This window comes from Simochromis diagramma, unplaced genomic scaffold (assembly GCF_900408965.1).
Source record: "Simochromis diagramma unplaced genomic scaffold, fSimDia1.1 OVJJ01000343.1, whole genome shotgun sequence".
Taxonomy (NCBI): domain Eukaryota; kingdom Metazoa; phylum Chordata; class Actinopteri; order Cichliformes; family Cichlidae; genus Simochromis; species Simochromis diagramma.
Genome location: NW_024386831.1, coordinates 3,543,096 through 3,598,870, shown reverse-complemented (window position 1 = coordinate 3,598,870; position 55,775 = coordinate 3,543,096). Strand labels below are relative to the sequence as shown.

Below are 55,775 nucleotides of genomic sequence, written 5' to 3'. Positions count from 1 at the left end.
TTGGAAAGGGTGTTACTTCATGCATTGCTGCATTGAACCGCTTTGCACTTAAAAGTTGTAAAAAGTAAATCAACTTTGAAGGCATCAGCAAATGAAATCACACTTATTTAAATGGTTCAGCACATCCAAAAGCTAGTCAAACACTTATGAAAATATCCTGACAGAGAAAAGTTGTTGCTTGCACAGTTAGGAATCAAATTAAAGAAGTTGATCATTGCCATGAATAATCAGCTTGGTGTGCATCAAGTTGGTAACAGGCAGCTAGCTAGACTAATGCTAACTGCTTGGTTTTTGCACGATTATGATCGGACGTGATTTTTGTCTAGGGGTGTTTCCACTGAGATGAGAATTTAAAAACAAACCACTTAAGAAGCTTATAAAGTATATTAATGTAATGTCTTTGCAAAGAGGAACTATCATGTGTTACTTATATATTATAAATTTGATGGATGGAACTAAACAAATTGGTGAATGATAGATGCAAAAAAGTACATAGTGCCTGAAAAATTGAGAGATGGATGAATAGTTAAAAGATATATAGCATTAGATTTGTGAATAGTACAAAGTGGGTGATGGATGGATGGATACATGGATAGTACACGATAGATAGATGATAGCTAGATGAATAGTACCAGATAGAAAGTATTGGATATATCTATGAATGGATGGATAGATGAATAGATAGATCGATACATATGGTATCTGATGTACAGATTGTTTGTGCCAGACAGACAGGCAGTACCAGATGGATTGATGGATAATACCAGATAAATAGATATATATCGATAGAACCAAATAGATGGGTAGTACTAGATAAATAAATGGATAGATGAATAGTACCAGATAAATAGATTGATTGTACCAAATAGTACCAATAAATAGACACGTTTCAAGCAGGCAGACGGGCAGATAAGTAGATAGATCTGTGCTACTATTAACACAGAAGCTCCAATCACCTGCTGTTTAAAACTTCTATTTATGACGAGTAGGAATTCAGAAGAAAGCTTGCATAAAAGGGTACCTTTGACTATAATGCTGTTTTCAGTCAAAGAGACTCCACTATGATCCAGTATAGGATAAATGTGCATTATTGTGAACTTTAAATCATGCAAAGCTACTCTACTAGAATCCAACTATAAGGTAGTTAGGTGGAAATGAACAGATTAAGTCCACTTAAATAAAAGTGAGCCAGTCTTTGCTGCACGGTCAAGAGACTAACAAGTGAAAAAGGAATGTAGTAGCAATAATGGCTGATATGCTTAAAGGAAGACAACCCTTTCTCTGACATTTTGGTTTATTTGGCCAATTTCTCACAGATTATGCATTATCTAAACAGCAGCCTTCAAACTGTAGAGTGACATCTGACCTCCTAACTTGATTTCTGTCCAAAAGCCACAGTATCTTACTCTCCCTAAGCCTCATTGTGGCACCATTGGAATGGGCATTGGCACTGCAGAGAGGTGTACTGTGCCAGCTACTACCCATAATTCTTTTTCCTCAATTAGTGCTGGCCGCTCAGCCTTTAGTATTGACAGATAGTTGTATATTATCCCTGGCTGCATTAAATGCTTCAGAGATTTGCACTGTAATTTCAACCACAAAGTTTAGCAAATCCTTCACACTGTGCTAACGTGTAGTGGTGCCACTTCCTAAAGACATTAGCATATTATGCCTTGCTTAACGTTTAGCATGGGGAAATTAAAGTGTGCCAGAAAGGAGAGGAATGATGGGAGTCAAAATCTAAAAGTATATTGTTTATAGTTATTCACGTGTTAATCATTTTCTCAACCTGACATAATGATAATTGGTCGTACTTCAGCAGGTCTGACCATGTACCACATATAGACTTTCACTCAAAGGTTTTGGCATATGGACACTGAAACCAACCACAGGGAAAAGTGCAATCTGATCAGTCAACTTATGATAATATTATAGTTAGGACTGTGAAAGGTCAAACCACAGCACACGTCTTGTTTTACGTGGCCTCCGCTGAGAGAACCCACAGATGGCTTCAGCATTGCTGCAGGGCCAGCACACTGCAAAGTGCCTCTGGGGAAGGGATAAATGCCAGCAAAAACTCGTGCCCCGCCTTTCACCCCTTCCACCCTCCACTCGTCGTCCCTCACTCCCACATGGATGCTTGTTTGAAACTCCCACTGCTGGACAGTCACTCCACAGTTGCTTGTGTCCAGAAATTCGCGCAGCAGCAGAATCTGCTGTGTACACGCTGTCTTCGGCATCTAGGGGGCATATCAGAGTAATTGGGGTGGATTAACTGATCATCATCTTTTGACCATGTGACCACAATGTTTAAAAGGTCAGCAGTGGTTCATTTTGCCAGCTGTCTTTTAAACCACCTGTTGCACTCTTTTTGACTTTTTTTGGAATCAAAATGAGGCATTTTCTGGTCATTGTGCTGACATGAAGAACGAGAACAAAAAGAGCAGTTTTGAATTGCTTGCAGTATGTCCCACTTATTAATTTCACATAAGGCGCCATGTAGATAGTTTTCTCCTCTCCTGTTACTGCCCTAATGTGCACAGCTACTGCTTTTTAGGTCCTATTCGGCAACGAGGGCAACTGTACCCCACTCTTGCAACCCAGAGGTAACCATAGACTTTAACAGAGTCATCAGATCCAAAATAAAATGACATGAACTATATTTAACCCCCTTTCCCACCCTATTTTTGGAACTTTTATGAGTAGTGGTCACACAGAAAGCTGTTCTCAGTTCTGGGTAATAGCACCACCTGTTTCTGTTTAGAAATATGAAGCTAACTTTATAAAAAAGACAACATTTTTCTTGAGCCACATGCATAAAGGACATAAAGATAATGTTGTCACATTCAAATGTAGTAATCAGTTAATTTAACAGTTTTAAATAAAACTACCACCATAGCTGACGACCCACCAAGAAGAAACAAGAAACTTAGTAGCCAGTAAAATTATGGCTTTAGGTGGGCATGATGTATACTATATACTTGTATATATATACCTGCAGTCCCACTTCTTTTAATCTTTTAAATGGTTATTAACGAATTTTCTTGTGTGCCGGTAAATGCGACTCTATGACTACCTGTGTATGTATTGTTATTACCTATGTATTGGTATTTTATATCTACCCTGCAAGAAGAACAGAGAAGAACAACTTCTTTCCGCGTAATGGCAGGATCTGTCTCCACCTGGGATGAACAAATCCATCCTTTGACAGAACATTAACATGCCGTCCTCCTCAAGGCACTTTAGCCACTGCTTCTTCAGTCTTCAGAGTGATCAACCTTGGGGACTGAGACAAAAGGCTTTTCAGATAAATTGTCATGGCTTCTAGCCACATGGAAATGACATCAAAGTTGCAATTCTTGCATCTTATATGAAATTTGTGCAACTGCCGATCATTTTCTGACATCTGCATTTAAGGTAAGTCCTAAGATCTACTGAAACATGAATATTTCCAGAGAAATAGGCAGAGAGCCTCAGATCCATAGATGCCACTGGGGCATGACAGTTCAATGGGCATTTCTCAGTTACAGAAAAGGGAGTTGAGCTAATGCTTCTTCATGCATGCTGCATTCACCCAAGAGGCTATTAAAGCTATTAAAATGATGTAAAAATGTGTATTTTTTCGTCATGCTCAGCCTCGGTCACATGCCAGATGTTATTTTACACATTCCTTGAAATGTACCAAGTTTGATTTTGATTTGACCGTCCCTCCTGTTGGTTTTAATTGCTTTTGATGGATAAATTCCTTCATAAAGCAAAAGTCTGCATGATTACGCTTGTGAAGCCTGGTATCGATCTATGACAAGACTGGGAAAAAATGTCTTTTCTGCCCAAAAACCAACAAGATGGAAAACCAAGATGACAGAGCTGACGTGTTAAGGTGCTTTTAACTCTGCTAGATCCCAGGCTTTCTTGTCTGTTGAAACTCAGGAAGGTGATTAAGAAGTTACATGGACAAATGTCCCTCCAAATTCAACTCATTGCTGGAGTTACAGTATTAATGGTGCAGGCAATTCAATGGGTTTTTGTTTTATCCCTGCTTCACTTTTTCACCAACTTTCATGAAAATAAGCTAAGGTAGTTTTTGTGTAAATCTGCCAATAAATAAACTGTACTGAAAACAACCTACTGAGATAGTACATGGTAATTATAATTTTAATTGTATATCATTAGTGTACTCTGAGTGCACAGAACTTTAAAGACATTAAATACTCTTACTCAGGCCCCCAAAGAAGTCTTTAATCTACCACCAGAATCAAAATCTTCTTATTATCAGCACCACTCAGAAAACATTTATCAAAGCTGTTAACATACCACCGGTCCATATGGGACTACTTTGCTGCATCTACTTTGTTTCTTGGCTGGTAATTGGTGCTGGTGCCTTGCTGTGACTCTGCACTTTTCTGCTAACCACTGAACGGCTACTCAGTTGTTTTTATGGGCTTCAGGCACACACACTAATGCAATGGCCATTAAAAATCCACAGGTTCCCAACCATTGGAGAATTTACAGTCACACGAAAATCAATTTCATGGGTCAAGGGCATCTTCGATGGGGCCATCAAGTCTGGTGTTTGTAATTTTTTATTACTTGTCATCAATTCCAGTAGCAAGAGGTTATATCCCAAGATGTGCTAATTGGAGGAATATGTTTTAGGTAATTAAAGAAAATGCTACTGCTGTCTAGCTCAAGAAATATCTATTTTTTCGAAGGAATAACTGCTTTAAGTAGGTCCCTTTTAGTCATATGATGTTTTTAGCTTTGAAAGAAACAAACCTATAAATAAACACTGCTTATGTTTCAAATAAATTTGCCATAAACTTTCGAAACCTAATGTTTTTTTCCATATCAATAAATGTCAAGCCCATGCTCAGACAGTCTCTTGGATCTATCCACCGAGGCCTATTCTGGAAATTCCTGCTTGCTGCATGAATGTCACTCAACCAATCCTCTTGTAAAATTAATTGTGTGCATTAATCTGTAAAAATGTACCATAAATGTTATTTCTGAGATGTCAAAACCAATCCAGCCCTCTTTGACACATACCTGATACTATTCTACATCCGTCTCTGTTAAGAGCACAGGCATATCATTGGGAGACAGGAGGTTTCCATAATCCTCCCTCCCGTTGTCTCCTTAGAGGAACATCTACCCTTCATCACTGTCAGCTCTCTGTCCCAGGAGAGGCAATGCTCAGCTGCCTTGGAACTTGGGGTCACATTTTTTGCTCGTCACCTAACCCCTCCTCACAAACAAACACTGACATTGAGGAATTTTGTAAACATATCTGGAGTGAACACCAAATTTGTCCTCGCTCCAAGCTTCCAGCAGCCTTACAAAGTCATTAATCAAGCGATAGCTTCCCAGAGGTGACTGTCAGTTTTGGGGTTGGAGTAGTGATTCCTCATTGCTAAGTGAAATAGCAAGCAGAGCGCAGACGGGAAGGATAAATCACTATAGAGGTGAAGACAGGTAGCATTCAGCAGCTGGCCATCTGGCCCTTATCATGTCCCAGACTGGCTGATTTTATTGCTTTTCATTGCTTTCTGGGGGCCCGAGAGACATTTTAATAAACAACCTGTCAATCTTGCCTGATATGATCATCTTCTCCTGGTTGTTTAAGTGATTACAACCTGGATTTTAAACATCATGCCCTCGTAAGATGAAGTGTCTTCCCAGGGGCACATTGTTTAAGTCAGAAGTCATTTGGATTTTGAGGGGTGTTTATCATAACCACTAATCAATGTATTTTCATGGAATAAGGTTTAAAATTTTCCTATAAAGGAGAGTTACTTAACAGACGCCAGTTTCACTTATAAATTGACCTCTTCTTTTAATTTTGTGACAAATGGGTAATTTGGAGGTTTCTTAAATTAGGCCAAAATGGACTGTCCTGCTCTGTTAGTTTGCAATATTGTATATATTGTAATATTGTAATTTATATCATGGTTGTTGCACTGTGACTGCACCATGATGACAAGAAAGCTTGAACTTGTATGTGATGAACCTATCAACACCAAATAGGGTAAATATCGTCCATTAGGCCCCAGTTAGAGAACCTTAGAGACTGGTTGGTAACCACTTAGCAACCATCTGTCACTAGGTGAAACTGGTCATTGTAGATGGTGAGTGTTTGCCTGCAGATATTTGGGAACTGCTCACTAACTGGTTGTGAAACTGTCAAGAGTAGGACACAAACCAGCTGCTTGTAGTTTGCCTTGCACTTTTTAAAGTTTCACTTGCCCAGGGGTTATTTAGCAAATGTTTGCAAGCCATTCTGCAACTTTTATGCAAACTGTGGCAATTGCAGCAATCTGGTAATAACCCTAACAATTACTAAGAGGTTTTTGGTGCCACATCCTCTTTGCAGCCAATTTCATCTAGCAGCAACCAGCAGCCTCCAGCACCCACTTGCCAACCAGTCAGGGAGGGAACATGTATTTCTCCCCTCGTCACCAATGGTTGTATCACATCCAATACGGCAGAAAACTCTCAAGCAATTTCTATTCACAAATTGTTAACCAGTAAATGTAAGATTTATCAAGTAGATCTAAGACTTACTTGTTACTTACTCATCTAGTTTGAAAAGATGCCAATGGTAAAAGCACTGATCTTGAGACTTTGAAATAGGATTTCACAAACCAAAACTTTGCAATCATAAGTCAGTGTACTGCTACTGCCATTCCCAGGCCCTGATAAATAGTGCTGTGTCAGAAAGGCAGATTTTATGCCAGATCAAATATGCAAGTTAGCTAGCAATTTGTCAATATTATCAAGGAAGCTTGCTAAATTAGCCACAATAAAGACATCTCAGGGTTATTTTAATTTAAAATAAAAGACAGTCAGCGTGTTCTTAATGAAGCTAGTGTGTTGCTGATGTTGGCTACAGTTTTGCACGGATGTCATACTCATTAGTCCAGACAGGCTTCACTCGAGAAAACTAGCTTTCTTTTGGGTAATGTTATTAGGAATCAGGCATTTTTCATTTAAAAATACATTGCTAATTAAAGAGCATCCCCAACCCCACTCTGCCCTGAAAGAAGTGTGCATAATTGTCACAACCTGCTGGATACTGGCGCAAGCTTCATTTTGCATTATTTTTCAAAGCTTTTTGGTTGCTGTGTTCCTTTTTGTCTTTGGATCATCAGGCTTTTTAGCATGTAGCACTAGCCATGTTTTAAAGCCCATTGACTGGTAGTTAACAAGTTCACTGTTAGTTTATTGCTGGTCTTCAAACATCTTATAGGTGCATTGTTAATCTTTTGGAGCGGGGGTTTAAGTGTTAAAGCCTATTCATACATTGATAACGGTACAATGGTACATAACTAAACTTTTAAAATGCGTACTTATCATACTCCCACACATATACCAGTGTTTTCAGACGGAGCCTTACAGGTCCACATATCAGCTTGAAATAGGTGTCAGTTTTCTTTTTTCTGCACTAGGAAAATACATTATTGCTATAAACATTGTTTAGAATGGTATTTAACGGTTTTATCCAACTTTGTGGCCTCTTGCCATCCTTGAACCTTGCTGCTTGTGCAGGAAGACCTTTACCACTGAGCTATCTAACTGCTGAAACACTTCTCCAGATGGTATGCTTTGCACATCTGTTAAAGGCTCCAGATGTTTTGGGATGCACCTGGCAAGCCCCAGGGCATCGTTTTAATTTGTCCAGATGTTTGGGGAATCTTGAGGGCTTGTTGAAGGAGGTGTAGGAGGAAAAGAAATGTTGCAGTCTGAAAACTGTGAATATTGTAAACCATCCATCAACTGTGTTAAACTGATTATCAACAATTAGTCGATACAAACAATATATAAACTCTAATTACTGTTGTTAAAACAAATTTTCTGTTCTTATCTTATTACCTTAAATGGATATGTGTCCCTTTGTAGCTTGCTTACAAAAATATGTTTATTGATAGGCAATGAAAAGGCATACAGTAAATTCCCAATGTTATAAAGTGTATAAATGCACAGTAAAAATAGCAATAGTAAATCATAAATGGTGTCTAGAGAATGTATCATTATTACTCTGTTGATCCCCTGACCATAAGGAGGACATTTATAACTCCAAATGAAATATCTGTCCTCCAACTGGATTGATTGTGATTGAATTTGGCACAAATTTCTATGTTTTATCTGCAGATAAATTCTAATAACGTTGGCAAGCTCTTCAGTTTTTGGAGTTTTTCCTTTTGAACCTTTTCAGCCTCTTTTTAAGTCATTTTTTGCTGCTAGTTGTTGGTCAGCCGAATGTCTCGCCCATCTGATTCAGAAATAAAATGTTTCTCCAACTATAAAATCTTTAGCAAATGTATATCAAATGTGCTACAGACTTACTATAGAGGATAAGATCCAGATTATTTTGATCTCTTGACTTTCACTCCACTTTTCCACGTTAACCAGCTCAATATCCCCTTTGTGGATTGGTTCAGAAGTCTCTAAAGACATTCATGTTCCCTAGATGGGATGTCTTGATGACTTTAGTAATCCCTTGTCTTTTCCCTACTGCAACCTTGAGGTCCAAAATTTGGTACAGACATTAATGATCTCCAGAGTGTGACTTGTAATAACTTCCAGTCATACTTAGTTCTTTCATTTCATCACCATATTGCTACTCATGTTCAAGTACAGTATTGTACTATACCCACTACAACATCAACATCAGCAAGAAGTCCCTTTTTTTTAAAGCACACTTGAAAAACAACAGGAATTGAGCCAAAGTGCTTTCAAGTCAAGACACAGATTATTATTTCAAGTACACAAAAATATAAATATTAAAGCAAAACCCAAATAGCATGGCTGCACACTCTTAGAGCCACATTTTTATCTCTCTTTTTTTTTAAATACAGGCATGGATATTGGTCTTGTGCTATTTTGTATTATAATTATTTTTGTCACTTTGGTCCAGACCTACCAACCCACCCTATCTACCCATCCTACCTAGCTATCTTCCTACACACACAACCCAACTAGATTTTCAACATGCTAAATATAAGCGTGTAACGTCATTCTGAAGATGCGGGCAGAAGTATTTCACTCCAAGTGCAATTAGGCTTTATTACAGTAACATAAAGGCACGATTGGAGCTGTAAATTCTTAGTCTACAGTTCCAGTTATAAATGTTAACACAAGATTTGTGTTTTGCTGATGTTTCATTTTAGTCCTTTAAATGTATATTTTTATGGTTTTAGTAGCCTACCAAAACTATTATATAAATATAATAGCAATATATAAATATTCCAAAACATAAAGCAAAGACTACTCTTCAGCCAGTTCCCTGTAGAGTTAAAGAGAGAGAGAAAAAGATCTGGATTTGTGGCCATGTTTATGGCATTTAAGTAAAATTTAAATCTGTGGAAAAATTAATTTTTACTCGTCTATAGAAATAAATAAAAGTAAGTAAAAAGCATATGGAATACACAGGAAATGTCTTTATCTTTAGTCTTTGTTAGTTTGTCAACAAACCAGCCTGAAGATGTTCTGCTGAATATGTTTATTGAGACTGTCTACATGGCGTGCCTAGGGTTTAGGTTTATTGTGTTATTGTAATGTTGTTAACTTCATATCAGAAAAACAAACACTAACATAGAAACTAATAAAAACTCAACTGAAACCATTTTAACCAACGAAAAGCTAAACTGAAAAGAGTAAAAAAAAAAAAGAAGAAGAAGAAGAATAAATTTAAAACAAAAAATTTAAATTCAATCACCTCTAGTTTTGGTAAATCTATTTGATTTCCATAATCATTACTTGATTCCCTTAAGTACGCATTTTCATATAATTACTAAAAAATCATCAAGCAACCTTATCATATGTTATTAATGGCTATTTGTGAATGCACACTTAACAAAGAGTATGTTTAATCCATTCAATTTCTATTAAATTTACGCAACAGGAATCCTATCCAATAACGGGGTCTCCAGCTGCCTTGGACTACTCTTTCACCCCTGAACATCCTTCTTCCCGTTCTCACTCTCACTTCCTCACCTGTCAGAGGTGGAATGTTGCTGGCGGATACGGTCCTCCAGGGTCGGACTCCTGACAGATGTAATGATGCTCAGTGGAAATGTTTCCCAGCTCCTGTTCACAAACAACACACTGCAGTGAACACTGTGGAAGAGCAGCTGCTGTCTGCCCGAAACAAGCAGCTTATGAATGAAAAAGATAGGCAGTCATTACTGAATCAGAGCAGCTCATGTGGCTGCAGGATGTCACTAAGTTTTATGTTCCCAAACCCACAATCTGAGCAGTTTTACAACTGTAAAATCATAAAAGACAATGAAACATTATTTATACCTATTTATAATATTTTTTTGAGTTTTTAATTTAATAACTTCTAAAATGGCTATCATTAAGATTTTATATTTCACCCAGGATTTTTTCTTAATTTTGAGTTAACTAGGGAATCTTTATTTATGAACTTCTTGTGATTTAATTGAATACTGAACAGATAACTAATATATAAAATAGATCATTTCTTTTATTTTATGGGTTTTTTTATTCAGTTACACTAATAATGGACAAAACATCTTGAAAAACTAATGTTAAAAGTAAACAGGGCAACAGGAACAGGGAACAATGTCTTCAAAGAAAACAAGATTGTATGTTAACTTCTAAAATGCCATTTAAGCGAGGTATTACAGCCTGCACTTAAAATACTAACTTATGCTTATAATGTAGTAAGGGGAGTTTGAGGAGCTCTATAATGCCCATACAATATCTATAGTGTGCCTATAATAGTAATGTGTAGTTTATAATGAAAAAACGGGAGATTCGGCTACTCATATTCTGCTTTTCAAATATTTCTGTGCCCAAGCCACACCAAAGCATATCCCATAAATGTCAAGACACACCTGTATTCACACCTTTAGAAGCAGCTCAGGTTTCTTTAAGAAGCAATGCTTGGTTTCTAGATCTTTTTTTGCATGACTCCATGTCAGCATTAGCTAACTTATCCAAAAAGCTGTATTCAGGCTCCAGACTAGCTACAACCGTGTCTGGTAGTTTTTGCAACAGTCTTTATGGACCATTCTTTTTTCTACTTTCTGTAGATCATTCAATTGACCCTGCTTCATAAATCTTTATTTCACCATCATTTTCAGACTTTATTGTGTCCCAGAATTTGGTAAACAATTGCCTAGAAAATACTGATACAGTGAATCTGATTTGTGCACTTCTATATTTCAGTAATAACATATCTGAGCTTGTCTCTGAAAATACCAAGGTTTATTTATAGTGTTTAACCTTTATTTAGCCTGGACCGTATGACTCTATAGATTCAAAAATCCCTGTAAAATGGTCGAGGAGGATGTTAGGATACTCAGAAATGCAAAACACACTCATAACAGTAATCTGTCTGTTCCGCTAAAGTATTCATGCCTAAAACAAACTCACTGTATTAATTGTATTTCCTTTCATTTAAAGAACTCCAAATGTAGTCATTAATCTAAAAATAATTACAGCATAATGTGTTGTGTTGCACGTATCTGTAAGAATTTTGGATACTTAAATTAGATCATAATTTAAGAAGAATTGCAAAATAAATTTTGGTATCTGTTTAATATTGTGAAGTTTAACTTTTGGAAAGTTATAAAATTCTTGTGTCCATGTCTTACATGTAAAGAGCACTAGTGTAGGAGGATAGTTAAACTGGTAAATGGTACACTTTTTTTAAACGGTTCTGCCCACAAACGTTTAAATTAGCAAATCTGTGGATCTGTGGATCCACTCTGCCCAGGCTCGGCTCTGCGCTGTGGCTGATCTTCATGGCAGTTTTCCAGCTCTCAGCAGGAAAGGAAGTGGCTCTCACGGGTGGCGCTCAATTCGCCCTCTACCGGGCGGAAGTCAGGCCTCAATGAGGCTGTCAGTAGAATAGGTCATGCTGTCAGAGCGCACCAGAGTTCACATCCTCTCATTAGACTACAACACTTTCAACATCCCTTCATGGGGAAAAAAAAGCAGAGTCAGGGAAATTGGGCTGAGCCGTGCATAAGAAAAACGGGCGGTGACGGGATTGTGCAGGTGTAGTCCGGTAGATGGAGGGAGGACGAGTGCTGGAATTTGTTTTTTGCACACACACATACACACAGTCACGCACTGGCTGTATCAGCTTGCACCATGTGCTGAAGACATAAAGATTCTCAGCTGCTGGAGTGTGACAGGAGGGGGACTGCGATATTGAGGTTCAGGTTGTTGTGTTTGGATACTGAAACGTGACCGCAAAGCTTTCTCTGAAGCAGCTCTAATAACAAATTCTATCGAGGTTTATGACTGAAAATGAGCTTCGTCGAGATGTCAGCTAATCAAAGAAACAGAACTCTTCAAACAAGCTAGAAATTTTATTTGTTAAAACAAGTATATAGAGTTGCTGCATTACAACATTTATCTTGCTAGGTTGCAGTTTTACATATTTACCAACAATGGTTCAGAAAGGCAACTCCTACTGGAAACAAATGCCATATGAATACAATACAAATTAGCAAACATATCAAAATCAGTTTTTACAACTTTTTTTTGTAGCAACCAATTCTTTCTATTGGTGTGCCATAGTGCAAACTGTGTTTGTAAGACAGAGTCTAAACATGATTTCGACATTCACATCGTTTTCTGTCTTAAACACACTTTCATTTGGAGGCTGCATTCATCGTGCCTTCAGTTCAAGTCCTTCTGTCCAGTCATGTGAATTTACAATCAGAATAATTCAAGTGTATCGGGCAGGTTGGGCTGTTTGGTTGGATACTGACAATTGCGACTGAGGGAGAATGATCTCTCAGTTGGATATATTGTTGCATGTATGTATGACAGAATAAGTGAGGACCTGACAAGACCTAAAGTGGTACTTCAGACTGGTGGAACATGTTTGTATCCATAGGCTCTGAAGAGAGATTAACCACCACATCATTATGGGGGAAACTTTGAGCAATACAAGAGAGATTAATCTCCAGATTAGTTAGTCTTTTGTGTAGTTTAACTTTTCATTGACTCTTGGGGACACTTAGGGGTACTAAAACATGTTCTACCAGTGTGAAATATCACCCTAAAGAGTCTCCAGCTGTGTTTTTTTCCGAGCCCTTTCAAAAAGTCCTTGAGGATTCCTGGTTTCACTCTGAAAACAAAACTAAAAAAATGATTATCACAAACACAGAGCATCAAGTGTGATAGCTTGTATATCAGCTACAAGTGGAGTGGTGTATAAACGGACGGCATGTTGGTATAAATGGACAGAGCACAGATCATTTAAAAAACAAAGAATAATAACACTGTTTTGGAAAACTGTGATCATTTCTGGCTACATTCACTTCAAGGTCCAGCATGTGTTATATTTGTGTGTGTGCGTGTGTGTGTGTGTGTGTGTGTGTGTGTGTGTGTGTGTGTGTGTGTGTGTGTGTGTGTGTGTGTGTGTGTGTTTGCATTCTTGCATCCACCTGGCTTCAAGCCTCTATGGCTAAGATTTCACTGGAGGAAAGAAAAGTGAGAACTATGAAAGCGTTGCCCTGCAGGAAGGTCGGGCTGTTTGTGGCTTCTACTCTGATTCTATTGCACCGTGTTCTGCAGGAAAGCACTGGAACTGGTGGATTGGTGGTATCAAACAGTCTTAAAGTAGGATGCTGGACGGCGCCTCGGCCCCTTCGCCCCCGCCCCCTTTCTCTCTCCATCCCAACTCAGGAGCATCCACAACGGTCCACCACCATGTCGGGGATCTTGCCATAGATGATTTGCTCTTTGCGGTTAAAGTAGAGCATGTTGATTGGCGACATCTTTGTTGGGGTACAGCAGGGACCTGCAGTCCCTCTGGGGTTGGCTTTGTTCACCAGGTGGGTGTGTGGGTACTTCTGTAAGTGCATGTACTCACACTCCCCAGAGCAATAGTTGGCCTTGTAGCGTTTTGGTGCAATAATCCAGTCCCAGCCAAAGTCCTCGAAGTCCACAGTGAGTGGGTAGCGACAGCACCGGGACTCTGGAGAGTTCTCATCGCAGTCCAGGCCCGAGTCTCTCCGGGCACGCCTGGGGCCCTCTGAAATCTTCACCTCCATGAACGGTTGCTGAAACAACAGAGTGTGTGTGAACAATCTGATAATAACAGGTTTGCAGGTGGAGGTGGGTGACAGCATTCAGCTTTTCATCTTTTAATCCGCTGCCCTGCGGCTGTCAGTTTTCAAACATGGCACGATAATATTATGAAACTTTGAGTTATGCAGAAATTAAATCATCTGATGGTTGGTTAGCCACAGCTGTCTAGTTATTCTAATTGCCCCAGTGCCAGGTGCCATTATTAGAGCTCTGTGATGGATGTTTGTCATTGATAGTAGCTCTGTGTGTGTATGTGCCAGCAATTACTCTGATTTGCACAGCCACACTGAATACTTAAAGGAATGTGGAGCAGGTGAACTTTTATGTAATCAAGCAATAAGATTTGAGGTTATTGTGGACCGGGCGCTTGTCCAAATGCAGGTGTGCGCCTACATGGAGTCTGTGTTGATTAACAGCTTTCAAAAGTCTTGATCCTGATTCCTTCTTCCAGCAGTGAAATGCAGGAATGTTTAAACGCCTGCTGAGCCTGCAAAGCCTCTCTGCACACTGGAAGTTAAAGTCTCACCCTCTGTACAGAGACGCATTAACAGTTTTCTGAACCTAGGCGCTTTAGAAATGGCTAGATATGCACCGATTGTGACAGTAGCGACAGATAGCCTATTGCTCTAGACATATGAGACCAAGCTCCATCTATTGTTTATCGTTTCAAAGTGAAAACCTAACCACAAGCTCCCTGTTAAATTTCAAGTAAAAGTTGAGCTCACCAGACCCTCCTCTCCCGGCTCTGCGGAGGTCACAGCTAAGTCATTTCCCCTCGAATCGAAAGCGTTGATCTCGATGCCCCAGTTGGTCTCCGGCTGCCGCAGCCACACAGTCAACACTTGCTTGACGTCTATACTTTGCCAAGAGCTGGCCCCGGCATTCACGTCGATCTTCAAGGAGCGGATTCGTATGTGTCTGTTCCCGTCTGTGACCGGCATAAGCCGGGAGATTTGCAGGAACACGGTGGTCACTTCTTCTGAGGGACGCAGATGCACCCAAAGCTGCGCTCGAACTACGCGACTGACTTGAAACTTCTGCGTAATTGAGAAAAAGCAGCACTTTGGTTGCCCGTCCACCTGGACGGCGGAATCAGCTGTGGAGACATGGGAAAAGAAAATTAATTCCATGATCGCTGAGAAATAAAGTGGCGCGTTTGCGCATGATTGCGTAAAACTCATGCGTAATCATTCGGCGCACTCTCTGCCCAAACACCATGTCTCATAAAGTGTTTTGAATTTTTTGCATCAACATTTTAACACAAAACCTTGGTGGGGAAAAAAATGACTGCTCTCTAAAAAATAAACTCTCCTGTGCGTTCTACCACGTGCGTAAAAAATTATTTTGGAAACGTTCGAGTGCGCTTACGCAGTGACACAAAAAATAAAGAAAATTCACACTTACGTTCAGTTGCCACCATCACAATTGTCTCTGTGGTTGCGTGCTCGTCGTCGTCCTCCAGGACTTCTTCCCTGTTGTCATCTCCCAGCACGTCGTACTGATCCAGGAGCTGCTGCAGCGGCGGCGCTTTGGGCAGGAGCTGCTTCACGATCTCTCTGCTAATGTTGGGAGCTTCCTTCATTCGCAGCTTGCTCAGAATCTGAGACTTTATCGCGTTTAATCGCATGGTTTTAATATGCTGCCGGACCTCGCAGGTAGCGCATTGATCCGTGTCTACTGGGGTGCTGACGGAAGGCTGCTGGTGCGCCTCTTGGTCACTCAGAACTACTGGACCCAAAGCAATCAGCAAGCTCAGATACAGCACGATCTGAGACAGATGCATTGTCTCTTAGGTGTGAAGTCTGGTTTAAAAATACGCTTTGTTTAAAAAAAAATCCTTTGCACTGTGTCGGAGCTGATGCGCGACTGAACTGGGGTTGGATTAATGTCCCACACTGATAGGCATCATAGTTTATTAGCGCGCACCTTTTTATACTCCAACTTTAGCCTCTTTTGTGTCGTCAAAATCTATGATTGGCTGGACAGGCAACAATGAATTTTAACCGACTGACAGAAAAATTTTCTTTCGTTGTCAACCCATAAAGGAACTGTGGCCGTGGGCATGTGCTGGACGGGATAATCTCACTCAGACAATGTTTTATATCACCCAAAAACAAATAATTTAATGCAAGTCTTGAATAAAGATAGAAGCTGCATTCTTCACTTTCTTAAACTTTACAATGCGTATCTTCTCTAAAGAATATCCAATAGTCAGTCATATCTTTGCTCGCATCTCTTTCTGCGTCCTTGAGAAAGGGCAGCGTTTTGGATTTTCGGCTGATTCTGGATTAAAATGTTAATTTCTAAATGAATTTACCACCTGAAGAAAAATGACAGTTGTAATGTTATCGAGTGGCACTTAAATCATTTGCTTTGTTGAGGTCAGGCTTTCTGTCAAAATCGAATAAATCCTCTTCCATGAAAATCTGGAACTATATTATTTCTCAAAAGAGCATTGGGCAATGGCATCAGGGCCAAAGAGAATAAACTAAAATGTAGAAAATACTTCGCCAAGGACTTTTCAAAATAGTCAAAGTTGGCTGAACGACCTGAGAGAAGAGCGCCATCGTGTGGCCAGTTACTAACACTAACATCAGAAACATAAATTGCTGGTGTCAAGGCTATTTGAAAATGTATGTCTTTAATTTTTATGCACTGCATGTACTTTAAATTCTGTAGCATCTAAAGTTGTTCTGTGTAGTTGTTCTGTGTGCCACTGCTTCGGATAAATATACTTAGCCATTAGAGAATGGCCCAGGGGGAAAAAATATCCAGTGAGCAACACTTCTCTGGGTCAAAATGCCTGCTGATGTCAGAGGTCAAAGGAGAATGGCTGGACAACCTAAAGCTGATAGAATAGTAACAGTAATGCATATACCTCTCATAGCAACCAAGGTATGCAGAACAAACCTGCACTGTGTGCTACTCCTGTCAGCTAACACAGGAATCTTTGACAACAACTCACACAGGCTCATCAGCAGAGGAGAAGACTGGAAAAATGTCTCAATTTCTACTTTTAGATTCACATGGCAGGGTCAGATTTTGGCTTTTATACCATGAAAGTTTGGATCTAGCCTGTCTTGCATCAGTGCTTCAGGCTGATGGTGTTGGGGTGTTTTCTTGTTACACTTTGGACCACTTAATGCAAACTGTACATCATTTACACACCACAGCCTACCCAAATAGGGGATTGCTGATGTCAATCCCTTTCTGACCACCGTGTGTCAAAGCTCAGATTATCTCAAATTGGTTTCGTAAACATGACAATGAGTTGACTATACTCAGATGGCCTCCACAGTCACCAGATCTCAATCCAACAGAACATTTTTGTTTGTGGTCGAAGAGGACATTCACATCATGGATGTGCAGCAGCTGTGTGATGCTATCATCTCAACGTGAACCAAAATCCCTGAGGAAAGTTACAGCACCTTATCGAATCTATGTCACAAAGAATTGATTCAACAAGAGGGTCCAATACAGTACTAGCAAGGGATACCTAATAAAGTGGTTAGTTTATTTTCTCAACAGCCTATAGGGGGTGTATCTACATGCCAATCAAGAAATCAGAGCTATGAATGAAGCCAACATCTTTTTTGTAAATCTAACAATAGTTTTATTGCAGTTTTATTCTATTTATGTGTACAATAAATGACTAAGGCAGCCTGTCTTTATGTGGGAGTACAGAGCTTTTTGGTCCTTTGTTCTCATGTTCCTTCGTGTCTAGACAGTGTTGAGCATTGTGACCAAAGTCAACACTATAAGACAAACTAAAACTAAAATCAGGTTTTAGACTGCCATCATGGGTCTCTTGCAGGTTAACATGTCAACATGATTTGGTGTCCACACTTCTCCCAAGGTGGAGAATTGTGTGTGCCCACAAAGTGTAGTATGATTAAAAACTCCCTCAAATAAAAAGAAATAGAGATTTCCAATAACCTGGTGCAACTGATGGAAGGTGAGTCTTAGATTTATTTATTTATTTATTTATTTATTTATTTATTTGCAAATATTATTGTCAGTTATTTTTGAGTCTTACGAGAAAAGCATTTCAGAAAGAGACAAGAGGACGGATACGTTAATTAATTATTTCCACAGTATAGTGGTCATCTGATACATGAAAAGGTATAGATTCACCCTGCCAGCAGATGGAGCCACGTGAGACATTTGGCACATGTTTTAGCTTGTGATCTTCTGAGGCTGAGTTTGTGTCTCCTCCTGTAATTGAATCAGAGATATTTTATGTGTAAGGTTAATCTATTCACCCCTACACCATGGAGCTTTAAGTAAGAAAACGTTCACATCTCATTATACACACAAGAGATTTCAATGCAGGAAAAATAATGCTGGATATCTGCATGGATATGGACTGGGTAATAGGTTACGTCGCATTGTTTGGTGGTGATGAAAATTATCAACCTACAGACAGCTGAATTCAAAGACACCCCAAAAATGAAAGTGAAAAAAATATGACAACACTGGGGCATGAGAAAGGGTGGATGGTGTCTGTGGATGTGATCTCCTCCCAGATCTGGACCAGGACATTACTGAGCTCCTGAACAATCTGAGGTGCAACCTGTGACCGTCTGAAGGTCCCAAAACATAATGTCCCAGAGGTGTCCTATTGGATTTAGGTCAGGTTAGTGTGGGCACCAGTCAATGCTATCATTGTCCAGGAACTGCCTGCATACTCTTGTTGTGACACACCACATGAGGTCGGACATTGTCATGCACAAGGAGGAACCCAGGACCCAGTGTACCAGTGTAGGGTCTGACAATGGGTCCAAGGATTTAATCCTGATACCCAACAGCAGTCAGGATGCTGGTGCTCAGCCTGTAGATGTCTATGCGTTCCTCTATGAATATGCCTCCCAAGACTATCACTGACCCATCACCAGAACACATCGGTCATGCTGAACGATGTCACCGACAACATAGTCTTCTCCACGGCTTCATGAAATCTGCTTCTGATTGTTTTGTCAGAGACATTCACACCAGTGGCCTGCTGGACGTCATTCTGTATCTCTGTTTTGCTCATCCTGATCTTCTATGCCTAAAGGAGCAGATACCAGTTCAGCTGATGGGTTAGGGGCCTGTTACGGCTCTATCCAGCTCTCCTTAGAGTCATCCATGCTCTTAAGATTATACGGACGTATTGATGTGCCATCCTGAAGGAGTTGGGCTACCTGCGCAACCTCTGCAGAGTCTAGGTATCAGCTCATGCTACCAGTAGTGACACTGATCCTAGCCAAATGGGAAACAGTCAAAAAAGACGAGGAGGGGAAAACGTCAGTTTCCTCCACCTGTGAAACCATTCCTGTTTAGGGGTTGTCTTTTTGATGCCCGTCTAGATCACCTGTTAACTGAAATCCATAATAATCAGTTTTAAGCAGGAATAAATAGTAAGTTAAAGTTTCAACTCATTGTAGGGTGTCTGCCGCTTTTTGTGCTCACGTTTATTAGAATTACTACCAACATAGGACAGCCTTACCAGGGAGGGCCTCTGGGAGGGCCAGCAAATTTTGGAAGGTGGCCAGTGCCCCCCCCTGGACCCACCCTGGTGGCGCCCCAAGGATCAGTATCCCAGAAGTTTAACTGACTTGGTGCTGTACTCTGAATAAAAAGTGTTCATTTGGGGTTTTGAGCAGTTTAAATTAAAATAGAAGTCAGTTTGTCCCTCATTTGTGTTTTTGTGATTTTTGTTAGGGCCCCACGTTTATTCTGCACAAATGAACCTCCATATCGTTTCGTCACTTGTTTGGCCGGCAGATGGCAGGCTCGCCCCGTGTGGGTGCGGATCGTCTGGGTTCTCTCTCCTCTGGAGCCCCGCTGCAGCTCGGTAACCTCCGTCAAGCGTCGCTGTGCTCAGCTCAGTCCAGACTTGTGATTTTCTCTCCCGGAGCTGCACTCTGCGTTGACTGACCGACGCGAAGGCATCAGGGGAAACAGTCTGCAGAGCCCGCACCCTCCAGGCTCGGAGATTATTTGGAAATCTGGCACGGAGCGCTTCATCACAAATAACCAAACCGGCGAGCAGCGCCACGAACTTGTGGAGATATTTTGATCTCTTTACATTACAGCCAATAAGGTTCAAGTTCAGATCCGTCGGATGCTGTTTGGAAAGCAGAAGGGGGCGAAGCGCAGAGACACAACATGATGTATGGATTACTGTTTATATGAACGACCTTGGGGTTATTGCTCCTTCTTCTGTCGCTGGATTATTTCGTTTTAAAGTGGAATGGAGAGAAATCTGAGACTCTCTTCTAGAAGTATGTACAGCTTCTTTGGGCCACTACACAGTCATGTTCATGTTTGTAGAGATAAAGCTGCAACACTGTGCTGTTCAAATCACGTTTAATCCAAATCCCATGTGTCTGTCAGACATCTAACGGGTGCTCTCAGTTTTTCATACTAAGGCAACTGTTTGTAGCCATTTAAGCTCATTAACATAACATCAGCTGTGGATGCGGATTTCCTGTGTTGATGTCTGCCCGCACCTCCAAATGTTGTTGTACTCACAGGGAGACTCCCCGGCTCTGCATGAATCATTCATGTGCTGCGTGTTGTGCAGACTACATGCAGCTTTCTGAATGAAGCACATGTTTGCTGTGCACTGAGGCCTCCAGTCCTAGAAAAAAAAATAGAGGAGCTGTCACTGCGAATCAGGCTGCAAGGCTCGCTTAGTGGAACAGATGGGAGACACGGGCTTACAACAAAACAGCATCAGGGCACTCAGGCCAGAGACAGACGTGCCTGTGTCATGCTATACAAAATAGGGCGAGGGGGATTGAGTCATAAAACACGAGTTAGTAGAGGAGGAAGAGGAGGAGGAGGGTGGATGAGTAACACAGTGGATGTGCAGAAGAGTGGAGCGTGGTTAAAAGTGACCCTGCAGAGGTGAGCCAACTTCAAGGCCCTGAATTCGAACCAGCCCCTGGAGCCCAGGGTCACAGCCACTGTGAAATTCGTCCACAATCCTCCCCTCGCTCCCCACCATCTGGTATTTTTAGACTGTTTTTACTCTAGTGGAAAATAAATCACTTTAAACAATCCTGTCTCTGTCTCTTCTCTATCTGCAGCCAAGGAAGGTGTGAGATCTGGTCAAGAAAGCTGCCGGACTGTCAGACCCACACAGGGATGGGCCTCCTAGCCGGTCAACCCACTAAAACCCCACCCGCAGCTGTGTAACACCACCCCGACCATCGCACCTGTTGTGCTCAGAGACATGGCTACGAGTGGGAGTGGATGACAGTGACTGCAGCAGGAACACAGCTCCCCTCCAGAGGTAAAAAAGAAATGTTGGTGTTGGAAATCTAACCAAAGACTCTGGCTCCTCACTGCCATCCTACACCCCCCACCCTAAACTGAATCAATGCTACATCCTCCAGAGTATGGGGTGCGTCAAATCCAAGAGGAGCGACTCGGTGGCCCAAAATGCAAACTCCACGGAGAAGGTGGAGGGAAAGAGCAAAGGGACAAGGGGTGAGAAAGCCTACTTAGTTCATTCAGAGATGGGTTCACCGGAGAGCTCCCCTCAGGTCAACCCGGTGCTGCTGGAGTACGCCCAGAAGCTATCAGAGGAGATCGTGGCCCGGGCCGTGCAGCAGTGGGTGGAGGTAGACCGCCGCTACAGCGACATCCCCTACATTGAATGTGACGTGCCATGACGGGGGGAGGTGTGTCGCAGTGGAAAGGTGAGGCTGGGACGAGCTGCTCTGACCATCATTCAGAGTCACTCCACCTACTTGTGAGGAGGAGTATGAATGAGGCATTAGTAATTGAGCTACTTTAGGATTTGATTTACATGGACTGAGACTAAAAAACCTCCTCCAAAGTGACCAGAGTGCTCTGATCTATGTTTCTGTGATTATTGGTTTCTTAGCTGGAGCCTCACTGACGCACACCGTCTTCAGCTAGATATCATCTTCCTCGGTCCTTATTTGTCCCCTCTCTGCCTCGCAGTAGGTGCTGGCTCTTCGTGGCTGCCCTCATAAGAAATCCTATCAGATATGCCCGGAATCACAATGTTCCTCCTTGCCAGTGAAAGTCTATCCCGTCCACTGATGTTGTCCTGGGGCCAAGATTCTCTCCTCTTACGGAGGATCTTATTTATAGATCCCTTCATTTGGTGAAGGCTCTCACTTGAAAACTGGTATCAGCAGGTCAGAAACACACCCAGCTGTGTGACTCCTTCCGGTCTGACAAAAGGCTCTGTGGGCTCCTAATGGCCTCCCTGGAGATCCACGAGGAGCATTATCCTCCAGCTCTGCAATTAGACAGGCTTGGCTGCAGCCCTCCTTCCAAACATGTCCTCAAAACGAGTCCAGGAAATCCAGGGTACAAATGATGCGCTTCCTGCCCTCCAGGATATTCTCTGCACACAAGTCGTGCAGTTTTGGAACTTTGACAGGACTTGGATCGTATAGGCGGCCAGCGCAAAGAAACCAGGGCACGAGGAGGATTGACACACTTTCAAGAAACATTTGGCTCATCAACAGAAAGAAGAGTGAATAAAAAAAACTAGCAGCTTTTTGGGGGAAATGTTTTAGGGCCTAGTTTCTTTTTTTGTTCGATTGTTTTTTGGGGGGGTTGTCCACATCGTGTCAGTGTATACCTGAGAAATATTGCTACCTGCCCTCAAGAAGAAAAAGCACAAAGCCATGACATTTAACCTTTTATCTCTAACAAGAGCGCCAGTGCATCTGGAATAAGGTTTAAACCGCCCAAGTCCTTAATGGCAATGAGCCAGCTTTAAAGGCTCACTCCTGAACTCCTCTGGCCATAGTGGTGTCTATCATTGTTTGTTTTTGTGTGAGATGCCAAATTTGGTCAATTCTGTCTGCTTTTTCTTACATATAGAGGAATATATAGAAATGCTTTTTTTTAAACCTCCCATCTAATGTCTGTTTCCAGAAATCATGACTCAAAATATTACTCAAAAATATTTAAAAAAAAAACTTTTGTGATTGATACATCATTAGCCAATGAGCTGTCTCCTGTTAGACTCTAATGGGTACTGTAATGTACAAACTGAATATCAAGCTGTGTTCAATAAGACCTGAAACTAGAGACTGAACCCAGAAAGACATCAACTGCCGGTTCCTTTTAAAAAGGGAGTTTTTCCTTCCCACTGTCACCAAGTGCTCGCTCAGTGTGGGTTGTTTAATTGTTGGCTTTTATTTGTAATGTTTTAGTCTTTATCTTACAATATAAAGCAGCTCGAAGCGACTGTTGTTGTGATTTGGTGGTGCAAAAATAAAATGAATTGACCTTTTTTTTTTTTCTTTGGACCTTTAAACAACCAGTTCTGTAATTCACTTCCACATAACCTTTATTTTTCACAGCTGTAAGCCTCGTCCATCTTTTATATACAGTCAATTGTCACAGGTTGTTTTTCTTAATATTTTTTTCTTTTGAGGACTGAATCATGATTTCAGGAAATAAATGTTGCTGCTGTTGACAGCTCACACTAAAACAGATGAATAGCATCACAGGCCAGAGGGGTCTCACCCATATGTACATTTATGGGTGAAATGTCCCTTTAATATCCGACAGGTCCCAAGATAATTTCAAACAAATACATTTTCAGAAATTAGAGGTTTTTACTTTTCAAATTAAGTTTCATACCCATTGTTATGAGCCATTCCATTTGGATAAACACATTACATACAAAGGAGTGGATGTGAACCAACCCCTAAACTGTAAATGGGTCACTGGCAGCTTGGTGGATGCTGACAGGTCAGTTTGTTGTGCGTCAAAGTGGCATCAGACAGGTGGAATTTACCCTCAACTGAAGTCATTACTGCGAGCTGTCGCTTAAACTGCCACACAGCTGTTTGCAGAGACAACAGCTTTGAGTATTGAAGTAATAAAATAACTGCAAGGATGAACCACAATAGCAGGAGCCAACTGCTAATAAAGCCATAAAAGTAAGTGGCAGGGTATGGTCACCGCTTGCCTTCTCTCCACGTCTCCAGTCTGTGCTGACATAAAACTGACCAATAAAAGCAGCAAATACATCCACACTGCACTGGGAGGGCTATCTGATGCTATTCGGTGCTTCAAACTGTGCCAGCTTTACAGAAGAGCAGCAGCCTCTTTAAAAACAAAGTTCTGAGCCACAGCTCACAGGTTGAATTGTTTCTGTGAGTTCAGTGATGATGAGCGGCACCATATTGGTGCGCTATGTAACCCAAACACTCCAAAAATCAAACACATTAATCATAATGTTCCTGCGTGGGCAGATTAATCTCCCTCCAAACATGTTATGAGCAAACTGGAGATTAGAGGTCGTGCTAATCGGATGTTTTGCTTCTGATAAACACGAGAAAAGGCTAATCTGACTGTTTTCCTAAAAAACTGCTTTCTGTGAATGAAAGGCTGGCTTAGAAAAACACACAAACACGAGCAGGGCCTGACAGCCAGAGTTTGAGCTGTTAATGCAAGTCAAGATGCACATTTTCTTTAAAGTTCTCATGCTGGAGGCTGAGTCGTAGTTTTCATTTCTGCCTCCAATTCTGTTTCTTAAAGATACTGCCAGAAATATTGATGTCAGCTTTGACTGCATTTCCCGTGTTTACACATTTATAAATGCAGGTCATACAAAAGAAAAGCGTCGAGTTGCACCTTTCACAGAATTGAGAAAAGAAAATCTCAGACCCAGTGTGAATATCAGTCTTCATCCAAACATCTGTGTTTTCCAGGTGATGCTTCCTTTTGGGGAAAAGTGATTCATGGTTTTAAAGGTCACTCATTTTACGCTATCTGACACCAGCAGGTGTTCCCACAGACAGGCTTTACTCACACTAAGGACAGATTCTCTGAGATGCAGAGTCTGAAGGGCTGTAGTGCCCTGTCGTTGAGTTCAAATCAATGCTGGAGCGAAGCGTTATCATTTTCTTGATGCAATTTTTTGTGTTTAAAGAAGCTCCTTCTGCTGTTCAGTGTTCAAATATTACAAATATTAATCTTTAATTAACAACTAGTTCAGTATGGAGCACTTTAATGGCCATAGATGGGACTTTTTTCCCATTTTGAGAGATGAATAAGCAAGACGATATGTTTTTTTCTTAAAAACATAAGGAACTTATGTAAATGTAATGAAGTAAATGTATTTTTCAATAGGGTAAGCAGTCTTAAAGTAAAAGAAGGAGACACCCAAGAAGAGGGAACTTATAGCTGAACACACCGGGTCCAGGGGTAGCTAATACTGCCAATTACCTTTAAATCAGCATCGACATAGCCAGAAACACCTGGATGCCCTCATTGTTATCATATTTATACTGAATTTAGCAGAAAAAAATACAAGACATGGGTTTCTCTGATAAACCTGTTACATAAGTGATGATCAATCAGTACCGGATTTGTAAACCAGAAGCTCTTGGTGCACAGAGAGGGATTCCTCCAATCAACAGAAAACAATTACAGGCTCTTCTCTGTGGATCTTATCTGTGAGTTCTGGTTTATACCACCATCAAACTCTGCAAGTTTCTGAAAATGAAAATATAATGTTGCGCCTCCTTTACTTAAAGGGCCAGACAGGGGTTAAAATCTTTTTTTTTTTCCGGCTTTCTCTCATTATTCCTGAATTTGTCCGCTGTCTCTCAAGTTTTGTTTAAAATTAGTATTTGAATGTGATTTAGAAATGTGCCACTGACTTGACACCAGCCAAGCTGATTAGTTAATGCTCAGCATCGGACATGTAAATCTGAGGTCAGTATGATCTCATTGGTGCAATCTCTCTAATGTACCAGCTTTCTACAGCAGTCTGAGGGACCCACAGAATAAAAAATGGGTAGAGAAGTCTAGCGAAACACGAGCAGCCCGGGGAACGATGACTAAAACCACATGCATCATGAATAATCTGTCATGAAATAACCTGAAATGAGTGACTTTGTGCATCTTCCTTTATGATAAAAGACTTTGATTTGCAAACTGTACATACAGTGTGTGTAAAACTGATGCCAATAAATCAGACTCATGCCTTCTGTCATTGAAGTGTTTCTGTGGCTGTTTAATAAGAGGAGACGCAATTTTGAGATATTTGTGGTTCACGATGACTTTAAAATTCCTGCCAAACAAAAACGCCCATCAGCAGGCCGAGGGACAAACGTTCAGAAATGAATTCCGGCCAGCTTTTGTCTGAAGAGCAAGATGTAAATAGACGTAAATCACAGAGTTCATCTGCCCGTCCAGAGCGAACACTCAGCACTGGAGGTCGTCCTGTCTGCTTGATGAGCTGCAGACTGCACTGATGAATGAGTCAAAGCCTTGATACTCATTTCTTAGGCAGGATTTATGGGCTCAGACTGTGCGAATGTGAGGCAGGTAGAGAAGATTAAAACAGACATGAGGTGTCCCATGCTGCAGTCTGGGATTTAAACAATAATCTGAAGCCCGATTTAAAAATTGTTTGAGTCCATGCAGCTCGATGGGGACAATTCAGTCGGAAAGCATTATCATTCCCAGGTGCCAGCCTGTGCTACCGAAGCAGGATTTCCTGGCAGTGCTGCAAACAGAACAGAGCACTTGACGTGAAATAAACGTGTTTACTTTGGAGAGTTTATATCTGAGCAGCAGCTTAGTGCTCTCATGCTGATAACTAAGGCACTTTGTAAAGTTACACAAGAACATTTTAGGTCATAAAAAATACCGTCCTCAACAATCAGTTCCTTTAAACACACCCAGTAAAAAACACACAGAATTTCATGTGACCAGCTCTTTTATTGCCCTCGGTTCCAGCACTGAATCCGACTCTGGTTGTTTCATAAATAATGCAGCTGCAGAGACCTAATGATGAGGGAAGTGATTTGATTTCCTCTGAACAAACATCGGGAAAATTATTAGAAAAAACAAAACATGCATTTCAGACGACTAAAACCAGATTTACTTTGCTAAATTATGCAGATACATTCAATATCAGCAGTAATTTATAGGTTTGTCTTCGAAGTATTGTTTGGATTTGTGTTAGAACACTTTATTAATTCCCTGTTATACCTAAAAACAACTACAGGTAGCATGTACACTGATCTGCCACAACATTAAAACCATTTTTCCAGTACCAGAGAATTTAGGGATATTCCAGAGCAGTGAAGATATTAGTAAATGTGTAATTAATAGTGGGGGGGAAAAGGTTTTTGCTTTAAGATGTTAATCAGACTTGACTGATGAGTCTTGGTAACCATTAACATTAAAAGAATTGAAATAACGCTTCAAAATAAATGCTCATATCTCACCTACAAGTGGCGAGACTTGATTCCAGAAGGACTGTACTCATATCAGCTCTGACTTATCAGAGGATTCAACTCCTGTGACCGGTGTTAGAATGGCCCATTGGGTCCAGTGGGTTGCCAGGTGGGGCCATAGACTGTATATAAAGATGGGCTTAGCTTCTGAAGTTAAAAACTTAAGCCGAAGCACCTTGACATTTTAACCTTTAATGCCCACAAGGGGGCGACTCCTATGGTGACAAACATGTCTTCTTCTTTTTTTAAAGATAGATGTTCATGAGGAAAAAAAAAACCAAAAATCAACTGCACGATTGATTTACAAAATCAAAAGATTTTCCTTAACAAGACATGGGTTAAATCACTAGTTTTAAGTCTTTATAAATGGCAGTAAACTTGATAGAAAAGCGCAGTATTAAGGTTTCAAAAAGAGGACTGTGCAAACCAGTGCATGATGTCATGGTGGGTATGCCCATCTTTAATATACAGTCTTTGTTTAGGGTCTCTGCGGACTGAGCTTTTTCCAACAAATTTGATCAATGCGAAAACGTTTAGGAAGCTGCACCTTGTCAGAGCAACATCAAAGGTTTCCCAGCACCGCACTGTAACAAGATGATCAATGTTATCCAGCGTTGAGGGGTTTTAAATGCTGCGGCCTGTATGAGATTAAACATTTGAGAGAAAAAAAAAAAAAAAAAAAAAAGGGAACAGGAAACAGGAAGCTGAGACGATATATGATCTGTATCAGAAGCTGTGACCGCGCTGCAGGACTACAGATGATACTGCTCCGTGTCACATCAACAAACATCCACAGGAAATGTAGTGAAGCACTCAGTGGTGAGATCATTATCCCCTCCCGTGTCCTTGTGCTAATGTAGCACTGCTGTTCTGATCCTTTAACATGCAGCACTGTAACATTACAACTGTACAAACTATGCAGAAAGACTCCACTGCAGAGCAACAGTGCACCAAACTGCCTGCTCCCTCTTCTGCCTGTGAGGATGACTCAGCTGTGGTGACATAGTCGTGATTTTTCTGTAAAGAATCACCAGAACAACTACTTATTCTACAGCAATAACACGGTTTATGAACAAGGGCTGACACGCTTCCATCCACAGCGGCACGCTCCTCCATAAAAGGATGGGGGGGGACAGGAAGTGGCCGGTTAGAGAAGGCTTAGCGGTGTGTTGTTTGAAGTTGGGAGGCAGCTGCTGACCAACTTCACAAAGTCAGGTCCTTCTCACCCAAGGAGGAAAAACACTGCTCCACCATCTGGTCGGACACCTCCTCCAGTGTTGATGGGTTCCACTTGGGATTCTGGTCTTTGTCAACTAGCACTAAAAACACAGAACATCGAGTTTAGTGATGCTAAGAGGAACAATAACTAACCCACAACCTTTAGAGGCGAGCATATACTTCTGCAGAGTGATCCGTGATTATAATAATCACTGCTCAGAATCCTTGCTAGTCCCAGTATATACTTTAAATCTGAACCAAAAAACCAAAGCTTATTTTAAAAAGGCTGATCTCCCCTTCAAGGTTGTCTTCGTGTGTACCTCAGGACCTCTTCCAGCAGGCCTGATTTTTCAGATCTCCCCCTGAAGCTCATAATTTGCCTTTGTGCATATGTGCATGAGCTAAGCGCCTTCAGCTGAGCTGGAGGAGATGCACCAGGAGACGACCTCAAAGAGGAGATCGGCACGGTTTAAATCAGGTAACGTTTTAATCTCTTTATCATTTTCATTTTACTTTAGTTTACTGATCCTACAGTGTTTATTATGTTTGGTAAATCTATGTAAAAATAAGTTACAAGACTAAGTTTCATACCCATCCTCTTCTGCTTTCGTGTCCCCTGTACTGCAGTGACTTACCGGCTCGAACGCCTTCATAGAAATCACAGCCCCTCTGCAACACAACACAAACAATGCCTTATCACTCCCTGAAACACATCATCAGAGCTGAAATGTGAAACCACCTTGGGTTTCAGACTTCACCGTGTTTGTTTTTACCATGCAGGCCTGGCTCAGTCGATACTCCATCACCAGCACGTCCTGCAGGCTCAGAGCTGCGCCCGCCTGCAGCTGCTTGAGGGTGATCTTCAGGGACGTGGGAGACATTTTGGACAGAGTCTAGAGGAAGAGCAGGAACCGTTTGTTTGTTTTACTCAGATTTGGCTTCATAGTATCAGAACAGTCACAATCTAGGACAAATCGTTCCTTCTGTGGATTGTAACAGCCCCAGCTGTTACTTATACACATATAAACCTCTCAATAATGCCAGGATTTAGTCAGTGACAGCCGAAAGAGAGAAGGAAACTTTTAAAAAGATCATCAGCTCATCATCGAAATGCCAAAAAAACCCAAGCTCTTTCCTCGTGCCCATGTCCAGACTCTACTTCCTTCTCACACGACAGCATTCAGAGAACATCCTTACATCCAGAAACAAAAATCACATCACAATTATTTCAACATGTAAATAAAGATTCATTAATAAAAACTGTTTTTTTTTGTTTGTTTGCTTTGGTCTTGCTGAAGGTGAGAAGATCAAGCTCATGACTTTCCTGGTGAACAGATTTAAGAAGCGGGGTGTGGTAGGTGAGGGAGGGAGGGTCATGTGACTCGTTTAATCTCGAGTGAAGTGGGACATCGCTTTTTAGGCTGTTTGAGGGAATTTTAGTGAATGAAGCCATGATAATTCACTCTGAAATCCCACTAAAGTGTCTTTAGCTCCAGCCAGCAGGGCAGGGTGATTAACCTCATTAAGTACTTATTCTCAGGTAACTACTAATTACCAAAATGCACAGCGGAGCCAAATAACACCCCGGCTTCATTCCAGCTCTGTCTGTGGGTTTATCGGAGGGTGGTGTTCACCATCAGCCTCTGTAAGAGTTCATGTTTTAAAGACAGCTGACTGTTGGAACAGAAGCAGCTGAACCGCACTCTACTTGAACTGAGCCGCAGAGGAGCAACGCACCTCAGTTTGTTTCTTAGCGAACTCGGAGCCGTCGGTCTTCAGGTTCTTCACAATGCCCTCCACACTGCTGGCGCTGAAGAGCCTGACAGGATTTAAAAGGACAAGAGACTGAAAATAAATAAAAGGCTGATAGTCTTTAAAAACAGAGCACAAAGAGATTAAAACCAGCACTGAAAGAGTGCATATAAGAGTACATATGGAGCCCTGAAAGCCGATTTCAGGAATACATTTCTGACTAAATACAGCGTTTCTGTAGATTTTCATTATCTGTCACCAACAAAAACAGACTCCAGCTCACCTCCTGAACCTAGTTTAAGTATATTTAGGAAGAAAGTCATGGCCCACCTGTCTATATCAGAGACGTGCTTTTTCAAGATGAAAGGCTTCTCAGCATCCAGACTGCTCTGTGGACAAAGAGCAGAAACAAAGAGTGAGATGCAGTAATGAAAATATACAGCTAGAGTCTAAGCCACATGTTTGTGTAAATGACTGGCTTCTTGGCTTCTAACCTGGCTCTGGTAGGAGTCTAGCACTCTGGAGACATCTTCAGCAGAGGGAGACTTCAAGTCCACGAGCTCCTTCTGCAGGTCTGGGATCTGTTTAATCCAAACGGAAAAAGTCAGTCTGCAGCTGATGTGTCGTTTATGATGTGTAGAAGTCTGACGTGTCAGCACATTCACCAAACATAGTTTTATCGTCTAATAAATAAACAGAATGTGAGGATTGTTATTCCCGACTAATGAAAAATTGAGGTTATGTTAACTCTGTTTCTAGTTTCTCCATCTCAGTCGTCCTTGATCGCTTCCTGTTTGACTTTGACATTTTTTTTGCGTGTATTGCTTTGTCTTTACTTTCTCCGTTTTTCCTTCTTTGCGATTGCCTGCCCTGCCCTCATCTTCACCGCCTCTTCCTGCAGTCTCTCAGCTTCTTCTTTCAGCTGCTCCCTTTGCTTCACAGCAGGTCATCTGCTTCCATCTCATTCTATCCCAAGCATCCTCCTCTGTCCCATCAACCTTCTGAATGTCCTCCTTCACTACACTGATGAACTTACACTGAGGCCTTCATCAGGCCGACCTCAAATAACTCAGATGATACTTAATCTGGAAGTCACCAATGCAATAAAGTCTAAACTATAAATAAAAACAGATGCTAAAACAGTACCTGAAAGTAAAATGGAAAAATCAATCTAACACTTCAATCGGTAAGCTACCCTCTTAATGAAATTTGACTATCAGACCCCACCGATAATCTTGTTTCTTTCCCCTTGTTCATGTCAGCTCATTGCTAACACTTTGTGCAGATTCCTCTTGTTTTATTTACTCAGATTCAGAATTTGTGTATTTTGGCTCTTCTTGCATCAGCTCATTACCTCCGAGTCCTCTCTCCTGTCTTATGTAACCCTTTGTCTTTTTGGTAAACTTCCACTGAGGTGAGATGTGTTTGTTTCTGCCAAAACCAAGGTTAGAGTCATAAACAACCTGCCGCCCACCGCTCTGACCTCATGCCAACAGCAAGAAAAACACAACTGGCCTCTGCGCCGGCCGGTGAATGCTGGCACCGTAAACAAGAGTGAGGCCTCCAGTGAATCAGCATCTGGCTTTCCAGTGCAGCTCTGACCTCACCCCCGCACTTCCAACACCTGAACTGAAAGCTCACACGGTACCTTCTTAGACTCCACAAAGTGAGTGGCAACCCCGGCTCTCTGCACATCCCGTCCTTTAAGTCGGAAGCCCGTCAAGGCAAGAAACAATCCCAACTTCCCCTGGAGCCTCGGCAGAAAATAGCCACCTCCCACATCAGGGAAAAGCCCTTTCAAAATAAAATGAAAAGCAGAGTTAATAACAGTTTGCACAGGTTTTTCATGAAAGCAGCATGCCTATTAATCAGTGACTTACACAAGCCAAGCAAGGGTTTTTATTATAATGACTTTTCCCTGAGAATAATCAATGGTTTTGTCCTAAAATATCATCCCCCCTCACTCTAAGACAATTTACACACGGTGGTATTCCAGCAAAAGGCCACTGGCACACTACAAAAGGCCAAATATGCAGCTTAGGAGAATTAATGATCATCATCACAATCTGCAGATTTAATCCGTTCGTTCTGTCCTTTCAATAATGTTTCCATTTGATTTCAATATTTCTGACAGGACGCAACAGTCCAGTGCTTACAGCGGGATCTGTAGTGTGGCGAGAGGGGGGGGGATTAGATAAGCTGACCTGATTCATAGCTGAAAATGTAATATTATAAATGTGGCAGATTATGGCTGTTGTTCAGAAGGCTGGTAGGGCCGAGTTAAATCTGTTAATCCTGCCTCGCGGGGGGTAACGGGGGTTACGGCGTGCTTGTGTGTGTAGATATAAAGATATGATGTAAGTACTGCTAGAGATGCTATTAATACAAAGACACAAGTTTTCCTGGGGGAATAATTAAGTAATCTCAGGCACTGACAGCTACAGCTAAATCACGCCCATGTGATGCTTCAATGTTTGTGAACCAGTGCATTTACAGGTTCATATGGAGCCTCGTGTTCACCCGCTTTTGATTACATGTCATGTTACGTGAAAATACGATAAGTACATTTTAAAAACAACAGAAACACATCTTCTCTGCTTTTTGCCAACGATCTGCTGGGACTGAGACAACACGCAGTTATTGCCTCGTTATTGCTTGTTTATCTTTGCTATGACTTGTTTATCATAATTTTGGGGGTAATAAAAAGAACTCACTTTTTCATAGTTCGGCTCTGTTCCTCATGTCTAACCATTTTTTCCCCTTCACACAGACGGAGGATGTCGTGATGACTTAAAGGTTAATGAGATTAATTCAATTAGACTGCAACAGAACATTTTATCCATCTAACAATCATATCCAGACTCCAAATTTTAATAAGTGGACACATCCTGTTGTTACAGCATAGCCTTTAATTCTACATCAGTAAATGTGCCCCTAATATGAGAACTACATCTCAAACATTTTAAGAGTTTACTGGCACTAAGTTTAAAGCTCCTGCAGCGTTTGAAACCCTGTCGTCTAACTCTGGAATACCACAGTGGAAAAAGCAAGATTCAGTCCACAGTGCGACTCTGGTTAAAGTAAAGCAGCACAGACGAGAAGCTCTTGAGAGGATTCCTCCCCAGGATCAGGTCTAAAATAAGCTTGTGGGGTCTATAAGGCAGCTGCATTCCAGTGAAAAAGGCAGAAAAAGCTCGTCCCTGATGGAAAATCACGCGGTGTGAAGTTCCTGATTACCCAGGGGACGTGCTGATAACGGCCATGCGGTGACCTGCAAGTCGAGAGCTTTTAGTAAAAACAATCGTGACAATGTTATGACCATGGCAGCTGGGAAGGGGATTAGGCGAGATTTTCTGCTTGTCCTCGCCAAAGTGATGGGAGAGATTCAAAGCTAGCAGGAGACTCAAGAAACTTAACGGTGAGGTTAAAATCAAATTATTCTGTGTGCCAATTCATGTGCAAGAGAGCACACCAAATGAAGAACTGACACTTTAAAACAGATCACATCCAGTGTAGAACATCTTTGCCCCATTATGGCCAATCCTGAGCATGGACGATTGAATTACTGGCCCATGTCCTCCCACTCCTTACTTTAGCCTAGCCTCTGACAAAACCCCAGACAAATATCAGAGCACATCGGCGGGAATCTCCTACTTTTTCTTGCTGCTACGCTCATTTCCTGTCCGCTAACAACATAATCTTCACCCTCCACCTCGCTCCAGACACCAGACCGACTCCACAGCGCTACACATCAGCAGAAGATTTATTATAAAGTCAGAGCCCAGAGTACTTCAGAATAATAAGCCTGACATGCTTATGTTTGTATGTGTGGGTGTCAAATGAAGAATGGCTTGAGCGTCCTTGGAAGTTTGCACGTATGAGGGAGCGAGTGCACGCAATCAATTTATCAGAACCTGAACAGACTCGGAAAAAATGAGCAGTGCCCACGCTGCAAAGCCCTTTCCTAATCCACTGACTCCAGGACCAACGTAATAAAACCTGCACAGAACGTCACAAAACACCCTGAGAACCTTTATGAAGACACTGACGACATTAACTGTTCGATCACTGCAACACAAACCCACTGTAACAAATACATTTACAGTCATATCACTGTGGAAACAGCTTATATGCATTCACAGCAACAGAGCTGTGGTAATCCCAGTGGATTTCATTGACAACATGCTAGTTCACGGTACAATGTCGACTGCATTTGTTGTCACAGATTTGTTACTAATCTCCTCAGCACCTCAGCAGATGACCATCTGTCCACTAGAGACAATTAGCGAGAGAGGAACCTACAAGTTTAGTGACTCAGTGGCCTTTTTCACTGGAGGACCTGCCTCACACTGCAACAGACAAAGATGTCCTACATGGTTCAGCTATGATGCTTTAAAAGATCTAACAGGTTAATGTAGCACTTTTTAGTTGGATCAGATCTTTTTCTGGCTCCATATCAGGACAGTGTAATCTATTATCTTTAAACATGCATGAAATAATTAAAGGATTTGACCTTCTACAACTCTTCAGCTGCTAACACACTGAGAGATGATTTTTGCCGAAGGATTAAAAGGATGTGATTTTTATGTTTGCTTCCAAAGACTGTAAAAAGATGGATGTAGGAATACGTTAAACCTGCACTCTTTCTAAAGGCCAGCAGAAGGCAAAAAGGCCTCTGGTTGTATACAAGTCGATGAGAAAACTGAAAGTTTCACTAGTTTCAGCTCATGCTGGATAAAATATGATAATTTTGTTTGACACCTACTGGAGTCAAAAAGGAGAATTATGCCAGCGAGGCTGGTGCAGGACATGTTACTAGGATGAACAGGATTAGAAATGAGCACATCAGAGGGACAGCTCAGGTTGAGCTGAGATGGTTTGGACATGTGCAGAGGAAGGATAGTGGATAATATGGAACTGCCAGGCAGGAAGAGAAGAGGAAGACCACAGAGAAAGTTCATGGATGTATAGGAGGAGGACACAAGTTTTCTCAGTTTTGCTAGAGTGGCTAAATTTAATGTAGCATTTCTTAAAACATATTTTTAGAAAGTTTAGTCAAGAAGTTTAGTAAACTCCTGACATCCACCTGCAGAGCATTGGCCTTTCCTGCTCTGTGACTGTTTGAAGTCCTGGATCTGTCTCTTCCCCTCTGGGTGATGCAGTGTGTTTGTTTCCCTATCTCCCTGGAGGCTCAGATAAAAAAAAAAAAAAAAGTTTGTGTGTCAGAAGGCAGCAACAGGAGTAGAACAACATACAGCCTGCTTTTCTATCACTGACATGTACGTCTTCCAGGAAAAGATGGAGAGCAGGAGGAGGAAAAGATGAATCATATATGGGAAAAGCAGCCGTTACTGACGACAGCTGCACCGCTGGATCACCTCTCAGTGGGCTCGACTCTTCTATATCAATCTTTTTTACACACAGAAAGTGATGTGCTGTCCAGCGAGTCCGCACACTTACCACTACTGTATTTAGCAAGTCCAACTAAGCAACCACAGCAACCCATTTAAGGGTTCCTGAACTACTTCCAATTTAAAATACACTATAACACTGCAGCTTCAGTCTCCTATGAATAATTTTCAAGTTTTTTAGTTGGCTTAGAAAAAGAAGCGCCACCAAACGCTGCAGTTCCTCTAATGCCCACTTGAGGCTCTCTACAAAAGTGACCCACTCCTCATAGACCCCCACGTTTAAAGGGAGCATAAAACAACATGTTACCGCCTGGTAGAACAACATGTACGAGGGTGATTCCTTTTAAATAATTATAATTCATGCTTCCTTTGCTTGACAGGTGGCACACCTGATTGCTGTCTGTTAGGCTTCTTATCATCTGTTCTAATCCCTGAACAGGACCTCTTGAACATTTCTGTGTTGGTGACTAATCTTCTGTCTCAGTGGTGTGAGCAATGTAACAACACCAGGGTCAACAAATGGCGCAAAAATCACAAAAAAAAAAAAAAAAGGTCACGTGATGGAGGGAATTTACCATGAACTCTTGGTGGCTGCAATTCGCTGAGATGCGACATCAACAGCATTACAGCAATAATAATAGAAAGGAACAAATCCAAGAATTTTGTATTTAAGGTAAATTATTTTATTAGTCTGTTAGCATTTATCATACCTCTGTGTTGCACCTATACAGTTCATGGATGGAGGCAGCTAATCAGCTAGCAATTCAAAATGTTCATTCTTTCTAATGGCCAGCAGGGGGCAGCACCCGGCTCTCTTACTCCATGTCCTTTCCTCCTGATTTATGGGTTCAGTCACTAGTTTCAGGTCAAACTGAACAAAGTTTGAAGTTAATTTTGCAAATTATGGTCAGAAGGGAAGATTACCCAGAGTATTTTCATTGGCTAACAACCTGTCAATCACAAGTCGCTGGCCAATGAGCATGCAGTGGCCTCAGTTTCTCAGTCAGACCCACACCGCTTGTTTATTCTGCTGTTAGCTCAGCACTTCACCCTCTTGTCCATGTTGAATTACTTTTGGCTCCAAAAAGACAAAATGGCAGCAGATAAACTGCAGCCCAAAAACAATTGGTGACATCCTCATCATCTTATCTACCGCCTTAAAAAGTTACAAAGACTAAATATTCCTATTTTTAGATTACTGAGCTTCTGTTTTCCAAACTGTCTGAAAAGGTCTTTTTGTGATTTGTACCATTGCTGAAGATTAAAGGCTTAAACGCTGGACTCACTTTTTCCACCCTGCCCATTTTAGCAGTTCATTTTCAACACTTATTTAGGAATGAGGTCATCAGCAAACTGCACTGAATGCAAATCACTCTTCTGCTCGTGTTTGGCTCCCCAGCTTCAAATGCAGACAGACCTTGTATGTGAACTGGGTCCAGCTTGAAATCATTGCTCCTACATAATTAATATTCTAGATATACACTCCCACTGATGTGGGCCAACCCTTGCCACTGAGCACTCCCTCAATCAGGCAGATCGCGGGCTTACCGATGGCAGTCTCTGGCATCGCAAACAGCGTCTTCTCAGTGGCCACTCGAAACCGTCCGTGAACTGAGAGACCCACGCCCTACAGGTATAAGAGAACACGTTTTAAAATAATTAGAGAAATAAAATAAAAGTCATATGATAGAATAGAGTAAAGTTAAAAAAAAAAAAAAAAGGAGGGATCAGTGTCATTAATGACCGTCACCTCTACAGAAAGCTGGAGACTCAGATGAAAATTGGCTGAAAAAAGTAAACCAGGTTAACCTGTCAAGAAAGAGTGTATGTGAGTGTGTGTGTGTGTGTGTGTGTGTGTGTGTGTGTGTGTGTGTGTGTGTGTGTGTGTGTGTGTGTGTGTTTAACTCATGCAGCTCCCAGCAGGGAGAGAGGTGAAGGCTAATGAGCAGTGTTGGCCAGAGGACATTTCCAGCACAGTAAGGATTGCATGTGTGTGATATTATAAGGTTGCCTTGGAAACAACATCCCCTTGCATACCTGAATGCATATGACCCTGCAGATAGGCAGGAAAATTACACTACCTGATTGTTCATTATAACTGAAGTACCTGTCAATTGGAAGCTTTTATTTTGAAGGTCAAATATATATATCTGCAATAACAGTGTTTGATGTTTAAAGAAAATATTGCTCAATCCCAAAAAAAAAAAAAAAAAAACTACACATAAAAATGTTTGCTGTGTAAAAGCTGCTGGTGTATCTCAGTTCATCCACATGCCGAGTGTCTGTTGGTGGCGGGTTATGGCGTTTGCTGTTGTAACGTTCAGGCTTCAACGCTCTCGCCTCTCACTCACTTTGTGAATTGTGTGTAATTAGACAAAGGAAGGAGTAAATGGCTCTTACAGGGGTGGATTTTACCCCAAACTACAATCTTTTCTCAACTCTAACTGGTTAGTTTTTATTACCTGAGCTTGATCATCAACTGATCAATTAAAAAAGCAACATCAAGTGCAAAACACCACAGAGTCCAGTCTGCTGTGTTCCGTTTAAAATCGGATATCAGAAATCCTGAGGTCTCAGTCCGAATTTACAACTGGATCACTTCTTAAAATCTGACACTCTACTCAAAAAGTTGGAGAAGCCAAACCAACGCTGACTTTGTTGATGAATTGTTGAATGGCTCTAGCTTGGCACGGAGAAAGCTTTACTGGAACATGTTCAAGTTGGGTGTGACATCACTCCCAGCTCTGACATCCAAAGTTAAAAAGATTACGGCATAATGCGACTGCCATCACTTCAACCTCTTAATGCGGACTTTGTCAGGATCGTCACCTCTTGGCGGCCAGTACTTCCACAGTAGCTCTGTCAAAGTGCCAACGCCAAAAATGACACGACGTGTGAGAACGCGTCGATCCACAACATACAAAACTGTAATTTATGTGAACAGCAACAATAAAAAAAAAGATATAAAAACAGGAAGCGATACACAAACCCTCAAAATCAGGATTATTTAACTTGAGGACCCACTCGCTCCATTATCATGATGGAAACCTTTAGCAGTGGACTCCCCAAATTAAAAGACCCCCATTGATAAATTCAGGGATCTGGCTTAATGAGTTTGGGTTTGAATGTGTAGCAGACTCTGTGTACACAGTTCTTCTGCTCTCATTACACCAGTGTATTAATACAACCCACAATCCTGACTTTATGAATGTGGGCTTTATGATTACACTCGTGGCTTTTCATCAATAAAAATAGTTTAAATCTGTGTGACATTTAACCGATGCCAACATCCTGTGATGTGTCGGGGAGTCGATGTAACGCAGACCAACATTCGTTGTTAACTAACCACCAGTAATTATTAATTAAACCACAGAACTGGTGTCACAATACAGTCTAATAAGGGCCAACCTTTTTTTCAGTGTCTGAAGATTCTATATATAAAGGATCATGTTTGAATAACAGATATAAATTTAATCTCACATAATTCACATGGCACTCCAACCTCTCGTCCAAATTGGTACAAAAACAATTTGGTGGTGTAGAGAAACCAGCGGGTAGCATCACTGTAGCAACACCAAAGTCTTCCTATAAGCAAATCTTCACACCTTTTTTACCTGACAATTATATGATGTAATTCTTTGAATGTCGGGATGGATCTGTTATTACTGCAGCCTGTACAAAATCCAGCAGCTCGTCTTTAGACAGGAATGAAATGCCATTGGTCACATCTTCACGTGTTCATGTTTTTAAAGAGTCTCGCTGGTTTGGCGCCACCCTACTTAAGAGACCTTTTACAGGTTTGTGGTTTTTATTGTGTATTTTCGGGTATATTCATAGTCTGCTTAATGACTCTTGTGTATAATGTATGCATGTATGTATTTTGTACAGCCTGTGCAGCATTTTGGTCAGCTGAGGTTCTTTTAAATGTGGTACAGAAATAAACTAAATTAAAGGCATGTACATACAGAAAAATAAGGTTTTTCAGCTTTTTCCCTGCACAAGTTACAGTCCTACTATTCCCTTGTGAATCAATGTAGCAACATGACTGGCTGATATTTCCTCTTTCAATTGATGGCACCATCCAGCATCTTAACATTTCAGAATTGTCCGTCTGATTTCTATTCGGGAGTTTATTTCTTTATTTTTTGGCACCTTGTTGTCTCCTCTTACTGTATATGCACTCTATGAGTCAGCACTACTAAAGATCAATCATGCTGTCATTTAGTGCAAAGTAAAGGTTGTTACCTGCTGAGGGATCAATCACAGCCAAAACAACAGCAGCTGATTGATTACAGCTGACAAACTGTCTTTATCTTGATCTCAGCGATCAGCAAAAGAGTGCAGAGCTGGACAGCAGCGCTGCTGGATCCGCCTCACAGCAGAGAGATAAACGACCACAGGGGAATAAAAATATCTGATCACTGGAGACTAAACAGGCCTCTGCCAAGAGAAGTTGCTCCTCTGGAAGACCCAGAACCCAAAAACCTTTAAAAAAACACCATTGGGGACACAGGCCTTTGCATTCATTTCATGATGACATTTCAAAAAAAAAAAAGTTAAGGATGGATTTACATGAGAATTTTTCCAGAAGTGAGGCTTTGCCCCACTCAGAAGTGGGTCATTCATTATAAATATACTGAATTTTAAAAAGTTCCCACCAGACCCCGTCAAGCTGAGTTTTTTTTCTATGCATGCAAAATTTTACTGTCATACTATGAATATTTTCAAACTTTCAGGTCTTCAAAGTACATACAGGTAAGCTGAAATTTTGCACCTTCTTCCAAGCATTTTATCAGAGACACCGACATGCAAACCCTGTGAGATCCAAACTTGCTCAGGACCTACAATGGTTTGATCGATGTGATACAGCTAAACTTCCAGTGCTTGTTTCTGTTCCTCCGCATCACAGACATTAAAAGTGGTGATGTTTATCCAAACTCTCTATGTTTATACACAATCCTTCATTTAATCGTGGGTAATTATTAATCTCTGGCTCTTTTATCCAGTATCCCCTGCCCTTCCCTGATCCTAGTTATACCGGATGTAAAACAAACAAGAGTGGTTGCGGTTTGCAGTTGTAGCATCTATTCTCATGGCGATGTGTTCGTAAGAACTCTGTGCAGTTTAACTTTTACTTCCATCTACAGCTGTGGAAGCTATATGAACCTTCAAGTGTAAACTATGCTCTTTAACTGGCACCTTTTATTACATGTTATGGGAATGACTACTTTGTGGAAACAGTCTGGTTTGTAAAAGCCATAAATGTGTTTTTGGATGGCAACAACAGTTGCTCACTTTTATCTCGAGTTGTCCATCGCATGTATCTATGGGTCCTAAAGACAACACGTTTAAACTTTGGGCTCAAAAGGTGGAGAGGGCTTACGTACTGAAAGACCCCACCTCCTATTCTTTTCATACCTCTCCATTCATCTCCTCCAGGCCTCCTTTCTTTGGGGTTTGTGTTTGTTTGCTTAATCTGTGTGAAGCTCTTTGGTTTCACTGTTTCCATGTTGATGTTTGTTACAAATGTAATTACAAAAATAAATAGAATTTACATTTCAACAAACGAGCGAGTGCTCCTCTCATCTGCATCTATTTTTAGTAACCAGATGAGTCATGTAAAGTGACGTGACCTTGAACTGTACGATTGATGTACCCAGTGTTGAGATTTAAATATATATTGCAATGCTTATTTGCTGATTATATTGTTTTATGTATAAAAGAGGGCCAGCTTTGAGACTAGGTCACAGGCTGACAGGAAACTGCATGTTTTTTGTAGAGTATGAGCAACAGACAGAGTGAAACTAAGTTCAGACAGGTTGCCCTGGCAAAAGACCTCAGAAAGGGGAAGTTATTCCAAGCTGCACAGGAAGTTTTAGTGCACAGGCATATTAATAAATCGGACACAGAAAAGAGGAACTGAGTAGAAGGAGTTTGTTTGTAATGAAACTGTGTGTGTCACGTGTGACGTGTGTGACGTCTGAGGTAACAAAATAACACCATATAAGACACATGTTGAGCTTGTAATGTTAGAGATCCTGCAACTGGCGTTTGGGCTGTGCAGGGGTCTCTCTCTTCCGTAAGATGATTGAATTAAAAGAAATATAAATGTTTTGACTACTATGAGTCGGGTTTTTCTCCATTCTATCATGGGGATAAAAAAAAAAAAAAAAAACGGGTTTTAATACGAGTAAATCACGGTATCAAATTCAGCCAAAGGGCAGAAATAACATAACCTGAAAATAACTGTGGGAAAGCTTGCTTCTTTTAAGAAGAAAGAGAAAGACAAATGAGAAAAAGAAGGATGGCTGAAAGCAGCCTGTGGAACAAGAGGCCGTTTAATCACATTACTCGAGTTTCACCATAAAAGTAGTGGAATACTGCGAAGCGCTGGTGTAGAGCCTTATAAGAACATGTCTCCAGATCCTCCTGTAAACAACGCCAATTTGTCAGCAGACGAGCGTGTTTACAACTTAAAAATTTACAACTTGGCTGGTGAAGCTTAGAGTGCTGATGATTGTGGAGGCATTCCTGAAGCCCTCTTTAGGATATCTGGGTTATTATGACGTAGTTGTCACACAAATTTGGCTTTGCATAATCAGAAATCAGTAGGTGAGACTGTGAGTGAGAGTGGAAAGTCTGTCACTTACACACCAAGTGACAGATGTCTGTTTGGACACAACGGTTGAGTTACTCTCCACATCGCTCTCACTCACAGAATTCCCCTTTAAAACAACTACACAGGCTCTGGATGGAAAACGAAAACCTTAAAACAGATTAAAAACCTTGTAGGCACTCCTTTCATGAGGCTATCAGGAAAAATGTAAACAGGAACTCTTTACTCCAAGGAGACAGAGATCAGAGTCATGCAGCTCTGGGCAAATATCTATCAAACGGGCAGCATTTCCCTTTACGAGCCATCTTAAATACAGAGTGTACTCACTATGTAAATGTTTGAAATCTAAAGTGCAAGCACAGAAGGACAGGGACGCAGTGTCTGCTCAAACAAAGCACGGTGGATTAATAAGGAGCATTCACAGAGCTTAATTCAGTGGACTTTAAACAAGGTGAGCGTTGACTGATGTGCGTGAGATGTGATGGGATAATCAAACAGTTTGTCTCTGACTGCTATCTGACCTGCCTTTTACTCCCTGGTGGTTTGTTATCGCTAATGTAATAAGAAAATATGTTCTTTGTGGGGGTTCTGCCCTGAGCTTGGAGCAGATCTGGGATCAGGGGCCTCTTGGACTTGTCCTTATATAGAGCTGCCCCTTTCCATCCAGTTATGCGCATTAAACAGCAACCACCCTCAGGATGGTTTGCTCCGACATTAGTGTCGCCTCAGTGCTGACGTGACACATTGAAGAGGTCGACTTCAAATCGCTTTAGTTCCAGAGACATAACTCATCACACAGAAGTGATTTCTCTGTGTGGAAATCACACGATTCAACAAACATCACAGTTTTTGATGGGCTGATGACCAGAGCTGACTTCCAAAAACCACACAATGCAGCACGCATGAGATCCATCCAGCATTTTACTTCATGCTGTTGTTCTGACACACAAATTACAGCTTCTGTCAGTCTTGGATAACATCATCATCATCGTGGCTGTCTAAACACAGAGCAGGCCAGGAAACAAGATGATTTCTGGTTCACAGCTCTGGGGATTCATCTTCCTGTAAAATGTACTCCATAAAAGTGGAAGCAAGGTGTTACAACCTCAACATAATAATGCTTGGAAACCCAGGGGCCACTTTCATGACGTTTACTGACCACTTTCAGAAACATCCACAGTTAGCCACAACACATACAGGAACCTGTTTCCCACATGACATTCTGATGGGGAAAACCCTGAAAAACCTCTGAAGGTTCCGGGGTGTAAGGCCCCCAAACATACATTAACACCAATACTCTCTACAGCACAAGCAATATTTATTTATGTAGTTTATAAAAGTGCTTTACAGAAAATAATCTGAGATAATGATAAATTTAGAAAGTGGGTAAAAGAAAAAAACAAACAAACATTCAGACAAAGACTGTTCAATGCTCTGTATGTGAAGCTGAGGATTTTAAACTGGCACCAAGTAATCTAGTGAGCCAGTGAAGGGACATGAGCAAATCAGGGGACCGTCTGTTGGAGCTACTAAGGTGATTTAGGGCAGATTTACTGAGCTCTTCAACAGAAACTATAAATCTTAATTTAATAACATTTCTCAGGTGAAAAACTGGATATCAGCAGCAAATAAGTGCTAATATTAAATTTCCTGTCCCAAAGACAGCAGATATAAAATGAATAAGAGGGGACCCAGGTCTGAGCCCTGTGGGACACCACAGGAAAAGAAAAAAAAAAGGGGTTTAGTAGAAAAACCTGCAGAAAGGCTGAGAATCTACTTGTTGAAGTCAAAACCAAATGTTTTCCAGATGGTTTTGACCAAAACAGAGCTAAAAGGAGGAGTTTGGGCAAGTCAGTCCCATCTCAAGGTCCACTGAAACTTTGCATCTGTAGTTACAGACAGGACTAAGATGTCTTCCGCTCCCACAGTTTTATTCGACGTTGCTTTTCCAGTGATTTGATTCTTGTTGTTAATTCTCCTTTAGCAGTTTTTCTTTTCATGCTAATGAGGTTTTATGTTAATTACAACAATAAAGTTCTCGATCCAAAATTAAACGCTGTTTAGCGTCTGATGAATCTGACTGAAAGAGTGTTTGTTGAATAAATTCTGGAAAGACCGGCAAGACAAACACCAGCACATTTTCTCTGCTTGTTATGTCTCCCGTTATCCATGACTGTAATCTGTTTTCACTCCCAATGTAACTGGGATCACTGACATAATGCATTCCCTAACCCTAACCTCACCTCAGAGTGGGTCTGTTGTGTTATTTTCCTTATTTTCTGTTCTGTTGGTGGATGCTAGAACCAGTTTGAAAGGTTTTGAAAGGTTTATTTTAAGTATTGCCTGTGTATGATGTAAGATAGATTTAATATTTTCATTTCAGACTAAGAAACTCCACCCTTATTTAAACCTACCGATTATGAGGGGTAGCCAATCAGAACAAAGCTAGCTTACTGGGGGAGAGGCTAAAAAAAAAGCACCAAAGGCCAAATTAACCCTTGCTCCACTTTGAGGATCCACTGCTACTTATATTTACAGAGAAGCACTGGATTTCTGTACTGTAGGTACTTCCCAGCCTCCAACCTGGATCTTCTGCTTGTAAGGTGAATGTGTTAACCACTACACTTTCAAAATGCAAACACAGGTGCATGAATATGAACTCTCGCTACCTGGTATCTCCATCAATATACTGTAATTAATAACAGGCCTCCTTTAATGAAAAAACTAAGTCCTAATTATCAAACTTCCCCCTAAATATGTGAAGAGCAGCCTTAATGCCCTTTCACCAGTCGTTTCAGACCTAAACTGGTCCTTACAACAGTAGCAAAGCACGCCCACACATATGCACACAGACAAGGTCGTGATGACTAATGAGCCAGTGGGATACTGGCTGCTGTGAGTGACCTCGGTGACACCTCAGGAGTGACATCACCATCAAGGTCACATCAGAGATTCAAGCCTCACAGCATCTCCTGTAACCAGGTGAGTTGAACAGTTACACAGCAGACAAACGTGCATGTGTGCAGCTCTGCATGTATGACACTACACTAAAAGTACCAGTTCATATTCCACCCAAATCTGACACCTGGAGGGAAAGACTAGTGGCAGCAACAATGATTTGTCACTTTACATCTCATCCAATCAGAGGCCACCTTGCCACTGGCAGCAGGTAACAGGAGCAGATAAATCTCCACTGACACCTACTGGCAGACTTTCACATAACATTTCATGAGAAAAACAAAAAAACAAAAAACGTTTTTCATGCCTACAATTCATGCCAGTAATGGCAAACAGTATCCATCCTGAACTTTATAATACAGGATAAAAACTCAAACTCACCCCTCCCATTGTTATGCCATCAATAAGGGCGATATACGGCTTCCGGTACGATCCTTGAAAGAAGAAATAAAATGTATAAGAACAATGTGAAGCTGCCAGAGTGTTTGGATAAGTGAATGAAAACAGACAGGTAACATTTTTATTAAACAAAATAAATAAATAGATACATACATAAAATTAAATTAAATTAAATTAAATTAAATAAAATACATACCAATAGCATTGTTCAGAATATATTCCTCACGAAAGAAGTCCTGGGCAAGAGAGTCTCCGACCTTCCCGGCCTCTGTTACAGCTGAGAGGGGAAAAAAAAATAAGATAAAAACAGTAATCGGTCACACAGGTCAACATAAAAACTCATCTGAAACTGATACCTGAACCTTGAAGGCAGCTTGCTTACCTCTAATGTCTCCACCTGCACAAAAAGCTTTGTCACCTGCTCCTTTAATGATCACGATGTCCGTTTCATTGTCGCTTTCCCATTTCTAGATTCCCAAACAAGGCAAAACACAGTTTTTGTTTACAGGAAATCTTCCTTTATTCAAAAACCTGCCTTAAAGTTATCGTTATTAAGTTATAGAGACTGCATGAGCAGCTACATCTGTGGTTTAAAAGAGTGTGAAAAGGGGTCTTTGTACAAAAATACAACCAAACATCTTCAGGACAGGTGAACCTGACAGATCTTTCACAATGTCGAACTACACATCGGTAAAAAATGAAAGGAAAAGAAAAAACCTGTGCTCAGTGTGCTTCTTCAGTATTTGTTTATCCAAGTTTCTGGAATGCTACTGGAAGGATGAACACTACTTCTTCTTTTGTTACTTCCTTTAGGGGTTGCTGCAGTGTGTTATCTGCCTCCCTACCATCCTCCTCTGTCCCACATGACCACCTCCTTCACTACATCCATGAATATCCTTTGAAGTCTTCCACTTTTCTTCCTTTCTTTCAGCTCTTTATTAAACATTATTTGTCCAGTATATCTACTATCCCTCCTCTGCACATGTCCAAACCATCTCAGCTTTGCTTTTCAGACTGTCCCCAAACTGCCCAGCTCCCACATTCTCAGTTTGAGACTGACATCATGGAGATATTTGCTCCATAATAAGGAAATAATGACATCCCACAGCCCGCTGATAGCCTCATTTCATCCGTTTTTCCTTTTCATCCCTGTGAGTTGTTCATGCTGTAGATATAAAGAAGTGGTTGCGGTACTTTAGCATCTACGGAAGAAGAGTAAGTATTAACGGAGTAACTGTTCTGTTTTGGGAGTTTAGATGACAGGAAATTTCAAACATCTCAACAAAAATCAGCTCACTGAGCCCCTCTTTGATCGCTCAGGACCTGGTGGTGCATGGACAAGGAAAGGTCAAGATTTTTCTTTTAATTCGTCACATACCAGATTTTGATACTACATACCTTGAGCTGGGGGTAGATTTGCCGGATCATGGTAAGGTTGAGGGCATTCAGGACTTTGGGTCTGTTCATGGTGATCACACCGGTTCTGCCCACCTTCTCCAGGAGAACCTCCGGTTCTGCATGACTCGACATCTGTAGAACAGAGACAGGAAACCTCTATAGAAATATCTCAAAAACACTGAAAAACAAACACATTTCAACATCCACTCATCCAGGTAATGAGGAAGCAGCACAACCAAATGTTGGGGATCAGGATCCAGGAGGCTCCCTGATGCCCAACACTCTTCAAATCCTTATAGTGTGGAGGAGTAGTGGCTCTACTCTGATCGGACTCCTCAATCATTTAAACAAATCAGGACGGCGCAGTTGGTTCAACCCTGCAGATTCTGCTGCACAGCCTCTTAACAGGTAATGGACCCCAGACTGACAGCAGTACTTGGCTCTGATTTTAGAGAAGTTCAGTACAGCTGTGAACCCATGGTGCAGCTCAACTTGCTGCTGTTACCTTAAACTCAGCTTGGATGTGATTTGGGGATGGCTGGGATTTAAAGCGATCACCTTTTGTGTTTGCTGGCCCTATTTTTTATTCTTGTTGCTTAAAAAAATTACTCTGGGTGATTTTCCTTTGAAGGCTGAAACCTGTACACTCTTCAGCAGTTGGTTCTCCTCGTTTTTGCCAGCAGATACTTGTTTGTGTTGTGTTGTTGCTCATTACTAGTTTAAGTTTTTTTTAAACTCAATGACATCAAAACAAATTTTTCTCTTGCACCTTCCCTCCAGCTTATCCTGCAAACTTACGGTTCTCCCCTTTAAACGAGCCAAGCTAAAGGCCATCATCACTTCAATAGAGGGAAGAGTCAATGTATGAAGGTTACTGATAGGTATGACTAATGATTAAAACTGATAAGGTTTTATTGATACCAATGCCATTACTTATTGATCCAGTTCCCTCACTAATTTATTTATGATTTATTACTCCAGTAACCCCCAGTGTTTCCAACATGAACCAGAAGAAAGATGTAGTAAACTCAGCAGGGAAGCAGATTCTGTGTTCCTGCGCATGTCTGATGTGAGTGAAATAATCAGAGGAGGCAGTGGACCATGCTGCTGCTACAACTTCTCACCATGTGAGCCTGGATTCGCTGCAGCCTGCAGAGGGACCTCAGTCTGGAGGAAACAGCAAACACACGGAGCATTGATGACGTTAATAAGCAGATCTGAATTAACTGGTTCAACTTACACCGCGGGGTAGCAGATACCCCGGCTACAAACACACAACCAGTCCCAGCAGGTGAGTGCAGGAAATCAGCTGACAGCCTTATATTGGTGAACAAACCTGCTGGGTCACTTTAGTGTATCTACTTGTGCCGTCCATAGCTCGTTTATGAGCAGAGACGGTCATTTAAATGTGCCAGAGGAAAAACAAGCCGGCTGCACCTCCCAGGTGAGGCTCGTACCTGTACGCAGACGTCAGGACCGTCAGGGACATGATGATTTTTGACCTGTGCCGCGGGGTCAATAGCAGAACCTCTACAGCCTCGAGTTTCTACGTTTACTTCCTGGAAGCGGGGATGAGCTCCCGCTGATTGGTGGGTGTCGGTGACGCCAGAGCGTCTCTCCGCGGTGTGTTTGTGCCACACCGCCACCTGCTGGCGAGTGAAGATGATACACACACATATTTATTACAGACTCAAAGGCCCAGATTAAGAGAAACACGTGGCATAAAAAACAAAACACAGAGAACATTTTAGTAAAGAAATACAGATGTGCTAGTCTCTCCACAGCTGGAATGGGTAACATGTGGTACTAAAAACTTATATTACGCACCAAATTGATTTTATATGCAGAAGCATTGAGCCTGATGATTCTGCACCTTCAATAAATCAGAAAAAAGCAAAAAAATTGACTTAAAGCAACTAAAATATATAAAATCAAAGTTTTTTTTAATTCAGATAATTCATTAATAAGGAAAATGTTCACCCTCATTGATGTTCACCCGAACTGACGCATCAATGAGGTCTCTTTATTAATAGTCACTTTGTCCAAAAGTGCTGGGTTTGCACAAGTAAGTACGTATTTTTTGTGAGTAATACCTGCCTCTCCTTTGCTGGAACCCAATAATCTGCCTCTTTGTCTGCTTTTGTGTGCTTTAAACAAGCTAAGTGAATTTTTTCATGTCTGATATCATGTGTCGTAGTTCCAGGGTTTTGTTTCTGGCTCTGGTTTTGATTTTATTACCACTCTAGTTATGTTGAGCTTTCCTGTCTCTAACTCTTTAGTGTCAGTTGCTGTTTGGTTATTTGCTGTTTTATGCCAAACATTTGGTGTTTTTTGGCATCTAGATTCCTTTTCCCTCCTCCCTCCTGTTGTTATCAGTTGTTTACTGTTTATTTCACTCCCTGTGTCCATGTAGTCTGGCCTACCTGTTGCTCTTCACCAGATCACTGTTGGTTTCCCTGTTTTGAGTCTGTGCATTCCTGCTTCATAGATTTTTTTGCTTAACACCAAATAAATACTCGTTATTTGTTTGTTTAAACCAACATTTCCGCATTATAACCCATCAACAATACACAAGTGAATTTAATAAAATAAAATAAACAAAAGCTAAAATTGGTCAGCCCCTTATTCATAAGAAAGCACAGTAAAACCCACAAGTCTGAGTATATTTTCCAGACATAATAAATCCTTAATTATTAACCTGTGAGCACTCAGAGCAACGCTGTCGTGGGAAACATATTGAACTTTGAGGACAGAGACAAAGTATTCCTAGTATTGGCTTGAGTTTTATCTACTGAGGCTCCTTTAAAGACATATTGTTGCAAACCAACTATATGAACAACTTTAAAAATATGATTTAAATATCAAAGTACCCCTAGGTGTACTGTACACACAGTTATCTTTGCAACAAGAAAAAAAAATAAGCACATTGAAGTGGAATAGATTTAGTTTTTTTTCTGCTAATACTTTGTGTGTTAAACTTCAAATTATATTTACATTAAGCAGTTTTTCTGCTTAAATAAAGAATGAATTTATCTTCACCACAGAGTGAGTGTGCACCTTTCAGTAACATTTCTACGTGCAAAAACAAGAGGCAGCAGGTCTGAACTTTTCCATGTAAACGGCTAGCTATCATGAGATAAGAGTCACAACAGTGGAAGTTTCAGGGTGTGGAGCAACGCTGTGAGCAAGGTGTGGCTGATCAAATCAGTTCAGTCACCTGGGTAAATAAAGTTTGGTTATATGGTCAAACAAAACCAATAAAAAAAACAAAGGGATATGGGATATTGTATAAAAACAAGACAGGGTGAGATTAATTTAAAAAAAAAAAAACTGACCAGGCACTGAAATCACTTTTATTTCTTTGCTGACAAACACCGGATAAAAATAATGCTTGTTAAAGCTCACAATGATCTAAAGTAACTTGACAGATGATTCATTTGGTATCTATCAAAGTTTAGATTATTATTATTTTCTGACAAAAGCTGGACTGATTTTTTTTTTTTTAAGTAAAACTGTGTCAAAGCTCAAAATGATGAGACAGGAGCATGAAGGTTTCCGGGTTTTGTCCATCTAGTCGGAGTCGCTGCTGCAGGAGCTGCTGGAAGACTACAACAGACAACATGAGTCGTGTTATTCATCAAAACTCACGAGAAGCTCAGTTTGTCAAAGTTTATCTAGCATTTAAAAAAGGCTGTCATGCAGGTATTGCAAGTTTTGCAAAAGCACTATGAAAAATACATTTCTGTGTTTTCCTGTGAGTTGCAAGTCCACAATTTGGTTGTGTTGTACAAATTTCTCATGTTATATGTCACACTTTGAATTTGTGGTTCGGTGCAATCAGTCTTACCCCGTGGCTGTCCTTTCCTTTCTTGTGACAGTGGCCATGCTTGTGATCGTGCTTGTGCTTATGTTTGTCCTTTTTCTTGTCCTTTTTCTTGTCCTTGTGTCCATGTCCGTGTCCATGTCCGTGCCCGTGCCCGTGCCCGTGCCCTTGGCAGGATCCGTGTCCTCCATGTGGCCCATGGTGCTGAGGAGGACAGGTTGGTGGGACAGTCCCTGGAGGATAACCCTGTGGAGGGTAACCCCCCTGTGGAGGGTAACCCCCCTGCGGAGGGTAACCCCCCTGCGGAGGGCAACCCCCCTGCGGAGGATAGTTCGGGTAACCAGGTGGGCCTAAAAAAAAAGGAGAAATGAGGAATCAGCTGTAAGTTCAAGGTGATGATTGAGGGGGCGATCTAAAAGAGTCGTGTTTACCTTGGTTGTGTCCGTACATTTTGCTGCGTTACCAGGAGAAACTGCAGGTCCTGAAGAATAAAAACACAGATTTTAAATGAAAATCTTTGATAAACACAAAGACAAGAGTATCACAGGTGTATCACAGGTGAACATACCGAGTGCTGAGACCAGATCTGCAGATGCAGACGTCACCTGCTGCTGCTTTTTATGTGCAGCTGAACCTGAAGCAGGGGCTGAGTCTGAACTCCTATCAGACTATTTTCTGTTTTATGACCTACATGGGTGTGTGTGTGTACAATCATTAATATACAGTCAGCAAACTAGATTTTATAAGGGTGCACACCCACAGACCCACATGATCTATTTTGGCCTAGTGGTTAGAGATTTTTTTTTTTATCGTTTGCAGTCCTGCAAAACTTTTGAATACTTGGTGTCACCTGTTGATGCTTATAAAGCTGAGCATCTGCACAGACGTTATGCACAGTCAACACACAGGTGCATCGGTGCAGGTTTCATATTATTATTGAAGGAGACACGTTACGTTTCTGCTGAATTCTGCACTGATTTGTGATGGAAATTTCTTAATCATGAAAATAAAGCACCACATTGCAATTCAGAAGTAGTCCTTGACTTCTTTCATTGTGTCATTTGGGGGTAGAAAGTACAAATACATGTAATATTGGGAGAGACATGTCTGCTGCATTTCCCTGAAATCTAAACTCATACGTAAGATGATTCTTTTCTCACAGAAATTAATATTTCCAGGCTTAAGGCAACATTAATCTCACTTGTGCACTGAAAACACTTTTTGTTGTAATCAGATATGAAAAATGCACCACCCACTGGAATTAAGACACAAAGTTTCCATCCACAGGATGCAGTACACAGATTAAATGGCACAAAAGAAACCATAAACTGTGATAAAAACTGAATTAAAGTGGCTGTACTGGGAGCTGCAGGGTGTGTAACAGTTAGGAGAAAAACAGCACTGAACAAAGGTCCAACCTGCCCTGAGTAAATAAAGATAAGGCACAGAGAGGAAGCAGAACAGCTGAGGTCAAATATAAAGTGGCACAAATGTGGGGACTGACTGTTTTTAAGATTGATTTAGTATAATACAAAAAACACTTGAATGATCATAATTTAACTCAGATACTGTTAGGAACAACCCTCTGCTTGTTACATTTATTTAAAGTCTGCTTCACGTCAGCACGTTGACTGCTGTAAAAGAGCCAGAGGCTCTACTACCAGCTGAGCATCATTTAAACACCACAACCTGCCGGAGCTTTGATGCCATCCCTTTATGACCACAGTGTGCCCACCTTCTTCCACCATGTTAACACACCACATGACAAAACACCTATACTCTCAAACTGGTTTCTTAAGCATGACAATGAGTTCTCTGTGCTTCAATGGCATCCACAGTCAGCAGATCTTAATCAAATAGCCTAATAACCTAAGCTAATCTAGGAGTGGTCCTCCTAACACAGCTGCACACTGATTTTAGTTGCACCTTCTCAAGTATAGATAAACAGTAGTTAAGCCTATGCAGCACACAAAGACTCATGCACCACTCGGCCAGCAGGGGCTGCACAGGGATCATGTTTAATATGAGTACCCACCACTATAACAGGACACACATGAAAGTGAGAAAGAGGCCATAAAGAAAATAAATACATCTTTGTTCTCAAATTCAAATTTATTACCACAGAGATAGATACAAAGTCACCATTATAGGCTCACTGTGTGTTTTACATGATCTAAAAGTGCGTTTGCATTTCTTGGGCCAAAAACAGGTTTATATTTGAGTTAACACAAGATTTTTACATCATAAAAATGATTTTTGTAATGTGTCACGAAGATTTCCAGGTGGAATGTGTTTCATGGAGAAGTCTTCTAGTCAGAGTCACTGCTGCAGGAGCTGCTGGAGGACTGCAGGAGGGATAAACACAAGATATTTTAAATACTCTGAAAGTATCTAGCACACTGATTTAATCTCAGTTTTATATCCTCCATTCTGAGTTACTGTAAAAGTGATGGCATCAGATCATCAAGGTTGTTGGCTCAGTGTGACCAACTGTGACAAATTCAGACAAGACTGAGCAAGTTATAAAAACATCAGTGTTGAAAGTCGATACTTGGTGAGTTACACTTGGATAAAATGCTTCACTGAAAATCGGTTTTCAGGAAGGATTGCGCAAACTTGCTAGTTTCATCATACCTCACCTCTGTGTGAACTGCTATTCAGTAGTGCAGTGCTGCACTCCTGAATTCTACCCTGTTCGTAGCCTTTCCCTTCCCGAATGTTCACAGCTGGGACACTGGCTTTAATAACCTTTACTCTAAAGCACTAGTCGTGAAAACCAAAACAATAAGTCTTAGGTTGTGTGGAGCTCCGGGAAGCCGCAGATTTGTGTCAAAATCTGTGTGTGATCATGAATTTGAGCAAACCTATTAAGTTACTCATAGGTTTGACACTGGTATTATAAATGAAGACACATGCAGCTACAGGGACTCTGCCCGAGGTCTCTTCCCCTTAGAACAAAACTTACTCTCATCAAGTGCTGCTCATAGGTGATCCTTGGACTGTCTTTTGGTTCTCCCTCTAATATTGTTGAGTATTTTTTATTACAGTAACTAAAGAAAATATAAAGCAGATCTAATAGCATAGCAAAATGTACATTGTTGCATAAATAATCATATCTTACCCCATGACACTTTTTTCCTTTCTTGTGGCAATGACCATGCTTGTGGCCATGTTTATGCTTGTGGTGGTGACCATGATGTCCATGGCCATGCCCGTGACCATGATGTCCATGGCCATGCCCGTGACCATGATGTCCACGGCCATGACCGTGGTGTCCATGACCGTGGTGTCCATGACCGTGGCCATGACCATGCCCATCACCATGTCCATGAGTAGATCCGCAGCCGGGTCCTACCACGTGGCCATGACCTCCAGATTCTCCACAAGGTGAGGTCACTGGACAGCATCCAAATGGACCAGGCTGAGGTGGACATGAAGGTGGTGGGGCAGGGCCTGGTGGACATCCTCCTGGCGCTGGATGAGGTTGACATCCTCCTTTTAAAAATAAAATTTTGCTCCTTAAAATTCAATGAATAAATATTTACAAAAACAACTGAGGAATCAGGAAATAAAAGTGATTTCTTTACCTTTGTTATGCCTGAACATGTCAAATGATCTGATCTAAAACCAGAAACTCAAAAAACGTGGTGTCACCCGTTACCTGTTAATGTAAGGGAAAAGTTTAATTGTAATGATAACTCAGAGAAGACGGATAAAAAGAAAAATCCACAGTGAAAAAGACAAAAGTTTAGTTAAATGTTTTTAAACTGGTTAAAATATAGAATCATACGATGTATGAACAAATGAAATGAATATATAAGAAAGCCACAGCACAGTATAATTACTATAAACTACTCATCAGAAGGAAAGTTCACACTCGTAAACAGACTTTTGTCCATAAAACTAGAAATAGTACCAGATGCATAAACACATATTTCATGGTAATTATTCCTACATATCCACGAATGGACTTACTGTGTGTTGCACTGCAGATCAACAGACACAGCGTTCAGCTGACCCTGCCGTTTTATAAAGCCACACCTCTATTATGAAATCCATCTTACATCATCAGGCGCAAGCCTGAACTCCCACCACAAGATGTCATGCCATCATTTGTTAAATTAATCCCAGCAAACACAATGATGGATTTCATAGGATCTGTGTCTGGTGCAGCTACTAATAAATCATCAGAATCAGAATCAGAATACTTTATTAATCCTGAGGGAAATTAGGGAATCATCATCATCAAATCACAGCCTTTGTGTTTGTGCTGTGTTACAATTGGAATGTCCGATCTTGTTCCATAGACTATATTCAAAACATAGAGACAATTTGCTGGTCTGCTGATGTGAAAGTGCCTCAAACTGTCATTTTTTTTGATCAAGGTCAAGGTCAAATGTATTTATATAGCACTTTTCCAGACAGACGATGCTGCATAAAGCTCTGTGTTAAAAGCCAGGACATAAAAATATGTCTTTAGCAGTGATTTAAATTAATCAAGTGTTTGTTCAAGTCTAATATTTAGCGGAAGACTATTCCAAAGTCTGGGACCTGCCACAGAGAAGGCTCTATCGCCACGAGATTTGAGATTAGTCCATGGGATGGATAGCATTAATTTTGAGCTAGACCTCATGGTTTTTCCTGGAGCATAAACAGAAAGGACCTCAGGCAGGTAAGAAGGGGCTTGGGTGTTAAGTGACTTAAGAACAAAAGATAAAAGTTTAAATTGGGTCCTGTAGGAGACAGAAAGCTAAAAAATTGGGGTTATATGCTCTCTTTGTTTGGCATTATTTAGCAGGTGAGCTAACTGGTACCAAACGGAGATGTCCAAAATAGTCCTGGCTCTGTAAAAGGACATCAGACAAAAAAACTGAACAGATATT

The 55,775-nt window shown here is 41.1% G+C and overlaps 4 protein-coding genes across 6 annotated transcripts; all 4 read right to left on the bottom strand.

The window, feature by feature from the left end:
• Nucleotides 1-13,346: 13,346 nt before the first annotated feature.
• Nucleotides 13,347-16,070, bottom strand: mstnb (myostatin b). The gene is made up of 3 exons (XM_040027551.1): nucleotides 15,481-16,070; nucleotides 14,802-15,172; nucleotides 13,347-14,048 (listed from the first exon to the last, which is right to left on the bottom strand). Exons 1-3 carry the CDS (start codon nucleotides 15,857-15,859, stop codon nucleotides 13,668-13,670), a joined length of 1,131 nt encoding a protein of 376 aa, XP_039883485.1. The 5' UTR covers nucleotides 15,860-16,070; the 3' UTR covers nucleotides 13,347-13,667.
• A 10,706-nt stretch (nucleotides 16,071-26,776) lies between these two features.
• On the bottom strand, nucleotides 26,777-48,690 carry hibch (3-hydroxyisobutyryl-CoA hydrolase). 2 transcript variants are annotated; one of them, XM_040027545.1, is made up of 14 exons: nucleotides 48,527-48,690; nucleotides 48,194-48,236; nucleotides 47,070-47,201; nucleotides 46,054-46,138; nucleotides 45,868-45,948; nucleotides 45,654-45,706; nucleotides 37,247-37,325; nucleotides 31,936-32,081; nucleotides 30,782-30,868; nucleotides 30,618-30,676; nucleotides 30,273-30,354; nucleotides 29,309-29,428; nucleotides 29,171-29,204; nucleotides 26,777-28,636 (listed from the first exon to the last, which is right to left on the bottom strand). In XM_040027545.1, the coding sequence occupies exons 1-14, from the start codon at nucleotides 48,556-48,558 to the stop codon at nucleotides 28,521-28,523; spliced, it is 1,149 nt and encodes a 382-aa protein (XP_039883479.1). In that variant the 5' UTR covers nucleotides 48,559-48,690; the 3' UTR covers nucleotides 26,777-28,520. The 2 variants fall into 2 exon arrangements, with proteins under 2 accessions (XP_039883479.1, XP_039883480.1); XM_040027546.1 differs by lacking the exon at nucleotides 48,527-48,690 and adding an exon at nucleotides 48,406-48,519.
• Nucleotides 48,691-50,569: 1,879 nt separating this feature from the next.
• LOC120730933 (glycine-rich protein A3-like) lies at nucleotides 50,570-51,449 on the bottom strand. The gene is made up of 3 exons (XM_040027550.1): nucleotides 51,324-51,449; nucleotides 50,917-51,242; nucleotides 50,570-50,675 (listed from the first exon to the last, which is right to left on the bottom strand). The coding sequence occupies exons 1-3, from the start codon at nucleotides 51,340-51,342 to the stop codon at nucleotides 50,640-50,642; spliced, it is 381 nt and encodes a 126-aa protein (XP_039883484.1). The 5' UTR covers nucleotides 51,343-51,449; the 3' UTR covers nucleotides 50,570-50,639.
• A 1,536-nt stretch (nucleotides 51,450-52,985) lies between these two features.
• On the bottom strand, nucleotides 52,986-54,942 carry LOC120730932 (urease accessory protein UreE-like). 2 transcript variants are annotated; one of them, XM_040027548.1, is made up of 4 exons: nucleotides 54,868-54,942; nucleotides 54,480-54,553; nucleotides 54,014-54,384; nucleotides 52,986-53,237 (listed from the first exon to the last, which is right to left on the bottom strand). In XM_040027548.1, the coding sequence occupies exons 2-4, from the start codon at nucleotides 54,496-54,498 to the stop codon at nucleotides 53,202-53,204; spliced, it is 426 nt and encodes a 141-aa protein (XP_039883482.1). In that variant the 5' UTR covers nucleotides 54,499-54,553; nucleotides 54,868-54,942; the 3' UTR covers nucleotides 52,986-53,201. The 2 variants fall into 2 exon arrangements, with proteins under 2 accessions (XP_039883482.1, XP_039883483.1); XM_040027549.1 differs by having other exon boundaries at nucleotides 54,014-54,387; nucleotides 54,868-54,929.
• Between the last annotated feature and the right edge of the window lie 833 nt (nucleotides 54,943-55,775).

What these genes read in the sequence shown, in the direction of transcription:
- LOC120730933 (XM_040027550.1), bottom strand. An exon ending in AAGGAAAGGACAGCCACGGG is followed by an intron (nt 50,676 to 50,916) that starts GTAAGACTGATT and finishes TGTCTGTTGTAG; the next exon opens with TCTTCCAGCAGCTCCTGCAG.
- LOC120730932 (XM_040027548.1), bottom strand. An exon ending in AAGGAAAAAAGTGTCATGGG is followed by an intron (nt 53,238 to 54,013) that starts GTAAGATATGAT and finishes TCCCTCCTGCAG; the next exon opens with TCCTCCAGCAGCTCCTGCAG.
- hibch (XM_040027545.1), bottom strand. Translation starts at nt 48,558, where the DNA reads ATGTCCCTGACGGTCCTGACGTCTGCGTACAG. An exon ending in GTCCTGACGTCTGCGTACAG is followed by an intron (nt 48,237 to 48,526) that starts GTACGAGCCTCA and finishes TGTTTCCTCCAG; the next exon opens with ACTGAGGTCCCTCTGCAGGC. An exon ending in GATGCCAGAGACTGCCATCG is followed by an intron (nt 32,082 to 37,246) that starts GTAAGCCCGCGA and finishes TTATTTTGAAAG; the next exon opens with GGCTTTTCCCTGATGTGGGA.
- mstnb (XM_040027551.1), bottom strand. Translation starts at nt 15,859, where the DNA reads ATGCATCTGTCTCAGATCGTGCTGTATCTGAGCTTGCTGATTGCTTTG. An exon ending in TGTGATGGTGGCAACTGAAC is followed by an intron (nt 15,173 to 15,480) that starts GTAAGTGTGAAT and finishes ATGTCTCCACAG; the next exon opens with CTGATTCCGCCGTCCAGGTG. An exon ending in AGCCGGGAGAGGAGGGTCTG is followed by an intron (nt 14,049 to 14,801) that starts GTGAGCTCAACT and finishes CTGTTGTTTCAG; the next exon opens with CAACCGTTCATGGAGGTGAA.